Raw genomic sequence first — 72089 nt, 5'->3', positions numbered from 1 at the left:
GAGGGGTATAATCAAGCCGGATGCCACAGATAATATCTTCTTTAAAAATAAAACAAAGAAGTACATGCCTATTAAAAAGCCTCTTTAGACCAATGAATAGAGCATTTGTACATATGCAGTTCTGCCTGTTTACCTTTAAGCGGTTAAATGAGGAAATATCCGCTTTTTACTCAAACTTCTCTAAATAAAATTGTTGGAATTTAAAATGCCTAAATTCTTTTAAAAAGGGAATCAGTTTTGCAAGAATAGCTGCTTTACTTTCAATATTTATCCTCTTTTTAGGGGAAACGGTTTAGTTATCTAGTTAGCTGAAACATAAAAAAACAAACACATTGTATGGTCTGTGCCACTTTCAGGGCAGACGTTTTTTGAGTTATTTAGAAAATAAAGGAAAGAAAACAGGGAAGAAAAGGAAATAAAGTTTTCTAAAAAACTGTAATAAGAAGATTGAAAAGTCTGTGTTTACTGCAGCTGCTTGACAGTCCACAGTTGTTGCCAAATGATAGCAAATGACTACGTGGGAGATTATGTGGATAACTATGGACACTAGAAGGAAAATAGATAAATTTGGGGCAGAAGTCTGGCAGGCATGATGTGGCAGTTGGTGACAGCGTACATAGAAGAGAAGGCAGGATGACACGTGTTATCTGTTCCCCTTCTTTTTTACTCAGTTGGCTGGCTTTTGCTCACTGTGGAGGGTGACCGCAGACTCATGCAGGCATCAATTTACATTTGGTTCATATTTTTGAGGTTGTCTTTGCAGCCACAAGAGGCAAAAACTATTTTCTTTTTGTTTTAATTAATGAAAGCTGAGAATCTGGAGTAAGGGGAAAAATCTGTAGCACATTGTGCTACTACAGAAACTCGGAACACACAGGGGCCACGAACACAGGGCTGCAGCAGAGGCAGGCACAGCTATTCAACCTGCATAAATAAGTTACCAGCAAAAGGGAAGGAATGAGGACTAGAATAAACTCCCCTCCTTTCTAGCAGTGGCAAGATGACAGTCGATGAGGAAAGGCTGGACTCTTTCTTCCATGTCATGACTATTTTTGGCAGGAGAGATGCTTGCAGAGCTCTCGCCTGTGTTCAACACCCAAAAAAGAACATCGTCGGGACCGAGCAACTGCAGCAGCCCTGCTCCCAGTCATTTATACCACATGCTGACATACAGCCTTAGCTCTCATTTCAGCACTTTTGTGGAGGAAGATTTCACACTTCAAAATTATAAGTGAAACCTGATATAAACTGACTTATCAAATTAATACTGGCTAGTATATATTCCATACCTTACTATAACATTTTTTAGCAGAAAAACCAACAGATGGGACTCATTTTCCTAAAATAATGCTAAAAGGATTCCAATCTATCTTACTAAGTTAGAGTGAAACTGATTTTTTGTGCCAAATGGAAGAAACATCTGAAAAAAATGACCAGTGACTACATTATCGTTATACTTGCAACCATTTACTGAGAAACTGGAAGCACAAGAAATTCAGTGTAATGGTGTCCCACAGTACAGTGCACATTACTGTGCACACCCTTTCTTCTGTCACAAGTACAAAAAATGCTCACTGTAAATCTTAAATTCTGCCTGCCTGTCAATTAACTAACTTCAAAAAAAAGAAAGCTCAGCTAAAAGTAAACATTCAAATACCACAAAAGAAGAGAAGAGTTTGCCCCAGAAGAAGTGTTAACAACAACCTATCCTTTGCAGGCTAAAACCAGAAAATCAACATTATCTCAAATTTTGCAACACAAAGTTGCAATATATATGTGTATATATATGAAGTTAACAGAAGCTTCAAGTATGCTCCTCATGTCCTTGCTACATCTTTCACAAACTTGAGTATTGGCTGTAAACAAGAAAATCACCCAGAAGTGTACTGCTAGATGTGATGTCACAGTTTGCTCTCATTTTGGAAAAAAAACACCACCATTTCTTACAAATAGACCCTAAAATTTAATCTCAATTTGTGTCCAATTACTCTGGGACTCATTCTTTCTTTTCTGCACCTTTTTGCACAGTGAAGATAGCATTATAATACCGCGAGCCAACTCCCTTTACACTATTCATCAAATCATTCGCTGTGGAAATGAGAAATTAACTCATTCAAGTTAAATTTATTTTAAAGGCATACCCATTAGTTCTGCTGATTTTTTCTGTCAAGAATTCCATCTGGAAACATACTTAGAAGACAACAGCAATTTTTTAGGACTAGCCTGAAACATTATATGATTCAATGGAAAAGAAATAAAGCTGCTCTGAAGAAAGTTTTGTCTGTTTTTTGGCGGTGACAACGTATCTAATCAGCCAAGCTCTGACGAAACTACTCCCATATGAACTTCCAAAGGAGCCCATGAAGCTACCCCAAAGTTTCCCTTAGTTCTCACATACTCCCAAATACCAGTGTTCGTGTCTGCTGCTGATTAATACAGGACTCCATTCCAGAATGCAATTATCACATTGACCTTTTGCCACGGTAGAAAGGAGCAAGCCTATGGGTCTGTGTTCTATAATCACATTTTTGTCCTAATTGTTGCCTTAACACACACAGGCTTTATACATAGGCCTGGAATCCAGTCTAGATAGTGCCCTTTATTGAATTTCAGAGAACGTCCAGTAACAATGTCATTATAGTGAAGAAATGTTTTCATGACACAGTAAAGCCTGGATGAAGAAGTTGTAAAGAATTCTTTACCAGGCAGCCTTTGCCAAAAGTATACTCTAAGAATCCACATCGACAGTGTTACCCTCTCAAGTTCCACCTTCAAAGGTTATTCACTGCTTTCTGAAAATAAGGGGAAAGTTTTTAATGGGAGATGAAAAAATCTTTTGAGGTTGTGAGAAATGGGCGTATACAGCCGAAATACTTATGTACTGACACATCACCTACACTGTTTCAAAGCTTTTTAGAACTAGCAAAGCAAGAAGAAAACTCAAAGCCACCAACAGTTGTATTGTGGACATAATTTACCTCTGAACTACTCTGATGATTTAAGCTTTCTGTAGGTCTCAGTAAACTGGAATGTGAGGTTTTCAGAATTACCATTTTTGCCACTGCTGCTTTTTAGAATTAAGCACGCATTAGTGTTTTCAACCGACACCAAGGGTCTTGAGGATACTAGATCCTTGTTCCAATGCTTGCTGGGGTCTGCACTCACCTGTAAACATTTTTGTAACAGCTTTGCTCTGCTTGCGGGCAGAACATAGAAGGAGCAACCAAGGAGGGAAGAACTCGAAGTGGCCAGCCAACAGCTCCGCTATCGTCCCAGATAAGCTTGTAGAAGTCTGTTCACCCTCGGAAACGTTGCAGCCCTCGTCAACTGAGTCTACAAGCAGGAAGAGGCTCTGCTGCGGGGGCTTCATTCCCAAAAGAGGAAGCAGAATGCACCTGGAAGGAACGTGAAACAAAAACAGTCTTAGATTTAATAATGTATTTATTAACTGTCACATAATCATTAAATTAAAACTATGATCAACCTAAAAGGCAAAGCTATTTTTAAATAATCTAGGCAATTTTCTACATGGTTACCACAGAAAATATTGAGTTAGACTGAAGTAACTAAAGATAGCTTGAATAGTCTGTGATGTAATTCTTGCTTAGGCAATATTACATTTTAATTAACTTACAATTTATAACAATACTTTAAAACAATGTAATATGGTTCAGAGCCCATTAGAATACTTCGAAAAATTTTGTTTTAGTAAGACAGAAACTACTTGGCCTAAAATTTAAGAAGTTCATTACTGTTGTCTGTGCCAAACCTGCTATTATTGCTTATCGGAAGCTAACAGTGAATGATAGCTGGTCATGAAATAAAACCCTAAATAAAAGACATCTGAAACATCAAAACTCAAAGAGTTCGTGTCTGAATGAGCAAGTTCTACAAAGAACTGAATTTCTACACTTGTACCATTCCTTAACAAACAAAATGTAAATTAATTTAGTAGCAAACTGAGGCTGGCGAGGTATTACTTTTTATTTCTATTGAAGTTGCCATGTTCCCATTACCGAAAAAGGATTATCTGCATTCTCAGGACACCAGCATCTGTACTAATGCATCTCCACAGCTAATAACCAGAGTTCTGGTCTCATATTTACATGTATTGTTGCCATCTTTAATGGTACTCCTTAAAATATATATAACTGCACTTACACACAACTGTCACGTGCCTATCTAGTATTTCCATGCTGCACTACTATTTTGGGGGATGCTCCATTTAGGCTCTTAATTCCCACTGACTAAATTATCTTTAAACACATTTAACAAATAAAGTTTGATTTGATAGTAAAAAGACTCAGAAAATGAAATGAGGAATGAAAAAAAATATATATGTGACTGTTTCCACTCTTTTGCAGACTTATTATCTGCATGTGTCCAGATGGCATCCACAGCATAAGTACTTTTTGTTTTACTCAAGGCCATAATAATCTTCTTTCATTTGTTTTACTGAACAAATTTATCTTCAGAATACTTTGGCCAACACATTAATTATTACCTACCAAGCATGCAAATTAGAACACAGGCAAATCTTGCCTGTTAATGGAAAAACACATCCAGAATCAGAAACGATTTGTAAGCACTGCTAATAGAATATTATTTTCTGGTTTTCTGACCGAGAAAAAGACAAAAGGCAAACGCAGTGATGCATCCCTGATAGTAACAGCGGGATCGAGCAGAGCCAGCTATGTGGTCTATTCCAGCTGGGTGAAATGCTCCCAAAGTTATAAAGAGGAAGTAAAAATACTGAAAGCATTCTGAAAGTTTTCAGTATTGAATGGATTTAAATCCCTAACATTGGCCTCCCATTTTTCCAGATTCATAAACCTACTTCAGGTACTTCAGGTTCTTTGGTACCCCCAAAGCCAGCCACTCTTCCAGAAGATGCCTGCAGTATAACTAAAATCACTGCTCACCAAGACGGGAACTTAAGCAGCTACCAACTTACAGGGCAGGAAATTAAAGTAGCCGTAAGGTTAAAATTGGCTTTCTAAAGCGACGCCAATCCCACAATGAAAGGAGGTAGTTGAAATGACCACATTTTCCAGCACTTCCCCCAGCAGAATGCCGCCTTGCCCCCTCAGCTATTAATGTCAAGGCATTTTCTCTGCTACATTTCTCTTTCTATCAAAACCAATATTCCTCTCACATCGGTCTCTGCATGAAATTAGTTTTCAAGAATAAATGTTACTTTGAGATGTGATAAAATGGTAATGGTATCTTGAAATAAAATCTCACCTAAAATTTGAGTGACCCTCCCCAAATGCCTACAAAATACCTTGGAAGCATCTGATGATGTTCTTGTGTTAGCACTTACCTGGTGGGAATACCAAGAAAAAATAATTTATTCTGCTGGATTCCTACAGTATGCAGCAGTTGGCTGCAGCAGGTCAAATCAAAAAGTTAATCCTGCCTCCAAATAAGAGCAAATGTCTAAGGAGTAACGTAATAAAAATAGTGCAAGCACTACACCACATCCTCTCAGATCTCTCCCAGACTGCAGCAAACAGTGGCTGCAGGTTCTGAAACTTCACTTCCACTACGAAAAATGTATGTATATATGCATACATAAAATGAGGCATGATGACTTCAACTGGCTTACAGCTGTATTATTAGAAGCATGGCATTGACAAGACATTGATAAGGCGTTCTGTGAAAGTGCCCTTAGGAGCCATTTGATAACCTTCTGTTCTGTCTAGACTTCTCGTATCTCTGGGTTCAGGGTAGATGCCAAATAACATAACAGGGAAATTCTTCAGAAATGGTAAGTCTCTGAAGCCAGAAGTCCTGTCATGTTTACCATAATGTGACTTAGTAATCCCCACTTCCCTGCAGTATCTTGCTTGCATATGAAAATTACATCAATCAACACAGAATTAATTAAAGGACTTCCGTGAATGGTGATTCATCTACAGATTGCTTGATTTGCAGTGCCACTCAAAAGATGAGAAGTTGATTTCCTTTACCTTCTGAAAGGATAACAACAGCCTTATCTTTAGAACTTTTACATCCAATACAGGTATTAAAATGGTTCTCATTACACGGCAACTCCTTGCTACAGAGTATTTCTGAAATAGAAACCTGGATTTAAAACACTAAAATGCATCACTCTGTAAAAATACAAAAGTTTTAGAGAAAACAGCATAATTAGGTATCTTAAATGACGGGATTCATCTTAATGGCAACGTAAGATAATGACTTATTTATGCAGAGCTGAGACATTTTCTGTGCTCTCGAGCAAACCAAGTTCTCAGAACAATGAACCATCCCACAGAATTCTTCAAGACTGCTACCGAATTGACCGAACCCACGCAAATATGATTTTCCACATATGGAAGGAATATATAACAGCAAGGCTGAAGTGCTGCATATGATTATCCTTCAGATTTTCAGCCTGGATCCACAAAAATGCTGAGCCACAGCAGAACAAAGTAGCAGGATAGCGGCGGTGTCCACAAAGACTGAAAAGAGAGTCCCAGTGGAATGCACATACTTGTTAAAAAACAAAAAAGGAAATACGCCATGTAACAATGGCATGTTAATGTAACAATGATGAATGAGCAGTCCTAGAAGCAGAAGGAATGATAAAGCTTCATTTCTTATGAATGTGCCCTGCATCTGAATGACTCTGGTGTATCAGAAAGTCAGAGTTATCAAAGAATGTAAGTGGGGACGCATCTGTTACAGCACGAACAGAGCTTATCCCTCAAGACCCCAGAAGGGTCCCTTTTTCTCTAGCCAGCTGCCAGTATTCACTACTGGCAGACACACAGAGCAATTGTACAAAACTCATCTCCTGGGCAAACCAGAAGGAGCAAGCTAGGAAGAACAAAGATCAAGTATTTGTTTGAGTTTTTGCTACTTTTGTCTGAGTGTTTGCTACTTTTACCAAAAGACAAAATATTTCAAATTTCATAACGATACAAACGAATTTGGACATTCTGTTTAACTACTACTACTGTTCTTACATTTATTTTTCTACATCAATACGACATTTCTTTAAAAATTGCCTTGTGAGACACTTCCTTGCCCACACTTTATAGCTGAGCACTTGTATTTTAGTTACGGCCACTGACACCATGACAAACCATCAGAGAAGTACATGTGATATACATAATGTATAATGGGTATAATATGTAACATCTACAAGCTTTTTTCTTTTTGAAGAAGGCTTTTAAAAAACAGGCAACATACTTATCTTGCACATATTCAAAGAAAAAAAAAAGCTATAGTTAGGGAGCCAGCTTCATGCAGACTAATGACTGGGGATGCACATTGCCCTCTAGCAAGGTGGTTTGCACCATTTTGCACCGTGAAACTGATATTGCGTAGGCAGACCAAAACCCTACCATCTTCACCTGTGTTACAGAGTGAAGCCTACTGCCCTGTTCCAAGCTTTGCTGTTACTTTTGTTAAGCCTGCGGTGAGCCTCTGAAGCGGTGCAAATGGCAACAGTGCAGAATGGTGCTGGCAAAAAAACAAAACAAAACAAACAAACAAAAATACAGCTACAGGACACGAGCACAAGACAAGGAAAGCAGTTCTTCCCATAGTGATATTTCCAAATGCTGCTAAACGCTCTGCAGTGATGCCTACTGATGCCTGTCTGGCAAGGCTGCTATTATATTCTCCTTCAGCAAATCTGTCTCCTCCATTCTGTTACGAGTTTTAATATTTCATTAAATTGACATTCTTCTACTTGAGAGCACCAGCACCCTTGCTGCAGAGATCTCTACATACTCTCTTTGGAAGACTGCTGGTATTTCAAAAAGGAAAGCAGCAGACATCGCCAGTGAGACAGTCTCCTTGTGGTATTTACAGTTAAGCTGATACTAATGCCACATCACTTGCATCTACTGTGAGTCACAAGAAACCATACTCCCAGTAGGTGATCCCACAGAGTACTGGGAAATATCTGCCAACTTCAGAAAAACACTTCCTTGAGGATTGCAAATATCCACTGAAAAAAAAAAAAGAAACGCCATAATACATTGAAAAAATAGGTTTGGCAAAGATGGAGCTGATTAACTGGTATCAGCAAAGTTGTACTGAATTTTGTCTGAATTTATTGTTCAGTGGGCAAAATCTTGCCAACAGAACCTCATAAAACATTCACCTTACTTGAAAGGCAGCACACAGTGCTGTCCTTGCCATGATAAGAGTGCCTTGCAGAATTTGTTAAACCTTACTGACTTTGACGTTTGATCTAAAGAATTACCAAAGATTAAAACAATTGCAAAAGATGCCTATATATATACCGGATGGATATATTTATATAAATGTATATACATATGAAGTTTAATAATACCCAAGTGTATAATAAAGCAGACATTTTTTCTCACTAGTCTCAATCTTTAGAAAAAGCAAATGATCGTTCTCCTTATGGGTGACTTACACCAACATGATATATCACAGCAGTATGCTATGCAATTTTTAAGATGCTCATTTCCATTTATGTTGTATCAGAAAATAGAGAAAATGAAGTACATCATCAGTGAAACTGTAAGTAAGCCAATTAAGTTTTCTTTGCAGTAATTTTTGTCAGCAACATAAGAAATTGTTTTGATAAAAATCATATGCAGCAGCCCAGCTGGAATCCCAAGCACAGTAAGCAGGAACCCGATTCTGTCTCTGCCGGCTCTGAATTAGGTGTAGCAGAAGCTCCATCTTCCCCAGAGCACACCTGAAAGGAATTGCATTATACAGACACTGCAGGGGGAGCCCAAACCACCGCAAGGTACCTAAGGATATCTAAGGGCAAAAAGCTGCAGGCAATGGGGCTTTTATGAGTTCCACTGCTTATGGAATGAACAGAAATGCTTTAAAATTTAAAATTCACTTTAAGAATAGAAGACATATTGCAGAATTCCAGATTTTATCATCTGTACTTACAAAATTTCCACGAGTGACTGCAATACCCCAGCTCGCTCCCAACTGTCTCACGAGCCCATTTGTATATTATAATCCAGTGGTCGGCTAGCAGACTGTAAACTGTTAAAACCGTGTCCCATAGTTGGTAATTTGCTTTTAAAAGAATGAAGCCAGTGAGGATAAAGCTGTTAAACATTGTTAGAGACTTCAGCAAACGCATACGTAAGCCAGGAGCTGAATTTTTCTCTCTTTTGTTTTCCAAACTGCATAGGAGGACACAGGTCACAATAAAAGAGGCAAAGGTAAATTTCACTTCTAATAAAATTGACAATTCCAGCTGCTCAGCTGATGAAATATTAACCTCTTCCTGAGACTTTCAGCAGCAGAATTCACACAGGGGAAAAAATAGACACGAAAACCGGTATCTTCCCCAATTACTTGCAGTACTGTTTGTAGATTAGTGAGCTCTACTTTGTCCTGTGACAAGGCTTTTGTGTGTTACGGACCACTGACAGCAGCAGCCCACTTACTTGGATCATGAGGCATCCTGACAAATGATTACACCGGTTCTGAATTACAGGTTGCAGCAAAATTCTGATGGTAAAGTCCAACAGCTGCTCCCTGTCAGAGCCAAGTTACCTGCCTTGATTTTGTGTGCACACCTGCGTACATACTTAATCATTTGGTCAGATGACTGAGGTAGCTGTTCTGTCACTTTTCAGCCTGATAAAAGCATGCCTGCAAGTGATTACGACTTTCTGACTAAGTGCAATATAGGAATTATACACACTCGTGGACTACAGCGTAATCCAGATTATTGTTTTCAGTGAATTATTCATTCACAGGCTGCACAGAAAGGCAAACCAGCTCTAGCAGTTCTAACCAACTGAAGGTAGTCTTACGAAAAAAAGAAAAGCTTTATGAGGCAAGGAAGCAGAAAAAAGGCAGAAAGTAGAAAAGAAAAAGACACTGAGAATCACTCATTAGGAAAGCTCCAGTGCATGCATGTAGATTTGGGGCCTGGGCTTTTCAGAGTGGAGAATTAGAAACAGCAGGCAAGGCTTGCTGTGCAATTCAGTACCTGATTCTGCAGTGTCTTCTGGTAACCTGAATTTTATCTGTAATTGTAAAGCAGATTTGTAGTCCCACAAGGAGAGCACAAAAGCTAGCTCCAGGGTATCCGGCCTGACAAAAGCAGAGTTTATCATACAACCAGCACCATCAGTCACACACAAACAGGGCGTGCTGGACCCCTATGTATTGATTAGAGACCTCCTACTGTCTCATACAATAACATAGGTGAGTTTTTTTTTTTCTATAAAGCACTGGCAGCCAGTGGATCTACTGGCAGATTTGCTAGATAATTCAGAAAACATAAACCATAAGAGCAAATATTTTAGTTGTATTAGTTGGACTGCCTAGAACAGTTTGCACACAATTCAGATATTATATAAGAAAGACAACTGTGGCTGAAAATCAGTCACATCTGCTACCACAAGCAGGTTGACTCTTTACATATTTTTAAACAATGTATTCGCCTCATCTGCTTACATACACAGTATGTTCTGATTACTCAGAATCTGACATTCAAACATCAGTGTCCCTACCTAAGGCACAGAGAAGGAGCGTACAGGAAACCCTGCAAAGAATTTCCTGAACACGCAGTATGGAAAAGGAATTTATTTTGTACAAGCTCCCAGACCTATTTTTCAGTGATTGAGGCCACCTAGGCCACTTCCCCGCACACGGCTGGAGCAGTGACAGCCCTCGTGCCGACGTGCAGCAATCAATGCTCTGTCTCCCCTAGCAATCTGTTCTGGTGCTTCAATAGCCCAGCAGAAGGGAAGTCTTCCCCTTCCCCACTTGTCTAACCTTTAAGCTCTTGTGCTACCGCCGGTGCCCTGTGGATCCAAAAGCCTGTCGTGGCCAAAATTTGGAACATTTCCCTCCACTCAGTCAGCCAGACCACTGAGGAGCCAGTACACTGAAGAGACAGACGGATGCAGGACAGACCTCAATGAAGCCCAGCACGATGTGCCATGTCCGATGGAAAGTGGACTACTTACTGACAGCTGCTCCTTAGGTACTCAAATCTTCCTGCACGTAGCCCAGTACAGATCTATCTGCAACACAGCCTGGTTGCACGAGCATCATAAAGATATCAAAGCCTTTCTGAAGTCGAAATGATATTTACGGTTAGCCCTTCCCCACAAGTACTATCGTTGTCTTCTATAGGAAGAAATTAGATCAGGTTTGTCAAAAACAAACCATGTCGTTCCACGTGAGCTGGTGCTTCAACTCTTATCTTCCAGCTGCTTGCAAATAGTTTTGATTATTTGTTCTGGCATTTTGTAGGCAACTGACAATCCCTACACTTTCCCAATGCCTTTCTGTCCCTCTACAAAAAAAGGCATCTTTTTCTTTCAAGTCCAAATTTTCCACCATCCCAAAAAAGATGACTTGTCCTTTGAAGACAACCAGTAACAACTCATAGACTGAACGGTTTGAAAACATCTCACCTACTGTCTTTTTTTGTTTGTTTTCTTCTGTCCATGCTATGCTTATCTGTAATCTTACTTCTTTGTTGCTAGTTTTAATTGTTGGCTGTCTGACTGCAAAATGACTGCTAAAAAAAGGGGTGGGAGGAGCAATATACACAACCACTGAACATTTCAGCTTTCTCTGCGCTATCACTATTTCCTCCCCTAGGAACCGTGGACCAACGCTTGGTGGATACTGCCATTTTTCAGCTAACACATGGAATCATTTCCTACCACCAAACAAAATTAACCTTCCAAGAAACATGAACAAAGCCTTGAAGTCTCAGTTTTGCCCTCATTTTCATGTTACTCTTTTACATTCATATTCAGCAGTTGATACGCTTTCTGTATATTTTGTTCCTGGGTTTAACACATGAATGATGAGGAGCTCAGTTTCACTGAACTGGACATTTAATGTACTGCTTTGAGACTGCTGTTCTTTCCAGCTAATTCCTGTCATTCTTTATACTTGTCTTCACAAGATCTTACCCACAAATTATCTGAGGCATAAGTCCACCGCTTTTAGTTTGTTCTTCCTCTTTCTCTTCTAAACATCACGCATTTAAGATCATTTCATAGTCACCATCACCAAAAGCTGCCTTTCTATTTTCTCAGCTAGTTCTTTCCAATCTGCTTGAAGCATATTTTTGTCTCTCCACTAGTCTTCTCCTCTTTCACCTTAGAAATACGGTCACTAACAGATTCCTGTTTCCCAGCTGATGCTCATCTCCAATTTGTTATGGCAATTCAAAATTTTCAACTACATCGACATTCTCATCCAAATCCTTGCTTTGGATAATTCCATTTATTCTTTTAAAGAAGCTTTGTTTACTTGATCTTGCTGGTTTGATAGAGTAAAACATTCACATTTTAGGGAAGACATGGTTCAGAGGTGAGGGAATCTCTCCATTGCTGACAACAACTATACTTCGCCAATGCAGATAAATTTTAAGACATACAAGATGGTCTGCTATGGGAGTTTTATTTATAGTCAGTAAAAATAACTTTTTTCTACAAACCTTTAAGTAGATATCATATATGCAAAACCATCCCCAAATGTACCATATTTCTTTATTCACAGTCTATATAGTAGCTTTAGTTTATTCTAGAACTCCAAGCAAGTGTATGATACAGAAAGTAACTCCAAAACAAGTTACATTTTTTAACATACCAGTCACACAAGTTATCCTGAGAGATCTTTAATAGTATTTAAATCAACCTTGACTGTGTACTAAGATTTCCAGTTCTGCCTGTTTATACCCCATACCTTTTTTCCATCAATATAAAGACACCTAAGACATTTGATTAACTGCCTCTCTCATCCTCCTCTTTGCCCGTCCTATGACCCTATATCAATACCCCTATTTCCTCTCCTCCTCCATCCCCAGTTTTTGAGCCATTATCTAAGATGCTGTTAGTTATATTTACCCCTGGGATTTGTCATCCACCATGTGTTGTTTAAAAGATCTCATTTTTTAGGGTCAAAACCACTGTTTTTGCATTAAGCATCGATTACATTCTCATTGTTTCTTTCCACAACTCAATCTCTTTCAATTAATTTAAAAGAAGGACATCAAAGAAACCACATTTTATATCAAATGTATGAGATGAAAGCATCAAATCAGACTTCCTATAATCTGTTATTAGTTGAAATGAGAGAATACCCATTCTGCACTTTATTTTTTATACCTGTAAAGTTAGGATAATAGCTTTGTAAATATTCAGAAGTCTATGACTGAAATGAAACAGGTAGGAATAGGGTACCATAACCAGAAAAACTAACATTTATGTATGCAACAGAATACATTAAAATTGCAAAGTTAGTTTTAAATCATTTATGAAATGAAAGGTGCAGCAAAGTGAAATATAGTCTTTTCAGTTTTCCTCATTAACTATTTGGTCCCTTAGTCATAAAAATTAACGTCTATTTGTTAATCAAATATAGCTTCTACTACAAGTAGTGTTATCTGAACACATTAATATACAACTGAATATAAATTCTTGTAGCTTAACAGGCATTTTAAGTTGCTGGTATTATTCTGTTTTGGAGACAGACAAAATCCATTTCTTTCTTGCATCTCAATGTATGCAGAACATAAACAACTGAAGAGACAGACCTGCTTTCCATGTATAGGATTGTATTTGTTGACATGAGAGAAATGCAAGCCACAAAAATTGAAACAAGAAATCCCAACAGATGGGACAGGTAGAAAACTGCACTGGGTACTTCAAGTGTGTGGCTTTTGTCAGGCTATATCCTAGGTTACTGTCCAGCCAGTCATATTTTCTATTATTCCATGACTTTGTAACAAAAGACAACAGCATGATGCAGATGATACAAAACCAATCACAGTTATTACTCCAGTTAAGTTTGACAATCCTAGAGTTAATTAGATTTTTCCTATACATCTGATTTGAGAAGGTAAGAATGCATTACTGATTGGGATGTGCAGAGAAGAGGAGCTGCAGGAGCAAGCTGTTTCTTCAGAAGAGAGGGGCCCTGAATTGCCTGCCTGCTGGAACCAGGATAAACGACAAAAAATGTTTTGAAATCTCGGTCCTTCCCTAGTCAGGTTGCTCTGGACCTGCCTTTCTCATTTCTTGTGCGGCATCGTAAAACACCCCATGCTTCAACTGCTGCACTGATCACAGGATTATAGTGTCCAACCTCATTTCCAGAAAATCCTCTGCACAAATATCAGATGAAAAGCTGTTAAGATCCTACCTTACCAGCCATGCACTTAGGACAGCTTTCCTTCTATATTTGCATTACACCATGGATCTTCTTCCATCTTATTTTCTCAAGTCAAAAGGATTGTCCTAACCTTTAGATGCACTGTCTTAGTTGAAGAGGCAGCAGAGAGAGAGCAGCTTTCATGTGTCCCATTCAAAATTATTCTCCCCATATTCCCCAAAGCAGAATCTAAAGCGTATGTTCCTCTTGCATCATTCAGGGTCCATATATGAATTACCTGGTGTTTTTTTCCCCCTCTCCCAACTCCAGACTTGACTCTCTTAAACTCCCTCGACTGTAAATCTCCTATTGATCCTTTCTGTATCTTCTTTGTAATTTACTTTCAAAAACCACTGCCAGGTTAGCACCATGTGAACCTGATTCTATTATCTCGCAGCAGTGATGCATTTAGCCTTGGAAGCAATTCTAGAGCTTTGTATTTAGTAAGATCTATTTTTAACCTTAACTAAAATAGACAATGTGAAATAAATTAAATTACCCTTTTTTTTTCCCCATACCAATTTATACACCAACAAAAAAGTTCACTGTGGATAGCAACTTTATCATGAATTAAAAGAGAAAGTGGTAACTTATCCCAACAGTTTGTAACATCCTTACCTGAATTCTTTGCCTGGCTATTTAAGTTTCTATCTGGTAGAGAAGGCAGAGCTAACATTCCTTTCCTAACTTGGGGCAATTTATAATCATGTTAAGACAATTTCTCTTTCCACCTATCAGCTCTGCTTGACCTACAAATACAGCTTTTTTCCACTGTTCTGTTGAAGTCTGCTTCATGGAAGTAGAGAGAAAGTATAGACACTAGTGATTTGTGCCACTGCAGGCGAGCTAGTGCAGTTAAACCAAGATTTTTTAATTAGGTGCTATGAGACTGAGGTGATGTTGTAATCCGTTTCTCAACAGTTTTTGCTCATGAGGTTCATTCATTCCCACTTGTTACTGTCATCTCTATACTGCTCATATTTCCCTTACCTAATGAGATCTTCTGAAAAGTTTTCTGTTTCTTCCCGGACAAGTCCATGATTCTTCAAATAACCTTAAGTAAGATGCTGCTGTAACAACCCCCTAACCTCTTCCACCTGCCAAGATAGCACCGACCTTTAGCACACAGGCTCGCTTCTGTGTGGGATGGGTGCCCTTTTCTCCTCCTCTTCACATGCCCCACTATTGCCAACTACCATTAGTACATGGGAAAAGCAAAATAAAACTGAAAGGGAAAAGACCCACGATGGAGTCACAATGACCCCTGGACTGAACGTCCCTGGACTGAACATGATACAAATCATGTATGATCCTTTATTCCCACTCCTGCCCATTTAAAAACAGTATCCAAAACTGATCCAAAACGTGTCATCACCTTCTATCATGACAAAGACATTTTGGTCCTTCGTATGAAGGCAGAAGCAAATACACACCATGGAGACAACTTTGATTGCAATTGCTTTCCACTCTTCACTCCATCAGCTATGTAAATTTCCCTATTTTGCTTTCTTCTCTTGATCTCATTTGCAGTTCTTCTTTCATGCTATCCTACCGCATTTTGATGTCATTCGAGCATATCAGGAACCCACACACCTACATTCTTTGCAACACTTCCTCTGCAACACCTTTGAAATAAAGATTGGGTTATATATAGGTGTTTGATACATATTTTTTTCTAAATCACACTCACCCTAATTATTTTTTGAGCAGTAATTCTTCAATCACTGACTGTTTCTCCATCAACTAAAACACAGCTGCTCTTAAAGCATGGGGAAGGTTTATGAGCATTCCCAGTGCATTGCACACATCATCACACGGCAGAAACTGAAACCTCTTCAATGCATGGCTTCACTAACACTTTCAGAAGGAGATACTTCAATACTACCTTTTCCCAGTATATTAGACACACTAAGTCCTTTCTACTTCACAATCCTCCAAATCCTTTTCATTTTTTCATTAAAAAGGAAAAAAGAAAAGAAACTTAAACCCTTGCACAAGCTATGACCATGTGCATAGAAAACAGGAGGGAAGGGAAATAATTAACAAGTGAGAATTGCTATGAAGGTCCATCTAACTAAACAGCTTATAGGAAAACCTGCAAGGTTTAAGACTGAGCCACATAGATTAAAGGCAAAATGTTAATGCCTATAGAAGTAGAAGACAAAAAGGCCTATGTGAGTTGTCATTATTAAAATGCCTTAGGGAAACTTTCTTATGGTAATTCAAACTGAAAAGGTTAAAACCTTAAGTGGTATTATGTTCAGTCTGTATGCAGAGCTTCCATACAATGAAAGAAGAACATACAACTTGCTCTTGCAGAAACGCAAACTGCTGCTATGTGACCTGCTAACTCCACAGATTTAAGGGAAAAGCCTAAAGAGAAACATGCCACGAAGTGCTTAAGCTTCAGGCAATGATCAACTTTCTAATAGTGTAGAGCATGAGAACACAGCATTTTTTATGAAAACCTGTGTCAGTAAGTGTCTAAAGCACGTTACCCATTATGTGGACGTGCTAGGAAGTGGAAGCTCCACCAGAGTCAAGATGCTCTCCAAACACTGAGTTTCTGAAATACCAATCCACCTCCTAGAACTTCAGTTTCACCAAGCAGGAAGTAGAAGCTGAACTGGCAGGTTCTTTTTAACACCTTCTGCATGTTCTTAGAAAAATCTCATTTCTCCCTTCACTCATGAATCACTATGATTTTCCACCAGTGTCCTGCCTCTAGTCTAATTTCTGAGTATAAAATAAATCATGTTAGTGAATAATTGAAAAGTAGGCAAACGGTCTATTTACTGGAAGTCTCTGTAATGTACATGACACAAATATGTAAATACTTGAAAATTAACAGACCACACGAAAGTGAAAGTCAGCACAGAAACTGTATTCATAATTACTTGAACTGTTGCAACTAGTAAGCTACATTGAAGACGAGCAGCATTTTACCACACATTTAACATTCATCCCCTGTAGTTGTTTACATCTTCAAAGTGCACCATCACACAGGAGACAATATTAAAGTTCAGCGTAATAGATTTTTTTGTACTGTTCCTTACTTCTTTCACACAAACTGTCTTATTCACCATTTTTCTTCATTAGATCTCAAAAGACCTTTTGATCTTGCAGATATCAGCTTACATGTAGCTGCTTCCTATGAAGGATAGTAAGAGGCTTTGTGCTGTGAAGGCTGTCTGCCGTTTTAATATTTTATGTTTCTCCTACATGATCACTAAGTTTAAGCCTCCACGGCATGAACATCAATCTACTAGGGAGCTAATGAGTAAAACCATTCAATCTTTCTGATTAAACCCATAGAAGTTGGGCTGAAAAGAAGTTTATTAAACATTTTTTAAATAAACAGTCCCTCAGCCACTCGATGTTGAAGGTAAGAATTTTTGACACCAAGTTTCTTCACCAGAAATCAAATGTTAAGAGCAAATTATAATTGTTCCATTACAGTTGAGTATGCAGTGTCAGTGACAAAGAGGCACATGTTCCTTAAGTTTTGCCATGACTATGATCGACAGTCTTAAAATTTTGAAGAAGTGGAAAGACTTGAATCTTTTTATGAACCTAGCCTGTAATCACACAGAATTAAGAACCTGTCATTCCAACACTCAGCTTCGGTCCAACACCCTGCTTCAAAATAAGACTTGCACAGACAGAAAACTACATGGGATGGACCACCAAGATTAAACCTAAAAACGAAAAAGGAGAGGGATAGGATCAGAAGGCTACTCCAGCTATCTTCCTGGCTACTCCAGCTATCTTCCTACATATACTCTGCAAATCAGAAATTTGTTACCTAGAACCCTTTTCTACCATTTAAGACCTAATCGCTTTAGTTTGAAGTACGTGGAAGAGGAAGAGGTGGCAGCAGCAGTGAAGCCTTCCAGAGAAAAACTGTAAGCAATGCTTCCACACAGCAAGAGAAGGCAACCAACTTTATTCAGAGAGAATAAATACTGCTGTGATCCATTTGTTCCATGAACTTAAGAGAAGGATGATGAGAAAGGTATCACAAAGTACTTAAATTTTGAGGCAATATTAAGCTTTCTAAAATGCTGGAGAGGACTGCAAGGGAATACAGTACCTTCTACAAAAGCTCACTGATTATCTGAAATCAGTAACAGTCAATACAATAACAGCAGAAAGGTCTCAGATGTTTGGTTTTTTTTTATACCACGTGTACAAATTTTATCATCTTGAATTGAAAAAATCTCTATACTACTTGCAACAGCAATCAAATCTAATTCTCCTCCTAATTCCCTGAAAAGTAGAAAGAAATGGTACGTTCTTCCGTCTCTTCTAGTTTAATCATACAAAATGGTACAATTTCAAAAGAAAGAATGGAAGTTTGTCCCACTCCACAACTCTTTCACTACTCCTAGAAAGCAAAAATGAGATGAAGCCCTCCGTTGCTAGAGCCGTGCTTGCACTTCTCCTTTGGCAGGTTGTAGGTGCTGAGATCTTGAACAATTCATTGATGCATCAATCACAGGAAATCTACAGAAAGATACCTAACACAAAATCACTTGCTCTCTCAGCTTGCTTTTAACTGAAAACGTTTATGGCCACTGTTATAAGCAGAATTCAATCTTGTACCAGACCAAGCTACTCTGGGCTAGGATCCAACTCGCTTCACAGTTCTAGTCAAGCGTATGTGAATGACGTTGGAACAGACAAAATTCTGGGAAAGTATGGAAGTAGAATGTTACATATTTACACATCTAAGATATTGCTAATGAAATTTCCCTCTGCATACAGAGAACTTTATTTAGCTAAGGGTTTTTTTAATATCACATTCCTAGGTGTGACCTCTGAGGAAAGACTAATAAGTTAGCATTATGTACCTTAAAGATTAGATGAAAGGAAGTAAGACCTTCAAATAAGTAAAAGACTGTCTCAAAAAGAAAAGAAAGAATCTATGCCCAATGTCTTGGAGAATACCATAAGTTATAACAAACTTACAGCAATAGATTACAGCAAGAAAAACTCAGGTTAGACATACGGGAATTTTTTCTGAGCAATGAAGCATAAAAGCAGATGAAGCAAGCATCTCTCAGACTTGGCGGCCTCTATCCGGGACAAAGAGAGGGACTTGACTTTCTGAGGTCCCCTCCAAGCCTCCCTCTCTAGGTGGAAGTCAGTTACTTGCACATTTGAACTTTACATGTGGTAAATGAATAAACACGCTGTGAAGTTTAAAACCTTTCTTCTTTAAAGGGTCTTGTAAATGATTTCATTATGTATTTAGATCTTCCTATGAAATGGGCTATAGTTAGTCCTCGGCTTTGTTTCTACCATTTATAGCTCCATGAAATTAGAGTCAGACAAGATCCGTGTTCATGCTACCTTGTAATTGTGGCAAGGCTACAGCTACCAAAATGGTACTGGCACTGCAGAGGCAGCAGGAAGCCTGTGCAGCAGTGCCTTGCAGACAGCAGGAGGTCAGAGAAAAAGATGCAGACCACTTCCAGAGAGACTGAGACCTGGAAGAGAAAAGTCACGGCATCTCTTTTATACAAAAACATTTGTTCTGCATGATGTTAGCAATTCAGTATTAACTGGTACAAAGTCCAGCAGCTTTCAAGTTTCCAGTAGCCTGAGATCAAATACCTCTGACTCCAATGTGCTGCCTCTCAGTTTATCTTTTATTTCAAATCCCTCTAAGTTCATGGTAGAAACAGACTTAACTAAACACATTTAAAAAAGAAAAAAGCAGCCTGAATACCACACACTACAACCTCACCACCTCCAAAAGCAAAACAAATATTGCTTATTTTCACAGAAATTGCAGAAACGTGGGTGTCAATGAAACTGTCAAAAGTTATATGCCCTTTCCATGCTTCTGCCAGCTGCAAACAGCAGCACGTACTGCAGTTAATTCACTAGAAAGGACAACACTAAGTTTGTAGGGAAGTATTGAAAACTATCCCTTCTTGCTATCATGGAGTCAGGGTACTCTAATCTCTTGCCTCAGTCGTTAAGGAGGACTTGAAACCTTCTACTAGCTAAAGATAACATGAAATAAATGGTTAAAAGAAAAAAGAGAGAAAGAAAATGAAAGAAGAGGAGTTGGCCCTCAACCTTTCAGATATACTCCAAAAAATGTTTAAGCTTTTGCAATTAAGAGTAGGCTACTCCAAAACAGTGAAAAGCTGACTAATTAATTGCTCAATAAAGTCTACACGATCCATGATAATTATATTACTGGCTTCAAGGATAGTACAAGGAGTTCCAAAAAGAACAGCTTCTTCATGTTTCATCTATCACAGACAACTCATTTTCTGAATCTTCTCCTTCATCTATGCTAAATAAAAGGCAAGAAAAATGGCATTCCAGTACTGCAGATTTAAAGACGCTGGACAACTGTCACAGAACATTTGCTGAATAAACCTGTGTTTTCTATAATTTCAGAAAAACAACCTAGAACATGAAATAAAACTTGTTTCCCCTTATCATTTAGATAAAGGTTAAAGATCTTCTGAACACCTAAATTTTGTAGCTTTCTGATCATATACCACTCTTGGGGGCAGAACAGAAGAAAAAAAAATTAGTAGCATGGAAATCCAACACACTAAGGAGGCTGAAGTGGGATGGAAATGCTTGTTAGCATTGATTGACAATCTTATATCATTTTTTTAGACCAAGTTCTGCTATAAGATTTCCATCACGTTGCCAACTATAAAACACCAGAGGTTCAATCCTTCGGAGTTCTCCCACAAACTGGCCAAAGTCACTTCACATAGATAACAGCTATTGGCAGAAGATTTGTTGTACTTTAATGCTGTCCAGACCAATGACTCATGCAAGAAGGCTTTCAATTTTCATCAGTATAAACCACAGTTTCAAACCGACTGTCAGCATAAAACCTTATGTGACCTTTTACACATTTTACAATCAGGTCTGTGGATATTTGCATATGCCACAGAACTATAGAACTGCTTCATTCTGTAAATCATCTAATATTATTGGTCATATTCCACTACAGTGCAAATTTATTGTGTACTCGGACACATAGGAAATACACCACAGGCATACACACAGGCAACAGAAACTGCAACAACCAACAGTTACTTTTTAAGTTTTGGTGTGGATGACTCTTTTCACCTATCTGTCTTAGTTAACTCTCTGGGAGTTTTCTTTTCAAATAAGTAGCACAGATCAGGAGTCAGAAATAGAAGAAAATCAGTGCTTGCCTGACAAACAAGAACCATGACACTGAATTCAGCATCACTGTTCATGGAAGAAGTAAGTCTGTGGTGTCCTTTCTGCCATACTCACTTTTGGTAAAAAAGATAAAATATCAGCTTGAGAAAATTTCTATTAAGTTCTTATACAGTAACAGATGTTCAGCAGCTTTTATTTTATCCTTCTTTTCTTGGGTCCCTATAGACCTGCGACAGGTAATTGCATGGGAATGCAAACTCCGCAATGTAAATAAGCAGAAATCTGAATTCATAGCTTTGTTTTTCCACAGCATACACCTCTTAGATCAGATCATCTTACACTAAAATTATTGTATAGATATAATTTAATACTAAAGTTTAGGATTGCTGCACAATAACCTAACTGACCCAGTTGAGCAGGTGAAAAACACCCATGTGCAAAACCTCACAAGATTTGAAGTTCCTTGAGATGGCACGCAGAGGAGAGCAAGTGACTTCATCTGTGAGAGTGACAGCAAAGCATCTCCACCTGCACCAACCTGCTGGGAGATGTGGCAGTTCAGTTTTTAGGGATTTATTAATATCATCAGGTCGCCCAAGGACTACAAAGAATTGAAACTTTCGCCGCACACCACAAGTGAGCTTAGCACCAGCTTGACCACGCGGTGTTATTTAACAGACAGCTGTTCTCGCTCTGAATTTCCTGAAACCGACTTGTGAGCTCTGGTCCTGGATGGCTTTCAAACTCAGAGCACTGGCTGGAAAAGAAATCACTCCGTGGTGTAAACTGGTTCAACGCTTCCAGTTCGCTCCACTTTCTGGGCTGTGAATTGACCAAGCTCTGCTTTCCACCAGTAACCCTAGCTGCAGCCCCATGAGGCAGATGTGCCTTCCCCCTGCTGCCTGAAACAGTTTAACGCCATTCTCTTTTTCCAAAAAATATAAACCAAGACCTTAAATGCTTTATTTAAAAAAAAAAAAAAAAAGACTAGTTTAAATAGTTTCAGTACTAACCATGGTTTGTATCTGACTTCCTCTATTTCCTCGTGGCCCTGGATAACTGACAGCTGTCTGTATTCCTTCCAGTCGCTGGCAGTATGATCTTGTTCCAACAGAACTGAAAACAACCCCCATTCACAACCTAGTCTGGCAAAATTCAGGTTATTCTGGTTATGATTTTTCTATTTAAATGGGAAAGAATAGCCTAATAGACCTTTTTGTATTAAATGCATTCAGTTTAACAAATTGTTTCATCTGCCTTTTGGAGTATGTAATATACTCGGCCATTTCCTTTATACTTTTCTGCTTAGTTTTCACCTAAAATTTGAATGTGAGGCTTCATCGCTCTCCCTTATGTTTAAGTCTGCTTTCTGCTCCAGAACTGCATGGCTGGAGAAGAGAAGTGGCTCAGAAGTAGTGCCGTAACAGCACTTCTTTCTCTCAGCTGTCAGCAATCAGAAATGCTAAATACACTTGTATGTAGCACACCTTCCAGGTCTACAATTCTGTAAGATCTGACCCTGAAAGAATTTTTAGGGCAATTCAAGATTATAAATACGTGAGAAAATTTTAAGAGAAGACATTCAAACAGGAGGAGAAAAGTCCTAACTCTCTGGGTAATCACTTGCACATGTACCGCTATGACTGCAAGGGTTGCTGAAAACTTGTTTAAAATATTCTTCCCCAAAAGATTCACTCTTTTGACTAATGCATGTTATGTTATTTATAAAGTGACACTTTACAAGGCACCGGAAAGTTCTTCTTTCTCACTATTTCTAGGACAATTAGCACAAAGACCAGAATAGTGTAATCTTGTTTAGCTCTTCTAACGCCAAGACTTTCCATTTTAGGCCATGAACATGTAGCAGGGCCTGGGGCAGCCGTGCAAAGCAGAGGAAAAAAACTGACAGTGCCTTTCAAGAAAGGTCTGTCCCATCTTCTGCTGAATAAACAACATTAAAATAAGGTAAAAATCAATGGAGCATTGAGGTGGGGGTTTTATACTGTTTCAGGGCCTTTGCACAGTGTGAAAGGCAATCAGCTGACTTAATTCTTCCTAAAACTCATTTCCCATTGCAACAACTTAAATTTAACAGGAAGCCTATAAAACCATGCCAGACTAGAATGCTCCCTGACAGGTCTTAGGAATCATGAAAAATACTTATTTATAGCTTTAGTAAGCATTTCTTCCCTGCTTTATATATTAACAAAAGCGCCATTAAAAAGCAATCAAGGCATTTGGGGGTGAGGGGGTGTCACCAAGTTCCCCGTGTCTGTGGACAGTGGCTGTACCATACGGGCAGCTGAACAAGCTGGCGGTGTTGCTGTCAACAGCCACCTCCTGATCCCTTGCCGCAGCGCTGAAAACTTCAAGTGCCAGGAAAGCATCTCATCCCTAACACCTCATGTCCCTTAAATCTGAAATAGGAAGATAAACACCAGCTACCACAGCTGCTTTGGAGAGCAGGGGATCAGGGCAGGTGGGCAACACAGGAGTACAGGAAGGGCCATAAATAAATAAAGAGAAATCCTTGATCTAAGCTGATGTACTACATTGCAAGTACTTTTAGCCTAAACGGTAAGAGTTCACAATCACTGCTGCAAAATTTGAGAAAGGAGATAATAGTACCAAACGTTGTCATCTCATTTCTCCAGTACAAACCCAAGAATCCCATATAAACACCTAAATACTCAAATAGCCTATCATTAAACCCTGCATTCATAAAGCAGTCTTACCTAAAAAGCTAGGTCTGACTTGCAATTATCTTTTATATTTCTATATTGCATTTTTGTCTTAACATTTCTTAACTCCTTTCCTTCAGAGCAAAGCAGTCATGCTTAGAGCAGAGGCAAGATTCAGGCTCTTACACAGAATTTGCTCTAAATTAGTAAGATTTCTTTGTAATAGACTTTTAAATGTAAACAGGCTCTTATTCACCAGATTAATCCACTTCCATGATTTTAAAAGACTGCCTAAAGCTAGACAGAGAGTCTGCTATACTGTTTATAGACACCTAATTTCACCCCATTTTTAGTCATTAGAGATTGAGAGGGCTTAACGCTTCTGAAATGAGGGCCTTAATAGCTGCTAGGAGTTGCATCTCCACTTAGCAACAAACAAAAAAATCCAGAAATAGTCTCACTTCGGTCTATTTGTTTTGCTTTTAAGACACTACACTGAAAACAATGTAGACCTGCATCCTGTTTATTTACCAGACAAGGATATCACAGCCACCTGAACTCGAAGGTTCTTTTCCAAACCATGACAGTATGATCAAGTGTTACAGTTCAACCTCAGTATTTGTTTACCCAGCCTTAGTAGACAGGAAAAAAATAAAAGGAGACGGGACTTCTTTTTTATACGATGAACATCATCCAGTGAACCTTAAGCACCACAGAAAGTTAAGTCACTTTGCAACGGTAAAGAAGGTCAGTTTAACTAACAGCCCAGGAAAGCTTCACACCACCAGCAAAATCAGTAGAAGCTCCATTGCTAGAGACAAGCCTTATCCTTTCTGAATTTTCCTTCATAGTGAGCCAAAGGAATAAGCTACTGATAAGACACATGCTTGTGAATACCATGCTCAAGATGCTAGACTCTTTTAAGGAATCTACAGATCTATACGGTTATATACACCCTCCCTAGTACCCTCAGAGAAATCCAATTCTCAGTGACATACTGAAAAGACTCTGGTTTGTTAGGGAACACTTCGTAATAAGTATTTTCCTTCATTTTAGCTGACAAACCTTCTAAGGGGCAGGACGGACCCTCTTGATGAGTTTCTGATCGACCCAATACTTTTATTTTTGTGTAAGTAGTGATAAAGTCTTGGCAAATCCATCCACATTGTGAGAAGTAACACCAGGAGTTAATGGACACTTTCCTACCACATATTTTTAGACAATGATAAAACTGGTGTGCTGGATCAGACCCAGAGATCCATTAGTCCATTTTCCTCTTTGTCAGAGGACAGAATTGGAAGCTTTTCAGAGGGTCCCGAAAGGTCTGTTTCAGGTCTATGAAGGAAAACTGCCCTACCTTTATGGCACATGAAGGCCACTGACTTCATCCTACCTGTATCCTAGCTGTCATCCGCTCTTAAGTCAATTACTTCAAAGTCCTTCCAAAATCCCAGTTACAACTGAGGATATCATCATACAAATGTAAATAAATTCACTATTAATAGTAAATTTTGTTTAAAAAGCAAACATTTATTTATGTCAGCTATAAGGACAAACTTCATTTTTTCCACAGTGGGTGTGAAAGCTCTGAGAGTAGTTCATAGAGATAACAAGCCAAGAGACAACCATGTTTTAAACCATCTATATCGTAGACTCTTTGGAAGCAAAACCTAAATAGAAAACAGTATTGCTTTTTATTTGGGTTTTACTTTGGGTAGGGTTTTCTTGTTTGTTTTTACCTTTTAAATGCTTCAGCAGGGTTCCTCTCACATTCCCCCGGTTGTAAGAGACTTTGAATGGCAGGATCTCTTAGTTTGTCCTCATATCCCTGGATCAGTCCACTGCGGCAGATTTGTGCAACTAAACCTCTAATGAACCCTCCAACACAGAGCGTGTCAGAGTCTTGGGCCCTGCAGAAATGGAAGGCTAGAGCTTGACGATGTAAGCCTCTTTGCAGGTTTGCAGGTGAGCTTGGCCACAGTAACTCAGTACAGAGGGCTGTCTTCCCGCTACCAGGCCCTCCTACCAACAATACACCCCAGGCAGCTCCTTTCCCAGAGACAAAACCGGTATTATTCCCAGAATTTGCTACAAGAGATGGTTTGTTGGCAGCACTACTGCTGCAGTTAGCTTTCTCCTGGAGGCAGTGCTGAAGCTTGTGGAAAACCCACTCCCTACAGTAAAACTGCTTTCCCTGCAGCAAGCTGGTTTGAGCCATTTTATAAAGCTTCTTCTCTTGGATTTGTCATAAGCAGCAGTACACTTTCAACATCTTAGCACAAGGAGAAACGCGTTCATTTTGCACAGAAAGATCTTCTGCACAGAACTTGACAGAGGTTAAGGTTATCAGTTAACCTTCCTCGTGAAACTAAACAGCCTCTTCTCGGAAAGGGTGTCACTCCATTTGGGTGCTTTATTATGATTAGCATAACAATCACAGTTCAGCTGACATCATGAAGCAGTGTCTGATACCAGCACTCAACAATACTTCTCCTATGGCTCAAAAGTCCATACAGCTCCATGACTACATCTGTAGTTTATGCAGTTGTGTATGTTCCCAGTATACAGGGGAGACAATACATCTGGAAAAACTGAGGGAAAGCCAGCTTTTCAGTATATACTAAATGCCTTTCAACTCTAGGCATTAATCTCTCTGGATGTAAATCCAGAAAAAGCTGTCCATAATAAAGCGTTCCTTCTGGGAATTTTATACAGAAAGCGATTTTTCTTCAGACTACTATATACACATCCCAAACACGCGGATATGTACTATTTACTGAGAAATGGTCAGTTTGGACAGAGAACTTTGCAGACAGACTTCGCACATCTGGGCAAGTGTCTGAGAAGTGCTTCGGATTATGGTTTCTTATGCGGTACAGATGACAGGAAAAGAAGAGCGTTTACAACTTCTTATTTCAGTACGTTCGTAAGAGTCTTCTTCGGAAACCGGGATTCTTACTGAACCTGTTCTCAGGTATCTCAATCGCAAGATGTCAGAAGAGACAACATCTTCCCCTAGAGCCCTGAAATAAAGGAGACAGCACTTTTAACCCTACGTGCAAGTCATAATTCAGTCAATTGCAAAGCAGACAACAAAGAGTAAAGTCAATAGCTATTATTCCTTCTATTAAATTAATCCAAAAAGCTCTTTTAAAGAATACTGTTTAAAGGTACGATTAGCCACGTACGAAAACAACCTAAGAAACAATAGACATGACAGCTGCCGCCCCGATCCCAGGAGCAGGGAGCCCCGCGGTCCCTCCCGGGGTGCGCCGAGCATACCCCTTTCTCTCGGGAAGGGTCCCCCCGGTCAGGTTTCGCCACCCAGCCCTCCCCGCGCCCAGTTCTCCTCCAGCTGGCTCCGGCTCTGGGTGTGCGTGGGGGGTGTTACTTCACACGCGAGCGCTGCCCACGGCTCCTCGCACCCTTCTTTGTTCAGTGCTCGCCGGCAGCAGGACACGGGGCACACCCGGCGGCCGGGGCTCTCCCCCACCGCCACCCCGGGGCTCTGCCCGCACCCTCCGCAAAGCCCCGGCCCCCCCGGCCAGCCCCTCCGGCCCCGGGGCACCACCCCGGGCACGCCCCAAGCCGAGCGAGCAGCCGGGAGCCCCCCGCGACCGTGCCCCGCGCCCAGCGCCCCCAAACCCCCCGAAGCCCGCACAAAGCTCCCCCCTCGCCGCTGTCACCCCCCGCCCTACAACCGCCGGGCTACCGTGGGGGCTCCCCGCCGCCTCCCGCTCACCTCCGCCGGCGCCCCCAGCGCGCCCCTCCTCTTCCTCCGGGCCGCCGGGCTCCCGCCCCCGGGCGCCGCCGTGCCAGGGCCGCGGCCAGCCCCGCTCCGCGGCCGTCTCAGCCCGCCCGTGCGCGCTCCGCGGCGCCTCCTTCACCCCCGCCGCCAGGCACCGCCCCGCGGCCCGCCCCGCGGCCCGCCCCCTGCACGGCGGCCGGCGGAGAAGTAGTGCTGGGCGGAGGGACACGGCGGCGGGGACGCTGCACCGCCCGCCCCCCCCCCCCGGGAGGGACGTGTCCGCCCCCCCCCCCCCCCCCCCCACTCCCCGGCGGCGAGACCCTGCCCGCGCGGCCCTGCAGGGGGCGGCAGCGCGGCTCCCGCCGCCGGGGCCTGGCGCCCTGAGGGGGGCGGCGGGGGAGGCGGAAAATAAATAAAGGCGATGAAACGTTTTAAGTGTAAAAACAGCGAGGTGCGAGAACAATGAGGGTCGGATCAAGCGCGGGACACTTCGCTTGGCGTCCCCTCAGCCTGGCGTGCACCGTCTCTTTGATGCAAGACTGGCTTTTCTCATTTTTTCTTAACCAAGTGTAGACCTAATAGCTTTTATTTCTATTGTTTTACTTCTGCCACTCCGCTGCCTTTTCTCATTTCACCCTGAGTTGGCCCATTTCAAGCAGGGTTTCAGCACACAGCCTGCCAAAACGCATGCAATGGCAAGCAGTTTCTTCCCCCTCACCCAAGTGAAGTCTCCCATTTTCTCCAAGCCAGGCTCAGTGGCACCCCACGCTTCAGCCTGAGGCCCCGGGTTGCCAGCCCATTCCCATCTCATACACTCTTCAGTGTAAGAAATGCCCCCTCAGTTCACAGACCCCCAAGGCCCACATCTCCAGGGGTTTTAGCAGGGATGAAACCACCACAGAAGGTCCTTCCAGTGACCTTCTCCAGGCCCACACCCCGGCAGAAAGTTGGAGCTCCCCTCCATCTTGGCTGCCTGAGGGCGAGGGAGGAAAAGATGTTCATTAAAACATGACCTCTTGGAGCTGACTGCATTATTTACGATACGGCACTTTCCCCTTAACTTTTTGATCAAGGTCTTCGTGGTTACTGAAGAGAGCCTTAGTGTTAGCACAGCTCCGTATGGTTTCATACGCCGGGTAATTAAAGCATTGTGGAACACGCACTGAATGTGTCCATGCGATGCCGTGCACTCATGAACTGCCCTTCAAGGAGCGTCCCGGGATTCTTTGTAGGAACAAAATGAAAAATTAAATTCATTTGGTATACTGAAGAGCTTAGAAAAACAAGTCTGCCTACTCCTGAAAACCAGTAGAACAAGTTTGAAGAACCTTTGGAAGCAGTGAATTACAAATTTGCAAAGCAATTGGGAGTGGGGGAGAAACAGAAATAGGATCAGAAGTCAAAAAGTCTTCCCCCCCCATCTCTCTCTCTCTCTCTCTATTTTTTTTTTTTAAAAACAAAACACTTTAGGCAAATAGCCTTCTCTAAGATTTTTTTTTTCCTAGCAGCGCCTAATTTCCAGTGTGAACCAGTGTAGAGGCTAAGACTTAGAAAATTGATGCTAATACAAGTTCCAAGAGACTTTGAACTGTAAAATCCCCCCCCCCCCCCCTTTGTTTTTCTTTTAACAATAAAAGAATAGCAATAGATAACATTCGGAGTGATTAAATTGTAGTTCTGGTCAGCTAAGTTGGCTAGAGACAAAAGAGGTTGACAGTAACAAAAAAAAAAAGCAAAACTGAAAACAAACAAAAGCAAGAAATAATTGCAGATTCAGCATCCTAAGAGCCAGATTTTAGACAACACAAATATTAGACTGCTAGGTGTTCCAGAAAAAAAAAAAAAAAAAAAAGAGAGAGAGAGAGAAATTGAACAATGGTGAAAACCAGGGGAAAATGGAGCTCCCACTTTTCTGACAAGCAGAACACAAAGGAAGACCCAATTTACATGAAAAGTTGTCATCAGATTCCACAACATCTGACATGAACATAGCACAACAGGAAGAATAACAGCATGGTTTGCTAAAATGAGATATTTAAATGTAATCAAGATTGCATTATAGATAATGACTGTAAAATACTAATCTTTCCATGGTAATGTATAAAATCTACAACTGAACAGATGACAGTAATTTGATTTTAGCATGGGACAGAACTCATCATAATAAGTGTCCACACAAAAATAACATATAGTGCATTTGAGCAAAACTTCCCTTCAGAATACCAGTTATACAACTAGTATGAATATAAATTAGCTGCGGGAGTGGCAAAGGGAAAGAGGCAGAAAGGAGGGAATAAAAGTAGGAAAGAAATGCAGCAGGCCTAGAATGTAATTGCACCCTTATCAGTGGGAGGATTTTTAGTTTTTCTTTCAGAAGAGGACAAAATATTGCAAGATACAATGACCTGCACACTTCTTTCCAAAAGGATGCATGGCTGAACTAAAGGTGAAGGTTCATTTTGGCCTTGCGTTGACCCCTGATTTACTGTTAGGAAGCAAAAGCATGTAGACACTTGGGGTGATAACAAGAAAAAAGTACTAAAAAATGTTGGAAGGGTTAAAAAATGAGATTGTCATGAAGTAAGAGGTACAGCTCCTTAGGCTGGGAGCTTTCATCTGTACACAAAAAGAGTAAGACCGTAAAGTCAACCTTCAAAAGCAAGGAAGGCATTTTGTTATCAAATCTATTTGCATAGTACCTCCTATTTATAACGTGACAGCCTACATGACATCATCCTGGTGAATTATTATAGCTAAGAGTCAGATATTACTGATACAATTGTGCAATGCTGTAGTTAATGAGACAGTCTCAGGATAAGAACCAAACCTTATTTTGTGGTTTTGTATAACTCAGCTTGACATAGATAGCAAACCAACCATGATATAATTGGGTGCAACCCTGCAGACTCCAAGACTGACAGATAAGACCTAAAACAGACATAAAGAAGATGAAACATATCAAAATTTCCCATCTGAAAAAATACTTTCTCTTCTTGTAGCTTCAGTGGTCTGAGGCTGTAATAACCTTGCTGCTTAAACTGAGCTGCATTTCAGAACCTAGTCTTAAAATACAACATGAGGTTTCTGTCTTGTAGTTTTAGGCGTGATTTTATACTTATCAAATACTAGTTAACACTAAAAACATGAAAAGAAACTGTTAGTAAAAAGATAAAGTTCTATCTTTATGGAGTCTATGCCAACATTGGAATATCTAACGGGTGGGTTAAACAAAGCTGTGACACTTTCTAAATGACTTGCAGCATCTTTCCTCAGAATGTTAGAGATGACTGATGATGTGCTTTTCAGTTATTTTATCAGTTAACAGTACGATGCCATTTAGATATGAAAGTTTGTTTTAAGATAACATAGTCAACCCTGATAGGCAAAGGAACATGATCAGTTGTGATGACAAAGGTAAGACAAGGCTGATACTTGAAGTCATCAGAATCTGAGTAACTGTATGCACGTTAAAACTTTTGTTTTGTACGTGGTTTGGAGCAGCACTGTTGGTTTGTCTGCTTTCTGTTTCATGAATGACTCACACCCATTACTGGTCCCGCGGTCTGGGTGCGCGCACATCCAGTTCAGCCTGGTGCCAGCTCTGCAGGGCTGCAAATCCTGGGGATCTTGTAAAGTGTCTGGTAAAGCTTTCAGTAGACAGCCATTCGCATCCAAAAATAAATGTTTTTTTTTTTTTATGGGTGGGCCTGAGGCGCCATTGGTGGCTTAAACATGCAGCAGTCATTTAAACTACTTTTCTGACTTTAACTTACTGATTTTCATGCATAATTATGTATTAATTCAGATACTTTATTTCTCTGACAGGTAAAATTAGTGAAGTTGATGGTAAATATATTGCAGACTTAATGTAATGTGAGAAAATTAACATAAAAAACATGTTATAATTTCCCAAGCAAATAGTGGAAGGCTTATCGCGTGAAATGCTTAGGCAAAGACATCAGTGTCTAATTTCTATAATGCTGACATTTAGGTCCCAGTTCAAAACCTACCTGCAGTGAGAGGTTCTTTCATCTTAGGCCTCACAGTATCATAAAATTCCTCCACAAAACAGCCTGGAAGCCCTGTATGTGGGAGGCTTGTGTTCAACTTGACACCCACTGTCATGTCTGTGGGTCCCCTTTGGCAGGGCTGCTGCTCCACTGGCGGCTTCTCAGCCTGCGGAGGTGCCTGGGGTTATTCTGTCTCTCCCACGCAGAGATCTGCATGTCTCCTTATTGAACTCTGACGTTGTTGCTGGTCTGGTTTTGAACTTCAGCAAGGTTCCTGTGGATTGAAGCTCTGCTATTTGCCATGCCAGCTACTCCTCCCGCATAGTACAGGGATATCCACAGGCTCGCTGGTGGTGCACTCTGCATCATTATCACCCAGACTAGTGATGCATATGCTGAAAATCATCAGCTCTCACTATCAAGCTTGGAGCCCCTTGCTAGTCACTGGCTGCCAAATGGATGATGCCAGTCATCAACCAAGTGGTATAGTCTTGTTTTCAATCCTCATAACAGCCCGTTCCTCCAGTCTATGCTTCCTCAGCTCCTTCATGAGAATGCTGCAGGGGATGTCAAAAGCCTTTGACATTGCATTCACCATTCCCTGATCACCCACAGAGTCAGTCATATCAGTTGTGCTGGTAAAGCACAAATAGCCTACTGACTACTTGGAAATGAAGTCCAAGTGCTTCATGATGTCCCCAAACTGAGGCGAGGTTGACCGCATAGTTCCCTGGATCCCCCTTCTTGCCTTTTTAAAGAAGAACATAACTAGAAAAAATAACATTATGGATAGCATTATCAGGGACTTTCCCTGATCGCTGCAGTTTCCAATAATTAAAGGTAATAGTGTTTTTTTACGTAAGAATATAGCTAGGAAGTATATTAGTTCCTTTCAGATCCTTCCTCAAGCCTTCCTCATTACCCAGTAATTTGAGTAGGAGTACTATCTATCCCATCTTTTGAAACAGGATCTCTATGAACAAAGGATGCAAGAATGATCGAGCTGAAGTAAAATTAAACAAAAGATCCTGGATATGATAATGCAGAGGTTCAAACACTTGAATGGGAGAGGAAAGAGCTGTATTCTTATTCCTCCTGAAAAGGAAATTGTTCCCACTTCCAGGCTGGCAGCATTAGTTTCTAGGTTGTTATAGGGCTCCAACCAACCACTATGTATTCCGGTTGCACATTGGAGGAAAAATGCCTACTGTACTTTGGAAGACAAATTAGATTTGATGCAGACAGGTCAGGATCCATGCCCCCTTTAAAATACAGGATCTATTCTGTAGCCGTCAAAAAGGAGAGAAGGAAGCTTGCGTACGTGTAACCCTTACCATTGTGAATGTACACGCATGCACGGAATACCTCAGCGATGGTGGGGGTCACTTCATAGCTCAAGAACAGAACCAAGACAAGCTCAAACTGCTGTGCTGCCAATGCTGCCAAGACCATACAGCAAGGCACAGCAGCAGCATTGCAGATATAATTATATGGATACCTAGTACTCTGGGTATCTTTAATATCTCAGTTATAACTACGCGTGATACAATCACCCTACTAGGGCAATCGCTCATCACTGCTACACTGTGGGAAAAAAAGCTCCTCCAGATGGCTGTTCACAATGAGAATCCAGTTTAAATGCTTTGAAGTGCTTCTGGAGTAGCCTTTCTCTTCCTTTCTTGACATGAGCGCACCATCTTCCCAAATTACGCACAGGGATTGCACACTAAACTTAGCTGATGTGCTGGGAGACACTTTCATGCCTCTTTGGCAAAACCCCAACAGCTTTCTACATTGCTGCAGCATCTTTTTAATATCCAAATATGCACCTACACAGCCATAGGAAGAGATGAATCTTCTGTTTAATTATTGATGTTCAACCTCTGATCCTTATTGGGCATGGGTTTGGCTGGTTGTCCAGACAATGCATTACAGTTTTTAGGCAGTTAACAAAAATACTTCAGAACTGTGACTTTGAGTCTAAGAAATGCATGTTAATATAGGGCTTTGTGTCTGCCCTGCCTGTGCCATTCTGACCTCAAGCATTGTGTGCACAGGGGTAGGAACATACTCCAGCTTCCTCCTACCATAGAGTAGCATGTAACCCAATATTTGTGCAATGTGAATTCTGGTGTAACATTACCATCCCATTTAATAACAGTTGACAACACAAGGTCAGTCAAAATTAATAATTAAGTATAATATTCTGGAAAACAGGTGCTGCAGTAGATAACTAGTTCTGCTGGATGAAAATGCATGAGGAGCTGCAATGGATTTAAATATCTTACATGATGGTATGAAAATGTCTATGGAACAGAAAGAAAAATCCAAGAGCAGTAAGCCATAAAACTAAATCAAGAAAGTGACCTGATGTGAGTTGGACCAGAAATATATTCATCAAAAAAATTCTTAGACTGTGCATGAAAATAGATAACTAGATGTCTAAGAATAAGAAATAATAAATGAAGAATCAGAATTATTATAGTAACAGAAGAATTTATGCTGAAGCAAGATTTTGTATGAACTTAATAAAATTTAAGTGTTTATGTGGGAAATAAGCTTTAAGCATTGGGAATGTGTGTGTAGTTTATGCTCTTACTGTATGTTCCTCATGTAACCTCACTGCTTTCAGTGTCTGAACGCTTGCCCTGACCCGTTCTGTGATCTTGAGCAACTCACGTAACCTTATCTGCTTCTGATTCCCCATCGGTGCAATAGGATAGTAAATCTTTCCTATCTCCCTTCTCACGCCTGCTGTGCCTGGCCAAATTGCAACCTAAAGAGAGATTTACCAAAATATTTCGTACTGCAAGGTAGTGTTACTCTAACTGGCTAAGTTTGACTTATGTGACATTGAATCAGTGTGAGCTATGCAGACTAAACCATAAGCAGTAAGTCACCAAAATACTTCTTGCTGTATCGGCTCTTGCAAACCTCTGCCCTAGCAGCTCCTATGCTCACTGTGTGAGAAGTCATGCTGATACACTCTATAGTCAATCTAACTCATTTCTCTCTATGTAGTTTACCCTGTTGTGAGACCATTTCTTGGTATTTGTGAATTTATGCATTTTATACGCTGTTCTGCAATCCTTGTGGAGGCAAACTGGCCGTTTGACAAAATCTCCCAGGTCACTAAGCACTCGCTGTACTAAGCCCTAAGCACTTCTGCTATTCCTCCAAATTTGTGGGTGCTCCACAGATCCTTTTTTTTTTTTTTTTCCTGAGTGAGAAAATTGCAGGATTTTGCCTGTCCTTTTAAACTTTGCCTGAACAGGGGATCATCCAGCTCCATCTGAAGTGGGATGGGTAATTCTGCCAGTCATTTCAATGGCTACAACTAGCTCTATCAAGTACAAGTTCATCTATAAGCTCAGCTTCTGGAGTTATCAGCATTTTGGAAAATATGGAATGTTAAGGAATAAAGTTAGGCATAATTGCATAAGGCATACTCAAAAACCTTTCTTATGAGCAGACTCGAGTACCAAAGCACATATAACAGCTCAGTGTTCCCAGGATCAGGAGGGAAGGTGATAAAACACTACTGCAGCATCTTCCATAGCTGCACTGAAGTCTTTTTTGAAAAGTTATACCCGCTGCTTGTAGAATTATGTTTATGCATACAACATTAATACTGATTAATAATTGTAAAAATTGTATTTTTTTCATCCAGGCCACTATAACGTTATAGACACTCAGTGAATGAAGTTGTTCATGACAAGTTGTAATCAACAGGGATAAAGACACGAGATTTTGGAGCTGCTTTGCTGCATCTATGAAATCACTTGATTAGTCCTTTTCTAAGAGACTTCTGAGCACAGTAAATGTATAGTAAGATGATGAATTTTTAAAGCATGTTTTGGATAAGTTTGCTTAGATTAATTACAGATTTTTGGATCCAGAAGGGGAAGCTAAAATATATTCCTAGAAGTGTGCTGTTAGACTTTGAAAATAAAATGAGAAAGATAAATTAATGTTGATTGAAAGAAGCATTTACATTTAGTGTGGAAATGAATTTTAGTCTGATCATGAATCTCCTTTGATAAGCAGAATTTTATTCACTTTCCCTAAATAAGAAACTATTTTCCATCTTCCATTTTAATGTACTTTAAAAATCCCAAATAATTCATTTATAGAAGGAATAAAAAGGAAAAAATCAAGTTGTTTTCTTATGCAACCTTTCAGAACTTTATATGCATTTTGGAAGAGAAGGGTTTATGTCAAAGCAACCAACTTTTCCACTTTCTTTTTCCCCACCATGACAAAAAACAGTATTTTATGGGCTAAATTTTACCTGCCAAACAGAAGTTGCATGCTTTACTTATAACTTTACAAAGCTGAAGGTAACTCAGGAGAAATTCATCAAGTACCTAAAGCTGAACAGAAAATAGAAGTTAAAAATTGATTCTATGAACTATGGGTATTAAATATTTTTGCAAAAAATCACAAATAATTGTTCTACAAAGGAAAATGCCTGCAGACATGTAGATACTATCAGTCAAGATGCATATATAGCTACAGAAAACACTACATCATGAAGCAGAAAAGGCAGAAGCAGCGCTCAGAAGAATATTCTTCTCTGTACCTCTGAAGCGTGCAGTAAGCTACTGCAAATTCAGAGAAGCTAACAACCCCAACAGCTTCCACAAATACCCTCTTACAATAAGTGGCAAAACATTCTCGTAAATGGAGAGAGATGGACTTGTCCAGAGTGGTTAGAGTAGTAGTTAGGCCTGCAGCCTTTGCTTTGCCCAGTGTAGTACACTGGGAGCATGGCAAACAGACATGAACATGGCCCTGCAGTAGCTCTTTGCCAGTACTGAGTGCGAGGATACATTACTGAATATTTTACTGTTCACTATGATCTCCTACTATTCAACACCTTACCAAATAGCCGGCTTTTTCTTCATTGCATTAGCACACCGTAGAAATGCAAACTGAAGTCAAAATCCAGGCCACATCTTTAGAGCACAAAGGGTTCGGTTCAGGTTGTTTCCATGAGTGCATCTTCATAAAACCCTGTTAACACTCTTAGGGAGCAGGCAAGGAAATTGAAACCTGAGGAGAGATGAAGATCTGGTTTATGACCATGAAATACTCTGTTCAAAAAGATTTAAGGGTATTTGGATGTGGAGCAAGGCTTGTCTTTTATTTCAGGTTTCTCTCAAAAGCAGGTCTAGTCAGAAAAAGAGGCTAAAAAACAAAAGTAACAGAAACAAATAGTTGAGTTTAAAAGAAAAAAACGTTAATTTGAAGATGCAGTTCTGAAAAATAACACGGGCCTATGCTGAAGATGTCGTATTAAAATAAGCAGACTACCAGTCCAGCCTATTCACCTCTTGTAGCTGGGTTCCTGTGACCCCAAACCTGCAGGTAAACTGAAAAAAGGAAAAATAGCATAAAGCCTATTTTATTATAGTTGTAAATAACAATGGGCAAAAGACAAGTAGTCTTTATTCTGCAGCTCTACCGAGTCTTAGCAAAAAGAGTCCAGTACCTTTGTGCTGGTTATGACACATTAAGAGATGGCACATAGGACCTTGAAGCTGAGGATTTAGCAGAAGAAAAATAATGGAAGGATTTAAATGGATTAAGTATGTGATGGGACTCAGGCAGAAGGAGGTGGAGATAACTTTAGCTATCTAGTAAACGAGAAGAGGGAGAGATGATAAATGGAGTCCTGAAGCCTCCACAGATTAAATTATCTTGGTAAGAGGCAGGTGTGAATTACTGGGGAAGTGTGAGGACTAAGGGAATTTTTTTTTTACTTGCTGGCATAAGATAAGTTCCCATTTATGTGACATGGTCACAGTAGGGCAACTGCTTGGAGTTGTGTATACCCATATACACGTGTTATCTAAAGACCGGGGAATAATTCTTAGCACAAGAAAAGGGACTTCCAGTGTCTCAGTAGAGATTCAATGAAGTGAAACAGGAGAGCAGCAGGAAGATTAACTTTGACATACATAGAAAAAAGGTATTAGTCACCATGGTAAAGACAATCTTACTGTAACGGCAAGTAATGAAACTAGTCTGAAGAAAAGTATACAGCAAATAGACAATGCTACAGTTGTTGCTAGAAATCAATGACACGACCTATTTCTGTATTCGTAACATCAATGGTTTTGCCATCACATTGCTACAAGTCTTTCACAACTATTTTCAAATCTATTTGTATTTCTCAAGCAGTAAGAAACTGTTTGGATGTGAGCCCATTATAGTGTCTACCCTGTTTTGCTACATTTTTCAGAATATATTTTCTTCCCATTTAACTTCTAATGGAGTAATCACTATTACCCTTATAGTAACAGGTTAAAATCAGGTTTATCGGAAGTTGAGTCAGATTTTGTCAAAAAGGAAAACAAATTCAAGTCTTTCTAATTTAAAACTGCAATTTATGTCCCTCTATTGAGCCCATAGTGTAATTGCTCTAATAGAAAACAAAATTGTTTTCCTACTTTGACAAGCGTTCCCAATTTCAGAAATTGCTGATTGAAAGTCAGTGAAATTTTAGTAAAACAGGAACTTGCAGACACTATACTTTGCAACCATTTAAGAAAAGCAAACAAAGTAGCTGTTTTCTAGGAGTTTTAGTCTTATCCAGGTTCTCTTGCACTGCATTCAGAGCATTATACTCAGTGGAAGAGGATTAAATGTTTTGTTACTAATTCAGAGTCTTATTACTGGAGGTAATAGCATTTGTATGTATCAACTGCTAGACTGCACAGTTTATAATCCTATTGACATAAACCAAAGTCAGATATGAGCAGTACACAAGAGCAGCCCTGACCATGACAGCTGTCCCAGCTTTATCACCCAGCAAAACTGTATGCTTTCATTTAGTAGAAATATTTATTTCTAATTTCATGCTTTTTTTTTCTCTCTCTAGGTTTAAGCTGCTCACCCTAGCCATCTGCATGGGCTGGTTATGTTCTTTAGCACTTTGACTGCATTCTCAGAGGGTTACAGCCATTAGCTCCACTACTGGCAAGCTTGATTTTCTGAACACTCCTTGAGATCCACCCACACTATGAGGAGTACAGCTCTCCAAATGAAATCAATTTATTATTGTGAAACTTAATAATGCTATGGCAATAGGTACTTTTTGAATGCCATAGATTAGACAGATTAATCAGATGCTTAGAAGGTAGGTGGTTGATACTGGAAAGGCTAAGTATGTTTGCAGTGTACGTACAGACAACTCCAAAACTGCTAGCCAAATCAAAAGGGGTTTGCACTGGTACTTTTAAAGAGAAATAGATTAGTGAACAATGTGCAGTTAAAACAAAAATAAAACAAAGTTTTAAGCCAAGCTGATGAGTGCAAAATAATGTAAGTTTTCAGTAAACACTGCATTGCCTGATGCTGAGTTCTACAATATTGATGCTTGACAGCTCCAATATTATCTCTGTAAATGTAGGATTAGTTGTGTAATTCAGCTTTGAGGAACATTATTAACTGTATTAACATTGTAATGAATTCAATATATCTGATTCCTAACTACCTCGAAGCCAATGCCTGTTTTTATACATAACATTTGGGTAGGAGATGGGATAACGGGTATGAGTGGAGTTACAATGCAAAGCAAGTATTTTAAGACTGTGGAGCCTGATTTTCCTTAACTTCGCTGAGGCCTGAGATGGAACTGTTTCTAGCTCTGGAAGAGAGCAAGACCCTGATGTAAAGGCAGTCCTTTCATGGGTTCCCCAGAGCAGGGAGCTGCAACTGGGAGAGCACAGCAGCAGCAGCCCTTGCGGGTATGGAGTCAGAGCAGTGCGTGTATATAATTATATTCGTGTTCTGATTATAGAGCCAGATGACTCAAACACATGTTCTGCTGTTCCTGAGAGCATAGAAAATTTAGACCACACCAGTCGCCACAAAAAAGATACATGATGACTGTCATTGTGCTGGTTTGTAAGCAAGGCACATTGTTACCTTTATGAAAATCTGCTTCATTAAGAACAACATCAAAGTGACATTTTCATTTCATACTAATAACTGCATGATTATTAACTAGAGTAGCTACAGAAGTAAAATCCCAAGGAAGTCTGTCATTCTTCACCATTGCCAGGTAGTTTTGGATTACTTTATTCAGTGGGAAAAATAATCCGCCATGATTTTGGGGAAACATTGCATGTAGAAATTTTGCTGCTGTCAGTGAATATCCTCCTATGCCAGTCTTTAAAAAAAAAGAGCATTTATTAAAGTGTTGTTATCACAGGTCAGTTAATTCTAATCATACCTTGCATTATCAATGTTTTGAACATACAGAACAATCAGAAGATTGGTCAACATTGGGCTGAATCCCACTTAGTAACCATGATTCCCAGTGACAGTTGTATATTCTATTATTAATATATTCTATTACTAATAGTATCTCTGCTAATTTAAATTAGCTCTCCTACTTAAGCTTTTTTTGCTATTTTAGATATTTCATTTAAATTGGACAGTGAAATAAAACTAATGTTTTGTTTTCAATCAGTTTCAGATTATTTGAGCTGTGCTCATTACAATTAAAAAAAACCTATTAGCAAGTCAAGGTAGAAAGACTGAAATTGCAAGCACAATATAATTTTTTACAGTCATTTTTTCAAAATGATAGGATACTTTGAAAGTAAGAACATCTGATGCTTTTCAAATTTGTCTGTTTACATATACTATTGCTATTTCTTTGCTTTTTTTTTTTTTTTAGCATTAACAATTATATTCTTAGAGTAGAAGCTGAAGCAGAGGGGATGGTCTAACTCAATGTTTTCTTTCCATACTGAAGAGCCAAAGTAAAGACAAAGATAAAAGTGGATGAAAAATGGATTAAGCTACACTAATTGTTTTCACTGTGGTGGTCTGAAAATAAAATACCACCATAATGCCATTTTTAATGAATACTTTGGCATTAAAATTGGCATTTTAAAACTGCTTTGTGAAGTTTTAATTTTGAAGAATGGCAGCTGCAGCCCAAAGTAACCTTCTGATAACTTTCATGCTTCCTCGTATGTATTTTAGATAAAGCATACAGACTACTAAAATATGGTTCTAATTCCCACTCACAGGTGTAATGACAAGTATCTATGAGTTCCACCTGTCCTATTGGCCTATCAGTGCTTTAAAAACTGAACATACACATAGCAGATCTGGATTTGTATCCTAAATAACAATTTGCATATTTGCATGTGCAGTAACATCTAGCATATGTATGCACGTTTGCACCAGAGGAAATGTGCAGACAGAAGTTTAATGCATGTTTACCCACCACACAAAAGTATTTGTCCAGCTATGAGAACCCAGGTTATTCTGTGAAGAGATACCTGTACTGAAGATACTCAGGATCAGTTATAGACACCTATTAATAGGATCTCTAAAGTTGATTTTTTTCCATATTAAATGTAAGCATGTATTCATCAGTTTGTATATATTAAATATTTTCATACATAAAATTCTATGAATCTATATTGAAATTGAAAGCCCTCTAAAACTTAATTTGATATTAAATTTGTTCCGCCATGGTCTATTGGTCAATAGAAATAGGAAAACTTTATTAAGTGCTTGGTAAAGAAAGAGCATTCACCAGCAAATCTTTGCTTAATGATTGCCCCTTAACACACATCAGCTTTGTAAAATTGAGAAATGTTTATGAATCAGCACTCAGAGAACATCATCACTCCCTAGATATGGTAAATAGATGCTGGTTAGCAAAATTATATACCTGGAAAATGGTAAGGGTATGCACTCCAGTCAGGTGTCATACAGCAGTGCAGTTTCAAGAACAAGGACATATTTAAAAAAAGAAAAGGAGGTACTTAAAAGGCTGACTTAAGGACATAAGTATGCATTTTGGTGGGCTATAGAGAAGCCAAACACAGGAAAATCTGGAAAGATGTTTATGATCATAAAAAATACCCATAGGACTGCTACAGGGTGTCTGGGAAAGAGCTGTGTATTGATACACTGAAGGTCCTCATAATCGGAAAAATGAGACAGTAGAAAAATCAGTAAGCTTTATCAGGGAAACATGAAGTCCAACTAAAGGATATGGATTTGGAAAACTGTTGTAAAGGTGAAAAACCATGGTTAATAGTAAGAAAAGATCTTGGAAATGGGGAATTTAATTACAAGACCAGTTATGCACTCTGTAAAGAGTTCTGGGACATGAAAAACAGTATGGTGAAAAGGAAGACAGTGTAGGCTTTAATTAAACACAGAACATGGACCTGGCCCTCTAAATCAATCATTATTTCTAGGAGGCAAGGAGGAGAGCTGAGCTGTGTGAACGTGTGAACAGAATTTTGGGTAACAGCCCTGCAGACTTCTGAGGAAATACTTTGACAGATGCCGAGTGGGACTACTACTCCTTATGTTCATCCCAAAGGCAACAAAAAAATTAAAATTACTCCATGGTATCCAAGAAAAATCTAAAAAGTATCTTAATGTAAGTCTTGGAGTTTATTTTTTTTTCCCCAGGATTGGAGTGAGGTATCGGAAAGAAAACACTAATGTTCTGGTTCAGATGGAACTCACACCCTACTTCTGGCAATTCAAGATAGCTTTCTTCTAATGCAAAAACTAGTTCTCTTGCCCTTATTACACACTTAACTGCAATTAAAGCATAGATCCAACTCTTAAAGCAGTTTAAACTTGTCTACCTCCATAAACATGAGCAGAAACATGCTTCTTTAACATCAGCTAAGGATTAACCCACCACCTACATAATAAGTGGTCTAAAACAGCAGTCTCCCAAAAGATTGGAAAGTATGGTTATCATCTTTATGCAAAAATCATATCAAAATAGTTTGGAGTGATAAACCATCGCTCAGTCTTTCCAGGTAAGTCAGCAAAAACTTCACATTCACACCAAGAAGGGGCTCTTGCTGATGACATTTGAGTATCTAACATCAGGTAATGGTATGACATTTGCCTGCAACTTGTTTTACTTGTGTCTGGTTGACTGCTAGGTATTGATGATCCCAATTCCTGTTATACGCCCACTTTATCTTTTGTTATTTTTGTTTACTTGCTGGAAAGGAGTTATTTGACTGGACATAAGTTTAGGATTAGAAGACTCCAGGTTTTACAAGAAAAAAGAAAACCAATAAAATACTTCTAGGGCATGTTAAAATCTTCCTTTAAGCATTGTCAGGTAACACTAGTTACTATGGAAAAAAGCTTTGAATCAAACATCTGGAAGCAAATCAGTCACAACATTCCTGCAACCTTTGAAGCAAAACAGTCAGAGTAGATGGCAGAAGAGAAAAATGAAATCTCAGAAAAAGTTGCCATCTTTCAGTCATGGAAAACTCGTACATTTAACTCATATCAGCTAGGTAGGTCTGCACAAACTGAGAACGAACAGCACTGAGGAATGACCCACAACTGACCACTACAGCCAGCCGTGAATAGTACATCACACATCTCAGTTACAGTGATCGATCTTTCAGGTCTTTATTTCTATTAGTCTAATGGCACAGATGCTCTTCTACCTGCTTCCACAAACATTTTCCATTCTCTTTGGAAGAAGTACTTCCTTTAAAACCTCTTTTCAACACAAGGGCCAGAGCTGGAATGTAAACCTATCTCCCCAGGTCAGACCAATGGCACTGGATCATGCTGACGTGGTAGAGAAGTACATGCTTTACCAAATGCAGAGATTAATACTTTAATCAAGTAGCTAATTGCAAGTATATTAAAGCAGCAAAATGATAAAATGTGTTTTACTTCAGCTTTGCTTTCTAATAAATGTAATAATCAAAGGTTTCCATATCAGCTAGATATTCATGTTTCTCCTGTGTGAACTATCTTGGGTCCAGTTCACACTATAACCCTTCCTTCACTCTGGACACTTCTTTTTTAATATTCTGCCATCTATTTCCATAGAACCTGTGAGAATTTTGCATTACTAGGGCTGTTACTCTTCAATGAGATCCAATTTAAAGTGGTTAATGAATTCACAAGTACTGACTGAGCTGGGGACAGGCAAACATACATTCATGAAGAACGCCCGATTGCATGAGACATGCTTGTCTTAGGAAGACTCATTAGAAAAACTTTTAAAGAGTTTCTCTGTTCAAGTCAAGCAGTGAAGCATGCTCCCAGTTCCAAAATAAAGTATTTGAAGATAAGGCTAAAGAAATGCATGGTTAAATATCAAGGGATCATCCAGAGATACCTAGGTCCTCAGCAGTAGATAGACATAGAAGTTTTTAAAAGAACAGCTTAAGAATGGCTAGATTTTTTTTTCCATATTACAATTAAAATGTAAGATAATTCATTTGCTCCAAAACCAATTATTAATGTGACTTCCTGGCTTGTCAAGAAGTCCTAAGAAATATTCTTATATCTTTACACTTCTGGGATTTGAAGATCATACTTAAATCTTTACATTACTTTTTCCCCTGAAGAACTGAATCCACCTGTTATTGTGCAGCATATGCATTAAGCCTCTATTATAACTTAGGTTTCTAACACCATCATTGGAAATTGCAGCTTTTTTTAAAGATAGAAACCAAGCAATTTCTAACAAGTACATCACATAACAATTGTGAAAAGTAATAGTGAAATGATCTTACTGGATCATTTTAAGCATTAGCTCTCATAAGTCAGGCTTTACAAGTATAGTTGTATTGAGTGGTTTTTAAGGAGCAAAGGATGGGTAAAGACTATGTTCTGCCAATGAAAAACCCTTTCCTCATAGGGAAAAGCCCTGTACAACTAAATGAGTAATAATATACTGAAGTGATTATGCTTTTCTGCTCAGACCCTTTGCATAATAAGGGACAGAGTATTTCAGCCAGAGTATTTTACATCTTTTATTTTTAATTGATTCGTTTAAAAAGAAACCCTTCCTTTCCATTTGTTTTAATGTCTACAATCAACATTGCTAATTGCCTGGATTTTATGAGCTTACTTGCAGGGACAGGTGATTTAATGATATTATATTGAGTAAATACCTTTTCCAGGATGAAAAGAATCCCTGGGGAATAAAGTAAAACTCCCTTCCTTCTTTCCCTTTGTTTTGTCTTGTTCCTGCAACAATAGTTTCACTTTTCAAAAGTACATCTGAGAATACCTTCAATCACATACAGCATTAAGATTGCATGCTCATATATGCTTTAGGAATTGTGTTTCTAGTATTTTGGATCTTAGATATCTTCCTGGTGCATACAGAAAAGACATGAAAAAATAATCTAGAAAAGAAAGTGTTTTGTGTATCTAGAAATACCAAGAACTGGTTGTTTTCACTACCTACGGAAGCAACTCTAGAACATGACTAAGCCACTGAAGCTTGATTTTAATAATCTTTCTGACAATGATTTGTTCTATTCTACACATGCTTCCTACTGGAGTGAAGTATTATATACTCAGTCCTACGAGGCTTTTGGGCCTTATCCCTACCTTGATTTAGAGTAACTTAAGGAGGATATTAAAATATAAGTACACTTATGCAGAGAAAAGGATGAGTTGCAACAGAATGAAAGTTAATCAGTTTGGCTTTTTCACTAATGACAGAAGTTAGTATAACAGATTGTCAGATGCTATACCCTTCTGAACAGTTTCCAACTTTAGAGATTATACTGTATGGCTCATGTAAAAGGACCAAATTAAACATCTATTACAACATTCTTCTCGTCTCTGGTAAGTCAATATGTCAAACAAAATATTGTTCAGGTTCCTAAAACTGGAATTTTTAAAAGTACTTACATTACAAATTGGAATTTTGCCATGGGTAAAAAAATAAAGAGCTATTAACTGTTTCAAGCAGTATTGGAGTAATTTTGCAGGTGCACTTTGAAAGCAGTGAAGATGCTTGAATGTTTCTTTTTTAAATAACAGTAAGAAGGGATATTGCAAATTATTTCTAGAAAGATCTAAATGGCTTTGCAATTCTGCATCTTATTGAGAAACTGCATGAAAAATTGCATTCTCAATCCACTATCAAATAATCACTACAGCGGTTAACTCCTTTGCATATATCTTGTACACAATATAAAAAATGCATGTCTATTGCTGACTAATTTCAAAGGAACAATTTACTTTTTCCTGTTGCCTAAAGTTTCCTAAAAATTATGTAGAATTCAAAAGATAAAAGTGAATCCAAAGTGGGACTGATAGAATACTTTTGCCTGTTACCTACTTGCTCTGGTGTTTCTGTGAATCTCATCAGAAACGTTTGAAATTTTAGGTTCCCAAGTGCTCTTGTAGATGTGGTCTTTCATTTTCAGAAATGTCTGGCAGAAATATCAATTAGGCTGTTTTTAAGTGAACATTTTCCCTTTAACAAAATTACTGTACTCAGAAGACAGGAGGTACTCCTGGCAGTGAAATTACTACATTTTGACTCCAAACATTGCTGATGTATCACAAAAAAAAAAAAAAAGCACATGGATTACTTTTTCAAGTGTCCTCTTTTACAGGTTGAATAGGCTAAATTATATGTCATACAGTATTGCTTCCAATTCTTTGGCTGCCTGAACCTATCCAGTGGAATAACAAGAATTACTTTAATTACACCTCCAAGGACAGCAGGAGGCATGATGTGCTCCTTCTTGGACCCTGCAAGCAGGAGGCCCTTCTTGTGTGCTCTATCAGATCTCAGGAGGGATGATCCCTTGGGGTGGTGTAGCTGTATATGCATAAAGGGGAGTCAACCCTTCCCTTGCAAACACCCAAAACATCAGGTCATCTCTTTCCTAATAGAAACGTTCTAGGCAGGGAGAGATGCAATTAGCCGAAAGACTGGTTTGGTAGGTCCTCCAGGTTCAGATAGCCATGATAAGCATCTCAGGCCCCACTCACTCCCCACTCTCCTGCTGTAACCTCTCCCCAGCCTGTGGTTTCCCCCTGTGCTGGCTATCTTGCAGCATTTTTTCAGTAGCAATGTGGCTGGTGCCTTTCCAGCCCTGCTGCAGAGGGGTGGCACTCAACAGAGGCTGATGGAAATCACAGCCAGCTCCAGCTCCATATCTGCACTTACATCACCAGCCACAGCTGTCAGCTTCCAGCTTTCTTCCTTTGATTTGCCTACTTCAAATTCAAGTAAGCAGCAGCTTTCCATAGGCTGACATACTGCAAAGGGAGCAAGATCTTCCAGGGGAAAGACTGGTGGCGAAGACAAAGTGCAATTGTGCTATTCAAAACATGCAAGGAATGAAGTAATATGGGCTATTCCTCCCACTCCTCACAGGCGTTCATCAGAACTGCAGCCAGCTGAAGGCATTGATCTCAGCCTGTAGCCTTCTTGGAAGGCAGTCTAAAGAACAGAAAATTTATTTCCAGAAGAATTAAAGCCTATTTCAAACCTCAGCACCCTCCACCATTGAAGCACCTTTTTCATTTTTTTGGCTCCCTTCGCTTCATAGAGCCACACAACTGAAACAAGCTCATTCAAATGTTTTCCCTTGAGGAATGCAGAGAGACATTCATTACAGATGTTATCATGTAGGTTTACCTTATACTGAAATACAGTAACAACCACAGGTATTGGTGCACATGAAAGTGAATAAAACTGACATCCACTCGTTAGCCTACCTAATGAAGGAGGAAAGGGCCAAGTCATGACTGAAGTGCTATGGCAGGAATGCACTATTTGCCCTTCCACTTACTAGAAAATTCTGTTCAGTTACAGCTGATCATTTAGCACACCGCTTTACAATTTACAGTGGTGAATGTAGTAGCCTTCAAACTCCAGTTGTAAGCACTAAGCTTTCCCTACGTACATTTTAGTCCATCTAACACGATGGCTAACCTCTCATTTTTCTATTTCCTACAGGACAAACATTGCAGAGATAGACAAATGTTTCTATTCATGTGACTTATTTTAAGTATAACATATCAAAAATGCAAAATTCATAGCAAGACTGCTGAAGCAGTAAATATGCAGCATACCTACCAAGGCTCCAAAGCTCTTTTGACCACACACACACCCTTCCTCCTGCTCATGTAAAACAATGAGTCAGCTCAACTGCATGAAGGAATTTGTACACTATTCACAGGAACAACATCCCAAAATGTTATGAGTTCAGGGTTTAATAGTCATGATTTTGAAAACCACAAAGTATTTCATTTAAATTCTAAATCTCCATGGCTCCTTTTGAGAAACTGTGCCTGATGATATCCCATTGATAAGATTTTTCATTAGGAACATCTTGGAAAAAAAAATATCTGAAATACGTTTTCTGCATGTCTTTGTACTAATCAACCATCTAGGTATTTTATCTCTCAAGTTTTTATTGTGTCATATGGCTTATTCAGATGAGCAAGTGATGACATTTGCCTCAGAAACTTAGTTCCTTTCTTAGATAGCTAAGAAAGAATTATACCACATAAGGTTTTAAATAGTACTTTGCGTGATTCATCAGTTCATGACATCCATACATCATTACTTCTTAAAGCAGTTTATGGCAGTAAGGATTTTATTCTACATTAGCAAATGCAAGTAAAAGGAAAACAAAACAAAACACAAAATGAAAAAAGATCTTAAAGCTACATATCCTGCAAGTTTTCCAGACAGAATATTGGAAGATCTCCAGTGGAATCTTGATTTAATTCAAATGGTGGAGACTGCACAACTTCAATTGCTATTTCTCTTTCATACAAAGTAAAGCCTTCATCCTGAACTTGAAAAAAAAACATCTAAAGAGGCTTTTTTCTTCCTTAAGAATACAAATAAATTTTATAAGTTGTGATTACTTTGCTCATTAAGCAGTCTTATGTTTAAAAATAATCAAAGCCATAACTTTTCCTCTGATGCTTTTGAGGGGGAAAAAAAGATAACAATAATTTGATCTTGTACTTGTCAACATTTTTCTTTATGTGGTTTGAATCTGCCTTCAGCACACTCTGAGAAGAAAGCCAAAAGAGTCACTATTCAGAGCTGCAGAATTCAAACAATGTATGAACTCCAGAAAACTCTTCCTTGTGCCAGTAAATACATAACTCTTAAAAAAATGTAAATGGCACATTGCTATACTCTTGGAATATTTGTAAGGCTTTAAGTGGAAAAAATGGACAGTAGGACTTATCAGCCTGAGCATCAAGAAGGCTGTGCTGTGATGGGAACTAGATCATAAGGTCTTTCTTAAATAGCCATCCTAATCTAGGAAGTCAGTTCCTTAAAAAAAGTTTCACAACATAAATTTCAGTAACACTCTTCAGGATGATATCCTTTTACAATATAAAACAAATCCATAACATTAACTTATATACTTTCAGCAGTTATAATCTCTTCTCTATCAAAGTGGCATTTAGTTTTACTCTACCTTCAATACCCTTCAACCTTGGGATTTACCCAAGCAGCCCAGGGCAGAGGACTCCAGCACCCCAAAACAGCTCTCCTCAGCCTTTAGCAGCCAGCACACTGCTCCAGGAGGACTAAGCAATAATTTGGGAAGAGCCCCAGGAGCAGGCACCCTCACAGCACCACTCAAACCAGGATTAGAGCCAGGGCTGGGCTGAAATAGCCCCTGAGGCAAGGGATGGGGTGGGGGCATCAGGTGCTTCTACTTGGGCAATTAGGAACCATTGGTTCCCTCGGGGCACTTGGTACCAAAGCTTCATAGAATGGGGAAGGTGGTCTTTTAGTTATGTGAACAGTCTAAACTCAACCAGGTGTTCAACAATAACTTCATGTCCCATCCCTTGTTCTTCAAGACAAGCAGTGGCTCCTGGGGGCTTTGAGGCAACTTGATATGGTCATTGAGAGAAGGGTTTGCCCCTTAGAAATTTTTTGGACTTTTTTGGACTGTTATCCCCAAGTGGTTTGATCCATCGATAGCAAGGCCACAACGATGTCTTGAGTGGTCTAAGGCAGTTCAAAATTGAAGATACTATTTTATTTCTTGTTGTCTACTTATTTATTGCTGGTTCTCAGGAAAACCTTTTTGTGCTCCCATGGAATAAATAGAAACACTTTTTTATTTTGGTATAATACATAAGGAAATTCCCTTCCAAACTTTCCACAGGTTTAAGTATCTGCCTTAAAAATGTCAATAATCAAATTTTATTGCACAACAGAAATGTTCTCAATATTTATTTATTGCATGTTGTGAAATTAAAAAAAAAAAGTGAATATGCACACTGTAAATTTAAATGGAATAAATGATGGACATAAAGGCACATAAACTTTAAACTTCTAAATTTCCTTAAACAAGATGCTCACTGTCTCTTATAATCTTGGAGGGAGGAAGGGAGGGAGAGGGGGCTGTTTCTTGTTTTGGTAGAGACTGTTTCTGTGGTAATGTTAACCAAGGCTGGATCATTGTTCTGATTTTAATTACTCTTGACATATTTTGTTTAAAATTCCACACTGCTGTTGTAAGACACTTTTACTGTAGACACTGCTTACTGATATCTTTCCCTGATGAAAACATCACAGTTAGAGGTCTATTAAGGTCAAATATTTCCTGCTGCAGTTCTGGAAGTTCAGGAACTTCCCATCACATTTATTTGTGTTTTGTTTTCAGAAAGACTTCCCCTAGAAAAAAAAATACAAACCTTAAAATTAACTCACGGTATGTAGTCAAACAAATCTTAAGGGATAATTTAATGAAGAAAATTGGCAGTTTCATTTTACTTTTCTTACTTATTAGCAGAATGCATACAATTGTAATCTTTTTAGGTTAATTTATTTCTATACTTCAGTCTCCTCTTCAGATTCAGAGGATCATAGAACAAAACTAGCATGGAGCTGGAAAAGATGATGTGAGTTATTGAATCAAGTATCACATTACAAATAATCACATTATTTATCTACAATCCAATTTAACGTGGTGAGGTGTATTTATGTGCAGATGCAAGAGTGCACAGAGGGACAGCTATGTGGAGGATCTGTGATATTAAGTCTTCAAAGTTGCTCAGTATTTTCAACAATCTTAGGGGCACCTGGGAACATTCATTTCTTCTCAAGGTCTTATGGGGATACTCTACTGTATTTATAACATGGAAAGAAGAACTTTCACTTTTTTTAAAGGAGCTCGATGCTTGTGCTTTCCTAGGCAAATGCATTTTCATTTCATTGGACATTTTGCATTATATGTATATCTCACAACAACCATGAAAGACCATCGCATCTTGGCAGCGTCTTTAGCCATTTGGTTCAATTTAGTTTTCACATTCAAAATTTGAAAAGTAGGGTCAAAGGAAATACAATAGCTTTGAACTGCTGCATGTTTACAGTATTCTTCTTACAGAAGCATTCAAATGCATTTCTGTACTACCCATTGATGGTAAGGATCTCAAATGAACAATAGAGAAGACTGAATGACTGAATGACTTTTTTTTTTTTTCATAAAAAATCTTTTTTGTGTATTACATAATTTGTGCAAAAGTATTTGATGTGATCATCTTGAATGTACTGCATTCATGTCCAATTTTACATAGTATTCTCTTTGTACTCACAATTTGGTAAAGTGACTCAGTATCATACTACTCCAATCCTATATGCATGAATAATTTTTTCCATGAACTTTACTTTCCTTTGGACAAAATGTTAGTTGTAATAATAATAATAATAACAAAAAGTTATAATTACCAGAAAATATTTTTATTATTAATAAATAGTAAATAAAAATGGCACTAAATTATGTATATTTGACCAAGCAATCTTGAAATGTTTTTGTGTGTTTTTTAAGCTTTTCTAAAGAAATTTTCATGGTTTTCATATGCAAGATATTTAACAAGCCTTAGTTTTGGCTGGATAAACACATCTATTCTTAATCTGGTCTAAAAGTAAGTTCATTATGCTTTTCCGTCTGTTTAGTTTTGGGAAACAGAACTAATGCCTTAGCAGAAAGAACTGAAAACTTTGGTTTTTACATTATCTGTCTTCTCCAAAGACAACCCACAAGTATGTTAGCTAGAGTCGCAATTCACTGAAAATACATGTACTAGTGAGCTCACTTCAGTGTTGGTTCCTGAGGAATATACTGACTAAATGGAAGAATGCTAGTTTTAATCCTTTTCTGTCTTCCTTCATTAGATGCTTTGTAAAATAGTTTAGAGATGTAAATAGATTTTCTACTATCATGACCTAAAACCTAGTTAAGTCAGTAGGAGTCTTTCCAGGGATTTCAATGGTTTTTGGATCGAGCTGTGGTAGAGAAACCTCTAATTGATAGAGGATTATTTCTTCCGTGTTTATTTTGTATACCATATGGAATAAACCTCTGGGCTACACTACAAGATAAAGTAGGAAGAATAATATATGTTTACACCTACCATCTAAACTAGCTGTGTAACTTACAGTCTGTTTACTGTGAAACTGTAGAATGGAAGCAGGTTTCTTTGTGCGGACTGTAATGACAGTGTCTATTTTATCTTACTGCTGCATCATGAATTTCATTTGCATAAGTTGATTTACTGAAACAGATGATGTTCAGAATCAAATGTATTTTACACTCTGTATTAATATTAGGCTCAGGACTGCTCACATAAAGCCAAGCACAGGATTAAAACATCTGCATTTCAAGTTCACTTATTTTGGAAATGAAAAAAAATCTGACTTTCTTATCCTCATTCCTTAACAAATACTGCAGTATCTGAACTGAGGATTCAAGAATGTAAAGTCCCAGCTCTTCACTGTAAGTGTCAAGGATCACTAGAAAGTGTAAATGTTAATTATTTAAACACTAATCCATTCTACCATACTATGTTTTAGGATTAAACAACTGTTTACCTTTAAAAAATCATGTATGTACATTTGTCAAAGAATAAAGAAAAACAACTGAACACATTACTTTTAGAGTTTATTTTGTCTTTTACTTTGATTTTTCCTTTCATGTGCATGTAATTGAGTCTGGAATATTATATTACTTTGGCAGGTAGTTTTACAAGAAGCTAACTGGCTATGCTTTTCAATATTGTTTCATATTTATATACTGTCTGCTATCCCAGAGGATCCTGGACCTGTTTTGCAAACTAACTGCACACAGCAAAAGTGAGCTGCAGCTGCCCTGGTATGAAATTGGCAGACAAAAACCAGAAAGTGTAGTGCACAGCTGAGAAGGGAAACAGCAATTAATGCCATTTAGAAAAAAGCTGAATCTTATAAAATGTTCTGCTGGACTGGTAAGGTTCTCACAGTGACCAAAAGACAGCAAAACCAGTCACCAACTCCAGTCTCGGGTTATTCAATCTAATACTTATCTAATCTTAAAAGCAGATCTGAAGATGCGCTGGGGGACTTGTGTATGGCGGTGGGGAGCACTGCTGTGTGCGGGTGTTGGGTTACCAGCCCTTGGATTCAGAACACTGGGTGAGGTGCCAAATTCTTCCTATAACAACATATGGTGAGAGTTAAACTTCTGAGAAGGATGCAAAACAGCCTCTGTGCTAAGCAGGGAGAAACGTCAGTCGGTTTGATATAAAATGCTGGTGAGGACCTCCCCTCTCTCCTTGTCTTGGGTTTTTATCCAATGTTTTTCCTTATGTGCCTTTAGGATCTCTCTAAAGCTGTTTGGACTCCCTCCGTAAGGACAGAAATGTCTCAGAGAGATGCATTTCACTTAGCTGAGACAATTACCTTTAGGTGGAAATAATTCTTTGGAGGTTCTTCTTTCCCTACCCTTCTATTAATTCTAAGAAAGAGCCTGCAAAATGAGAACCCTGTCAGGACTCCTCTGCCAGCTGATGGATCCCCTCTCTGGAAACTGGTGGTATCTCAGCTATTTCTCTCCACTTCCTTTTTACAAGTGTTTTGTTTTTATTTTTTTTCTGCTTTTCAAAACATATTTGAAAGCAATCTTCTAGCAGCATGACAGCTGTGTGGAATGTATGGTGATCTTCTCTACATTCAGGAAAGGCTGACACATCTCAGCTAGATCTGCAGCTAGGCTTAAATAATGATATTCTGTACAAAAATCTGTTTTCTTGTGGCTCATTTGTCTGTTCACATTTAGGTAAGCAAGATTCATTTTCAGCTGAGGTTATGCAAAAATATTGTGATGACAAATGCAATTTAGAAACGAAGCCTTCACACTGGAGGCATTATCCATTAAAAGTCCACTTTGAATCTCATTTTCCTAAATATACTCAGCTGATTTGAATAATTAAAAAGCTTAGCATGACTTAAACTTCTACATACGAAAAGTCCTGAGAAACATCAATCAGTCCAGTTGGTGAACAGAAGCAACTTTTAATAAGTGACTTTGCCTATCATACAGTGAAATTTTGAATATACTAACCCAGTATTTAGAAATTTAAAGCATACTTTGGATATTCATTGATCAATATTAGAATTGTACCTTTTTATGCAGAAGATTAAAAGATTAAAAAAGAATAACTTTGTCAGACACTTACAATGGGTAATGTGAGCCATTAATGTGACCTTTGTAAAGCAACTTCTTAACGCTGTAGTAGATAAGCTGCAATGTGTAAACTGCTGACTGACTGCAAAATTTGTCTGTACCTCTAAACAGAGCGCTATGTAGCCGATATGTTTCTGGTGTATTGGAATTTTTTTCTGAAACAAGATAATTGTTGAAACTTAACTAAAGGAAAAAGTCAATTCTTTGACCAAAAAGTCCATTATATCTTGAAGTGTTAAAAATGAAGAAGAGCCCTCAGTTACAAAAGAGAGTTTCATATAATAATAATACAGACTGCAATAGTGAGAGATTTCTATTTAATTACGTGATTACAATACTTACATTTACTTACAGTACCTCTGATTAAGAATACAAAATTCTCAGAGACGAGGTCAGAGGACAATTTGCTGATGATTTGGATAGGTCCTAGAAAAAAACCCTCACTGTATGCATGGTTAACTATAGAAAACTGTGAAGGGCTAACTCTATACCTTGAAACTGAATTCACAATAGTATCCTCAATTACAGCACTTTATGACTTCCAAATGCTAATAACAATTCAGAAAACAGAAAATTTTTAGTTGACTCACTACGACAAGAAATAATGGGTTGAAACTGGAATGAGTCACAGCAGGCAGTAAGAAAAGTTTACCGTGAGTGAAGTTTTGGAAGCACTGAAATAGGTCACCTGGGCAGGTCTACAGTCCTCATCCCTGAATGTCTTGAGACAGAACTTGCATAATTATCTAACATAAAGGACGTGAATCTAATTGGCCTTCCTTGTACAGACAAAGTGACCTCTGAAATGCCTTTCACCTCCAGGATGGTATTGTACAAAAATAACACATAGCCACTTGCTACTCATGATGTCTAGATCCTGGTCTGAATCCAGACTTCTACAGGGATTTAAAGATGTCCAGATACCATGTTAGGCAGGGGATCATCCCAGACTGAGACAGAAGTCTCAGATTCTCCATATTACAGACTGAATTTAAGTAGTCCTGATTCAGTCTGCTCCTTGGAAGACTCGGTTTCAGTATTAAAAAAGTGTGTTAAGTTGGTCAAAATTGACTTGAATTAGTTTGCATTTACAATTCTCTGTTCTTCTTACTATAAAGAACTGATCAAAGGTACATACTGCTTTGAATTGTACTTGTGAAATATGAGTCCCCATCTGGAAAGCTTAGCTAAAATTAGCTAAAATATGTGTGGTTGCATGCACCTCTGACTTCAGTTCAAAGCAAAAAGGCAAAGAAAGGCCAAATGATTTCTAACATGAATCGGTAAACTCACGCTACCAAATGTACTGTAAGGGAAGCAGTGTCTCAAATCAAGCATTCAACCCTACCTGTAATCCTACTGAATTAAGCAAGAGTACTTGTATAGATAGTGCTTACAGAGAGTAAGAGTGGAAGAATCAAGCTCCCTAACTTGTCTTTGTTTATTCATTTCTTGGATAGAAAACCCCCACACAGTACAAGCATATGATTAATGAGTTAGAACTATTTAATAAGTGCCTGGATTTGCATTCAGGCATGGTTTCGATGTATCTCTTCCAAAAAGACCAATAATCCAACCAGCTAACCTTGATCTTGCAAAAACTCCCTCCTTGTTAGAAAGTAAGGCTTAGAGTTTTTTGTTTTGTTTTGTTTTAATTAGTAAACTTTATTTTTTTATTTAATTAGTAACTAACAGTTGTTTAATTATCTTTGCTGCTGCCTATGCCCTTTCAAAGGAGAGTGGTAAGTAATTTGAAGTAAAAATAAGCAGAATGTTTGAATGCTTTGGAAACAGTGAACATCCATCAGTTGCATAGATTTCCCATAATAACAACGATTGGAGTGTATCAGCCCAATTGTTAACTGCAGGCAGTTAGCCAGCCAGCCACAGTTACTAAAGCAGCTCCATGACCTATTGGCACCTTGCCTAATTATATTTTTGATAACAAGCTGTAGATATAATTAGAAGTGTAAGTGCAATATAAAGAGATAGCAGGCTTGTTTCACACCCTCTTATAAACTGGAACATAATTAGATGCAGGATACTGTCACATACCATGCTGTGTAGCTGATTTCAAAAGCACTGCATTATAGGTAAGTGAGACGGTCTGACTGACTCTGGAAAATTGTGTTCAATCCCCAGGCTCTCAGAAACATAATTTCCTTTTTTATATAGGAAATTTTAGCAATAACTGAGGGGAATTTTTACCCATTTGGGAAATTATGCCATTTTTACTTGGCAGAGAAATATGATTGCATTGCATCTTAGAGGGAAAAATAGCGAGCTATGAAGAACATAAATGTCTTTAACCATTCAGATGTTACAAAAAGGAAAGTCTAATCAATGAATATTTATTGATTGTTCAAACTTTTCCCTCAGTGTCACAGCAAATATCAGCTTGAAACTATCTTGGGTACGAGTCTTGGGTACTCATTCTTGTTTTGCCATTGGATGTGACCAGTTGTTCAAAATGGTGCCAAGCTTAATTACTAAGCCAGACAGCTTTGTGCTTCAAACAAATGTGCAGCTTGGTGACTTGTTACTTAAATGTGTAAAGTGGGTATAAAACGCCGTTTCTTCCAAGGAAAGGAGTGTGGCAAGAAACTAACAGGTGCAGTGCTGCTCGTGATAACTTCTGAGATCATTTTTGTCTCTTTGATCAGAACTGGGCTGACTGTGAAAATACCTGGGAAATTACTCCTTGTGATTTGGAGGTAATGGTTGTTTGCAGAGTAGGGTCTGGGAGGGGTCCTTTATTGGGGAAAAAAAAATAAGGAAAATTAAGTGCTCTGATTTGAAGAGAGAGGAAGGAAGGATTTATTAAAACAAACATCCATAGTTATTAACACCCTGCAGTAAAGTCAGAGTGACTTGTCCAGTGACTGTGACAATTCACAGAGTTAGAGTATCCAGTCCCTGATCTGCTGAATTATACTGACACAAACTGCCTAGACAGTGATATGTAATAATCCTTTTCAGCATGGAGATTTAACTAGAAATGACAGCTTTCAAATGCTTATAGCTTCATTATCTGAGCCCAGAAATAATCTACAGGAAAAAAAATATATATATCGAATCCCCACCAAAGGCAATTGGAAGCAAAGGATTTGGAAAGCAATTTCACATAGCTAAATTTTACAGAAGAATGCTTTACCATGTATTCTGCAACTATATATGACCTGTGCCCATTGCATATGCAGTAGATACATCAGTCACAAGCAAATCCCCTTGCTATCGTGTTTCCTGCTGCACCAGTAAAAGAGATGTGAAGGACAGACAGGCTACTATAAACAACCATGCTCTCAGGGAGTGTAAGAATGAGTTATTTGATATAAAATTACCATAGGATCTATCATCTAATACAAATTACAACCCAAATATATTTGTTTGTCTTATTTGAGCGATATAGGCCCACTCCATTCCATCCCATGAGTGTCTCTAGCAGAATGTGGTTGTACAGAATGATGAAATTAAGCACAGCAAATATTCCGTGCCTCATAACATCTTATGTATGATATTAAGGATTTCATCTTCCTTGGAAATTATTCATTTCTGAACATTAATTCTTTCTCCCTTTGTCATGATGTTCAAACAGATTCAAGAATCAGGCAGAGATGTCAGGATCCCTCTTGCTCTTGGCACTGAGCTCTAACACAGACACAGCCCAGCCACCAGCAAGCCCTCACACGGCATGAGTCCTCTTTGCTCCCTGCAGTACTAAGCAAGCCATAGCACACGTTGACAGCTCTTTGTGTCATTTTTGTCTGATAAGTTAGTTTAGCAGGCCCCTTCATAGCTGTCTCCGTGCACCTTCAGAAACTGCGAGGGAGAATTCAAATCTTACTGATGGAGTCTGATACGGCTCTGTGTGCTCACGAAGAGATTTCTGATGTAGCCTGAAAGTGCCTAAGTGATGCAGAGGGGAGACTGCCAGAGAGAGAAGGAAAAAGAGTTCCTTGGGGAAAAGGTACAAATGGTAAAACTATTGACCCAAGAACTTTGTAGCTTCTTCTTGAACAGTCTCACTACAGTAGGAGTTAACTACACCATCCCATCAGCATGCCCAGACATTTCTGTAATTGGCCTCTTTGATATTCTGCAAGACTTCGTCTGGACCCTGCAAGAGGGCTTTGCATTCTGGTGTAGCACTGTAGGCACAGCCATACCAGCATGAGCACACGCATATTTTTGCACATGCGAAATAGCTCATACAGCCATTTGAGCTCCTTCTGTGACCATACAGGGACAGATCCTGCAGTGGTGACACTTTGATGTCGATAGGACAATGGCAACTTGCAGCAGCAGAGAATCTGCAAAAATAATCAATAGTCATGCATTAGCTCTTCTAGTTATATTTTCACATTGCATGGTCTTGCTATTTCTTATTTCCCTGGGACATACTCATTATTACTCTGTCTCCAGAGAAAGGGTTAGCTAGCGAACTTACAAAACATTTTAGACCGTACGCTCAGCAATTCTTTAAGATCATTTTTATGGTGAAATATGACCACAGGTTCCCTTTTATTTTTCTGTTACTGGCTTCAGTGGGAATGCGTAGCATTTTATTAAGGAGATTAATGCCTCGGGACACTGTGTATGAGAACTCAAGCTGGCAGATATTTAAATAAGTTAACAGAAAAATAGGTTTAAAAATATTGCCAGGCAGAGACATTGTGCTATAATACCCCTGCATTACATATATTATTTTTATTATGTTGGACTTTTCTGGCCTGAATTCTAGAAGGACCCTGTTCCTCAAGTTACTTTAACCCTGCAAAGTTACAAGCTGCAGACCTCCATTTGTATCTTTCCATCTATAGGTCTTTTTTGATGGTGATCTACATAGCAATCAAAAAACCAGAGATTTGATGAGACCCTCATTCTAAAAATCCTAACAGAGATAAATACAGGAACAGCTTTCATACAAGAAACCAAACTAGCAATGTTTCCTGCTCTCCCTATCAATTATGCTATGCATTTCTGGATGCCTCCCACAACTATGTTATGTTGGCTCCTAATTTCCAGCCTTACCTGCCAGACCCCCCAAAATAAATGTCCATAACTAAATATTATACATAGTTATAAATGGGTCTTTATCAAGATTAAAGAGCTGGCTGAGCATATTAAAAGGTACTTTGCCATACCCCTGAGTAGAGCTGATGTAATTTTATTCTAATAGTCAAATTTCTAACTGAAATTTGACTATTAGTATTTTGGAAGAGAAGACTTGTTTGTTTGTTTTCATTCACCTACGGCCATAGGTAATTTAGAAACAGAGAGATTGCTATGAAGAATCCACAAAGCCAGATACAACAACACCAAGCCAGATGCATGAGAACACAAACCACAGCCAGATACATGAGAACATGGAGAAAACATTCTCAGAGGGATTATGTGTGTCTGGGAGGCTCACATGTTGGTCATTCTGCTCTTTGGAGATTGACATAAACTTTGAAGTACTTTTATTTTTTCAATTTTTTTAAATCAAATTTCCTGATATTTCTTTAACCTACATTACTATCAATCCACCTTGCCAGGTTTGACTTTCCAATATTCTCTTTCTTTCAATTTGAATTTAGTGCTTTCCATTTTCATAAATTGTCATCATTTTGAATAATCACAGAAGAAGCAGAAGCTTCTCATACTTCTTTACCTGCTCCCCTTATTTGAAATATTTCTATTATTGTGTCCAGTGTTGTTAAACTCCTTTAATTGAAACAGTCTTAAGGGTTTTCAAGTCATTCTGAACAAGAGCTTTTTCCATGCCATTGACCATTCTTATTGCCCTTCTCTGAATGTCTTTCATGCTGAATCTGCAATATCTTTTTCTAAAATCACCTAATGAATATTCGACTCATCTTTTTTTTTTATCTGAAGCTTTACTCTGAATTCTGATATAATTATTTTTCCCTGTGTATCCACTTGCTCTATTATTTCACTTTTGGATGGGTATGCCCACGTATAGGAAGAAAAGGATACTTGCATGTCACTAACTACAGCTGCACAGTGAATATCAGGTTCCTTTCCTAAAGTGAAGTTTTTGGACTTAGGCAAGTAAATATTTTCCTTCTGCACTGACCTTTGTTGTTTCTCATTTCATTACTTTCCATCACCATCGAGTAGTCTTACTTCTCTACCCACCTTCCGTTCAGATGATTAGTAAATACATTACACATTGAATCTAATACTGACCCTTGTAATATTTTTAAGAAGTGAACCTAAAACACTGCTTCTTTAAATTTGTGCCAGGTTTGTGATTCATGAAAATGCTTTGCCTTTAATGTGATATATACTTCAGGATAAGGATTTCTTGGTAAACCCCAGCAGATTGTGTCAACCAGTTTTCTTTATGAATCGCTTGATTTTTCCAGTTTAAAGCTTCTGATGAAAAGTGAGATGCTTTTTTACTTGAAAAAAAAACATTGGTTAAACTGTCTGTTATGACACCAGACAATTTGCTATTCTGTTTATAAGTAACACTTCAACCACATATTCCAGGTATTGATGTAACCCTTACTACTCTAATGGTTTTAATTGTGTCTGAATTCTTTTTTTAAACATTACCTATCCACCAGTCTTCTGAAACAGTAGCTGTTTTTAATGAGAGATTGCATATCTTTGCAAGAAGCTCATCATTTTTATTTCTGAACTTCTTCAGAACTCATAAATGTATCACATCTGGGTAGCCAGAGTGATAGCAGAAGACAGCTTGAAAAAATAAAAATGAGCCATGTCTGTAAATCAGCCTGGCAAAATGCCACCATCTCAGTAGTTCTGGAAAACCAGGCTTTTAGAAACTTTGCGGTTCAAACTTTTCTTAACCCAGCGTGTGCCACATATTCATAGCTGCTAAACTAGTCCTTATTCTACCTGGTAATCCAATAATAGCTGTATTGTTATGTAGCTTTTATATGTATTCATTATTGGTTAGGTCAATGTATAGACATGTATGAGAAGAAAAAAGAAAATAGAGGGAGAAACATTCTATCTCAATTTCTGTAATAGCAGTCATCTTCTGAAGGGAAATGGAAGTATTTTTATCCCTGAAATGGAAACCTTGGCATGTTTCTGGGAGGAAGATTTTATTCTTCAATGTAAAAATAAACAAGAATCCCCTGTCAAATAACACATGTATTTCCTGCTTTCAGTAATGCTACATGCTCAGCTTGAGAAAGCCTCTCTGCATTGGGACATAGATCTTTTTAAATGAAAGATCAATACAAAGTCAAGATACAAACACCATTGTGCCTCATGCATTGATGTGCATACTGGGGAAAATGTAAGACTTTTCTCAGTAATTAAAAATACATGGTTTATTTTCTTTCACTAAGCTGCCTTATATTCACAGATACATTTGGACTCAATGATCTTTGTAGGTCCCTTCAAACTGAACTATTCTATTCTAGTTCAAGTTCTTTATCCCTATTCCTATCTACCATTTCTTCTTCTGTTTCATGTCAAGAGCCAAGGTGGTGGTGGACCTTCCACCAGGAGAGGGGCAGCAGTTCCCACCTCGCAGGAGAAGGTGCCTGAGAGCAGCATCGCTGCACTCACCAGCAAGGAGTAACAGTGCCATTTTTGCAGTGAGCTCCTGGTGATGTTTTTATCCTTCATTTCAAGTATCATAATTTCACTGCTCAGGGTTTCCTTGGTGTGTTTTGGAAGCTCCTAGGTGACTCTGAATGATACTAGGAGCCCAGAAGAAACGAGAGGATATTCAGAGGGAAAGCTTAAGAAGGTCCTACCTCCTGGCAGCACTTATTTAAAAATAATTAAAAAAAGCAAATATGTCACAGGCATGGCAAAAATTCAAGAATGCAAAAGTATACCTCAAGATAAACTCCACAGAAAGCAGTTCAAAAATAAAACCAACACCTAAATTTGTGAACCATAATTTTCTGTCAGAATAGAAATCCAATAGAAATCTCCATTATTTCCATTAAGCTACCATTTTCTTCTCAAAAATACTGCCAGGGAAAGTCTAGATACTCACTTTGAGGGGGGTCACTGAAGAGTACAGGAGAGATCATTGTTTCAGCTTCCTCCTCATTTGAAACGAACAAAATGTTGAAATAATAAAATTTCCTGAGGCTCGCAAGTTCTAATTTCACTCTTTTTTTTACAGGAAGAACGTACATGTGGTCAAGCAGATGTCTGCAGGCATGCATGGTATGATCACGTGGTGATTAGAAGGTCAAATTTTTCTCATGTTTCCAAGACAGAACTTCCAAGCCTTCCATATGTCTCTATAGCTCCAAGAGCTCCCAGTTTAACCTGTGGATTATTTTGGGGCTGCTATTCAGTATAGAAGAAGAGATAATTCATTGCGCTACTTACTTGAGAATGAACGTTTGGCAGGGCATCAGGACTTGAACAGGAAACAGTCCTTTTCTGCAAATATGTGGGAGATGCATTCAGGGGATGCATCTGAAAAGATACAATACAGCACGCAACTAGCAGCAGACTGCAGCCTGAGGCTTTGGTGCCAAAAAAATTACAGTTTGTACAACAAGGTCAGTTCAAGGCTGAATTTAAGTGCTCTCTAAACTCACATAATTTAAACAAAGCTGCTGTAAAGCCCTCCATTTCAAACCAGAAATTAAAAGTTAGTAGATGAAGACCATTAGGTTTTTAACACTTTGCAATAAAGCTTGTGGACTGTTTAGATAGAGTATTTTACCAAGGATTAACAGACAGGATTGTGCATAACAACTGGAGTTGGAATGGACTGGGAGATCTGCTGTCTTTGCCGCCTCTGAATCACAACTAATATTAATGATTGCGATAAATTACCCCTAAATAAATAGTTTTATTTCTGCTGGAGTTTGAACTGTGTAAGTAGTACGAGCCTCCCCCTGCCCTGAAATGCTAGGCTCTTCCCCCATGTGACCCCAGTGCTTGTTTATGGCTTTGCAGCAGGAATGGCAGGTCAAAGAGTAAAGCCATGTGTGAGCTATTTCTGATCTAGCCCTGAAGCCAGTGACGGAGACGTTGGAAATCTTCAGAGAAATACCATTTGTTCTAGCTGGCGGTTCACAAGGCCAAGACCCAGCTAGATGCTGTTAACCGTAGCTGCCAGCAGCTACCCACACACCTAGCAATAGCATACCGGTGCTGCCAGTACTGTTGGAGGCCAGCTGTCAGAGACTGGAGCTGATTCCTGTCCTGGGCAGACCCCTCTGGCGCTTTCTGTGCTTTGACTGGTGCTGTCATGTCCACACCTGCCAGGCTGTGGGGCTGGGGCAACAGGATGGACATGGATTGCGTGGGTCCAAAGCAACAGGGCCTGTGGTGAGCACTGAGAGCAGCTCTGGGCTCCACAATACTGACAGCGTGTTAAGATACTTGAAAGCCTCCAGAGGAGGGCAATGTATCTGGTGAAAGGGCTGGAAGGCCTGTCCTGTGAGGGGAGGCTGAGGACACGTGGGGTGCCCAGCCTGGAGAAGAGGAGGCTGAGAGGCGACCTCCCTGCCCTCTGCACCTCCTGAGGAGGGGAAGCACAGAGGGAGGTGCTGGCCTCTGCTCCCTGCTCACTGGTGGCAGGACGTGTGGGAACGGCACAGAGCTGTGCCAGGGGAGGTTCGCTTTGGCTGTTAGGGAGAACTTCTTTACCATGAGAAAGGCCATACACTGGCCCAGGCTTCCTAGAGTGGTGTTTGATGCCCCACACCTGTCAGCGCTCAAGAGGCCTTTGGACAATGCCCTCAATAATGTACTTTAACTTTTGGTTAGCCCTGAAGTGGTCAGGCACTTGGACTCAATGATCTTTGTAGGTCCCTTTCAACTGTTCTATTCTATTCTGTTCTATATTTTCTTCTGCATATGGCTCCCTAACTAGGGTTTCCTGTGGGGTGTGCATGAATGAGCTACATGGACTGCGCTTCACTGGCATCAGGGTTAGTGCCCCACAGTGCTGCTTTTCCCTTTTGCAAACACAAGCTAGTAAAGAACAGTTTGAGTCTTCTGTAGTCCTTTTGGTTCTGTTAAAGTGCGGCATATTTCAGCTGATTGGATTTCAGTTTTAATGAAGTGTGCTGAAGCAGATTAGTGCTTTTCAGAGCGCTTCTTGTGGTGTCCTTCTGATCACTCAGGAGAGTGTGGCAGAAATGTGAGGACTAAAGTAATCTGCTTATCTTCCCTGGGGGATGTTTGTTCCCTGGCAGCCCATTTGCTCTTGTGGGATGGAGTCAATGGTCTCCATGTGTCCGCTCAAACGCCGGCTGCTGCCTCTGTGTGCAGGGAAGAGAATCTGACAGAAGCCACAGCGTCATGGCAAGAAAAGGCTTCTAAGGCACTCCAGCAGCTTTCTTTATGCCAACTATCCCACACCCAAATTGGATGCAGGTGTACAGGATTTTTCTATATAAAGCACTGAAAAAGATGCATATAAAAATGTATGCATAAAAGCGTATAAAAATGTATGAGTTTGATACTGAGACGCTTGCACTTTAGTAACATTAAAAATCATCAGACAGGATCTGAGAACCCAATTCTAGGCACTACACACTGGCACATTATATGGGATTTGCAGCTAAGCAGGCAAAAATAAAAACAAACAAAAGATAAAGGATGGAGAAAATGATATGAATTTTCTCCTAATATAGATAGGCAATTGAGCCCCAGTGATGTTGGGCTAGATTTTCAGAAAGCATGTAGGAATGTTAGGAGGAAATCTGCACTACCCAGCTGAAGACAAAGGGACCTTATTTTGAGGAATGCTGATGCTCAGTTTTTCTTGGAAAATCCAGGAAATTGTTCATTAAATCCATTATTATTATCCACTAAATTGTCTTCAGTTGGGCAACCTCATCTGGAGGAAACTGAAATCATTCATTACTTTTGACAGCCCTGCCCTAAGAAATTTGCACATGGAAACACAAAAACCCTTGCAATATTCAGGAACCAAACTTTCATCCCCAAGTGTAAAGCCAGTTTCTTAACCATGAACCATCCTTCATCCCTGTCATAAAGCAGTCCACTGTGGGAAAGCAAACAAAGTTCAGTTAACTTTTACCCTTTAATTAAAGGGTGCCTAAAGTGTTGCTGTACAGCTGTATAAAACAAAAATGTGATCCTCAGCTGCCATTTTCCTGTAACCGCAGGGCCATGAGATTGAAGACTTGCTCCTGAATGCAGCCACAACACAGCTAGCTCCCAAAGGAAACTAAAGAGTGAGCAAATATAACAATGCTTTAAATAGATTGTGCATGTATTTTTAGGTGTTGTGCTTCATAACTTTTCTGGTAAGAACTAATACAATCTTGGAGCACCACTGCTTTCTGTTTGTCTTGTCTATGACTCCTTCAAGCTACGTACAAAGTTTCAGTTTTAAAATTAAATGGTGCTTAAGGTGAATTGAAAAGAGATGAGTCATAGAAGATGGGTGCTTTCGTAAGAAAAGGGTATTTAATCATTTCTGCCATGTAGCTCCCCAGCATCAAACAGGCTGTGCAATTCTACCATGGGGAGCTGACAAAGATCTGTTTACTCCTTTTGTAACAAAGCTGTTGTACTAAAATTGTAAAAACAAGACACAGGAGAGGAGATCAGCATGAGGTCATTATGTTACTGCACATTTCAGATCTCCTCTGAGTTACTCCATTGCATCTGCTCAGAGAAGGTCCTGGCTGTAGGACCCTTGAGCTTACTCTAGAAAATGACAACAGGGATTTTAACTGCTTTTTATTTATTTATTTATTTATTATTATTATTTTTCCCCACTATCTATCTATCTACTTATTTGACTTTTTTTTTTTCTTTTTTTTTTTTTTTTCCTGAGCTGTAGACACAAGCCTGGACCATGGTGGGATGTTATTGTTGTAAGGGCTGTGTGCTTTTTGTTTCTAGGTTGCAGTCTGTAGCAGCTAACAAGTCAATTAGGGGTGCCTTCGAGAAAGCATTCACCAGGCTTTTCTAGGAGTTATGAATGCACTCAGTGTCTGAGTATGCTCTTTGGCTTCTACATAATAAACCTGAAGAAAAACAAAAGCTCCATGTTACTGTAGGAATCTATATTCATGTGTCCTGGGTAGACAGCTTCCTTTATGAATGACAGATGCAGGACACCGGTAGCTTGACCTTCCTGCATATTATGTATATGCCATATCGTACATTTCTGTCAACTGTACTTCACATATTAAAAAAAATAAGTGTTTTTGTGCAAAATGGCTGGTTTCTGTTTTTTTTTTTTTTTTTTTGGCTTTTTTTTCCTCTTTGTTAGTTCACATAACTTAAGGCACTGTTTATAAAAAAATAAAACCAAATACAGTTTAGACTTACCCATGGCAACTAAAAACGATATAAATATATGTCTATTTTTAAGCCATAATGCTAAGCAGCTCTGTGACATAGGCTCATCTGGTTATACTCAGTGATAACCATCCATGCGTTGTGTCTGTCCGTAGCCAAATAATGTATGAGGTGTTATAAAGTTTGCCCGTGTGGTTGCATAAATGAGAGGGACCCCAGAAGCAGGAGCTGGACCAGCTCCAAGGATGCTCGGTCCTCCAACATTTGCCAGAGAAGAAACCAGCGGCCTTTTGTGCTACCAAAGCTGGGCAGGAACGTCTGGGGCTGAGCAGCAGCTGCTCGGCTGCCCACTTTGGCTGCCCTTTGGCCCATGGGTCTGAGCGCTGGGTTGCTGTGTCTTGGCTTGGGAGGCTGCAGAGGAGCTGCCCCCTGCTGCTTTCATCACCAGGCTCACTCCACATCGTGCTGCAGCTGGCACGGCTGCGGCTCTTAACACTGGCTGGCTGTGTCTGTCTGTCCCAAGTGTTCATTCAATGAAACAGGTAGACTTAAGTACAGCTAATATTGAAATGTGAAGTAAAAATGCTGAAAGTGGGGGTTTAAGAAGAGATGAACCACAAGAGAGGGAAGGGATGCTTTGAGTACAAGACCTTCAGTATATTAACTGCTTTGAGTAATTTCTCAAAGCCAGGTCTTAACTCTTTTGCTGTTTTTAGGCTGATGTGCTCTATCCGATGCCTAGGACACTACAAAGCTCCTAGAAAAATAACTGTTTAAAACCGCACAGGTATCTGGGGTTGTTTTTTTGAATGGTGAAAAGGGGCAAAAGAAAGAGAAGAGCTCAGTTAAACTAATTCCTAAACCAGAGGGTTTATTTTCCTTCAATTTGTTTGTTCACTGTTCATCAGAAACAAAGAGAGAGTTGTGTTTAACGCTAAAAATTGCCTCAACGCTAACCACCAGTTACTATCATAAGTAACAACAGTCAGCATATTGTGCAAAATACATTTAATCACAAGTGCACCCTGCTGTGGAAGGAATCGAGGAGGAGGTGGAGGAAGGTCTCTAGGAACATTGAAACGCGTGTGGGAGTAAGCCCCCTAATTTATCTAGCATAATTTGTGCTGCAAATTATGTCAAAATAATCAAGTGGAATTAGCGGAGATTACAATGTTCAGCAACAGTACATTTGACTTGTTGCTCTCATTTTCCAGTTCACCTCCTGCTCACAGCATTGCTGTTTACTGTCACAACATCCCCCTTCCACGTGTCTGACGGGCTATTAATAAGGATGCTGAACAGCAAGCAAATACCTTTACTGATATCAAGCAGACAGCATTGGTGCTTGGCTTTTTCAAATTAAGCTCATGGCTAAACTGTGCTTTGTCTGTGACCTTTTTTAAAGTTAAAACTTGAGAAGAAAAAAATGAAAAGGAGTACAGAGAGAAAACCACAACAGAAGGAAAAGGTAAATAAATAAGAGACCTGCTTAATTTAAGGCTCTTACTTTGTAATATCATGACATAGCATACCCCAGTATCCCACATCAGAGAACTTGCTTACAGATCTTTTTGGGGTAGCTGTTCCAATGTATATAACATGGAGCCTAGGGAAAGTTTTAACTAGGAATTACATTTTTTTTTGTTGTTTTATTTTAACATAGTTTTCCTTTTTTTTTTTTTGGTTATTTTCCCAGCAACTTGTATCAGACACCTTCTTGTCACAATAAAGACATTGCCCGTATTTGCTTTTTTAAACATAAAAAAGAAAAAAAATGTAGAACCAAGTTATAATCAAACAACATCCTCTTTACCTACCATGTTAAAATAATATCTGTATTATGTCCTAAGTAATTAAAATTCCTGCCATTTACAATGTCAAATTCAATTAAACTCACAGGAACACATAAAGTACAAGTTTGTTATGCTATAGTACAGAGATTTGCATTAAAATTTTTACTTTAGAGTTAGACATACATGATGAAAATTATTACTGTTCTTTATGTATGCTATGAAAAACATTAATCCTCTTTCTCAAACACTTTTGAATTGTTTCTCCCCTTAAAGGAACACAATGAAGTCTTAGTGCTCTATATTTAAAAAAGCCCAGGCAAAATAAGACCTTATTCTTATAAACATACAAATGCTTAACTTCCTGCACGTGAGTATACCCATAGGCTCTTAAGAAACTATTCATGAATGTAAAACTAACCATGGATAGATGGGTTTATAGAAAAGGTCCTTGCCATTAAGATAAACGAAGTAATAAAAAAGATTGACCAAAGAAGTTCTTGTTAAAATCTCCTCAATCTGAACCAGAAAAGCAATAATGAAATTAAAAATGGATTACATTTTCAAAGAATAAAGAATCGACTGTTACACTTATGAAAATGTATGTGAGTGTACATATAACAGATTGTAATCTAAGTAAATGGCTCAATACTAAAAAGCGTAATCCTGGTAAAAGTTCAGAAATGGTATTGACTGCATATCTGCTACCAAAACTATTAAGCTAAGTAGAATTTATTCTCTCTGCACAGTTAATAGTTAAGGAGGAAAAATATAGTTTGTCTTCCTAGGTGCTGAAGCAGCAGTCTGTTTTATACACCAATACAAAGAAACTTGATAGGAGGAGGGGAAGTGCTTTGCTTTTATATCACAATAATTTTCAATAATTGCTGTAATTTTCTGGCTGTCTTGCAAATGCCAACTGAAATCTGTACAGCACATGAAACATAATGGAAAATTGTTTAAAATGCAATGCGTATCATAATCATTGTTCAAGTATGTAGTTAAAAAAATTACATGGACAAGTATATATTTCATTGCAGCATGTAATCTATCAAACGGAAGACAAGCTGTATAGTATAGGTGACAGCATTTCTTAGCAGGAGATTGTTAAATACTTGAATGTTTTCATACAACAGCAATACCCAGTGTCAGGAGGACTATATACTTTACAGAAAATTTGCCAAGTGTTTTAAACTCTAGACAGCACCAGATAGCCCTGAATGTCACTGATGAGCAGGTTAAAATGTCTTATGCCCAGTCGTTGTATGGACATAAGCCCTTACATGAGCAAACAGCCCCTGATGTGAACTGTGGACAAGACATCGTTGTCCAACTCCCAGAACAGTCTGACTATTTTATCTGAACCAGGCAGTATACTATACTTACTTGTCACTTTAATGAGGCAACTGGCGTTTCACCTTTGCCTAAATACCTTGTTGGCCTGAATACATGAAACTGTGCCATGCTTACTATTTCTCGTTAGAATGCATGTGTCAGACAATCCCTTATTGCTAAGTAACTGTGAAATGTGGTATGGAAGAGACAACGACCTGCTTGTGAGGTGGATCTTTGAGCTGGGGAAGCCAGCGTATAGTTGTCCAACAGGAGACGGCTATTTTTGGCAGTGACTGTTATTTTGGATACTCAGATCAAAATTAAGCTGACAAATAAGATAGAATTCCCATAATCACATGTAAAAATATTCAGCAATGTCACACAAACACTTCAAGCTATTCCCAAACACCGAGCATGTCAAAAGTTCTTGTCAGGTAATTTAAAATACTGTGCAGTAGGAGTTCCTGAAAAGTGAGGGTTTTTAATAGTCAAAAGAGCAGAATTTGCCAAGTCATTTTCTCTAAAAGGGGTATTTTTTACCAACTATCATTTTTGGCAGTCTTTTTTTTTTTTTTGCTACAGACATAGTAATTGTCTGAAATGGAGAGCAAGGAGGAAACTGACAGGAGAGTCTCAATACAGAAATAATTAGTTTAGAATGAGACAAGTCTTATAAAGGAGTTCCTGCACCAATAAAAATTGCTGATTGTGTTTGAATTACTGAAAACTAAATGAAGCTTACTTTTTGTTACTGAATTAATTGCACTATCAGCTGTTCAGTAATTACTGCAGTTTCTTTCCACACAAAACAGTTTTAAAGCAATTTTCTTGTAGCACACTCCCTGGTACCACTGCACTTAAATTTTCAATTGGATATGAGGGGCACGCATTTGGTTGTGTATCTGGTGAAGTTTGAAGCCTGAAGAAATACATAAGTTCCTTGAACTAATGACAGGCATATCCCTGGCACTCCAAAGGGCAGAATAAATTAGAAAAGAAAACAATATTATTGTGAGTTTTTTTTTCATGTTTCTGAAGTCAAATCCCACTGATGCATGCTTAGAGCCAAATAGGTGTCCATAGTGCATAAGCCTATGGAGCAGAGGTCTACAGTCACAAAAACTTTGTGACTAGTCAGTAGCTGTATGAAACTTCATTTCTGATGCTTGATATCAGAATTCCAAAACTACAAGGCAATTCCTCATATTTCCTACATGCATTATGTGACATCTGTTGCTCAGGGTCAAGAGATAATCTGTTAGATGGTATGTTTGAATCTGATCTTTCAGCAGCAACAAAAATTAACTTCAGAAAATACTTTCAAGAAGAGTAAATTCCAGTCAAATCCGTGTTACCACAACAGAATAGAGAAGGTGAGTAATTTGCTAAAGAATTGTGCCTCTCCATTTCCACACAGACATTTGTCGAATGCAGGGAATTGTGTAAAACGTTGTCTCACAATAAAACAACTAATTCTGCTGTATTAATTCTCTCCCTGTCTGACTGCAGGCTGTAAACCACTGTCTAAACATAAAAAATAAAATGTTCTATATTCCCAAAGTGTTTACACTTTAAAAATAACGAAATTCATCTCTCACACAGTGCGAGAACTAGAGATAGTAATGGGCACTGCACTCATAAAACATTTTAAAGCAATATTTTTTTCCTCTTCCCAACTGTACCCATGTGAGAGTAATTATGGGTCTAAACGTCTGCACCAGACCAGCTTTACTGAAACCACAGGAACCAGGTGGACATACAGGTAGTCTAACTGTAAGGGAGAGTGAGTCCATTATATACTCTTTTGTTCTTCAATTGTTAATATCTAATATCACTCCAATGCTATTTTTAGGCACAGTTGTAAGAGAATGGCTAAATAATACAAGAGATGAAATCACAGATAGTTGAATGTGGATGTTCTTTATGGCTATACTATAAGAGATTGCAAGGTACCGTGTCTTACTAGTATTGAAAAGCTAGTAGTGAAATCAGTTACTGGTTTTGGTTGCTGATGTTCACTGCCAGTTTAATTTTGTGGTGGGCTTCAACCTCTTCTTGTCCCAATTCCTGAAAAAATAAAGCTTCATCTCTGCCTCTTCTTTCCTCTTGCCTTCAAATCTGTTAGCTCTTTTTCTGTAGAGTCTGAGCCTTTTCCACCTACATGGGATGCCCTACTCACTCACCCAGCTGCCTCTTCCCCTCATCCTTCATTTTTATGAATAGTTTCATAGGCTACAAGTGACCAGACATTACAGCCAGCAGGTAAAAAAAGGTAGAAAAAAGAGGGAGTAAGTCACAGTGACTGTCAGTGTAGGCTGTAAATGTGGGAGAAATTGGTGGAAGTGTAAACAGTTGGTTTAGGGGAAGAAATTGGTGATATGAGTCTGAATGAAAAAGGTGAGAAAAGAGCTGATTTTGTCAAATGCAGTCCAAGTGTACGCCCGGGGTTCTTTTCACAGTTCATTGCATGATTTCTGGATTACTTTAGGTCACTTACAATGCAATTCCTAGGTTTAAATGCAGATCCTATGTATCCAAGACATATGCATGAGGCTGGCAAGAGGCTACAATGTCAGAATATAACCTTGGGAAACCCAGGAGTCCTGGAGGATCACTATGAAGCTTCCAAGTTAGTACCAGCTGCCTACATTTAGACAATC

General features: G+C 38.9%; 2 protein-coding genes and 2 long non-coding RNA genes across 5 annotated transcripts in view; all 4 read right to left on the bottom strand.

Annotated features, from left to right (window-relative positions):
* The window catches only part of ANKRD50 (ankyrin repeat domain containing 50), a 17649-nt gene extending 14254 nt beyond the window's left edge, over positions 1-3395 (bottom strand). Inside the window, exon 1 of the mRNA XM_035549103.2 lies at positions 3166-3395. Coding sequence (XP_035404996.1) covers positions 3166-3370 — 205 coding nt within the window. The 5' untranslated portion in view covers positions 3371-3395. The remainder of the gene's footprint in view (positions 1-3165) is intronic.
* Positions 3396-25514: 22119 nt separating this feature from the next.
* On the bottom strand, positions 25515-26243 carry LOC118249300 (ankyrin repeat domain-containing protein 50-like). Its single transcript, XM_035549091.2, has one exon. It carries the CDS (start codon positions 26221-26223, stop codon positions 25741-25743), a length of 483 nt encoding a protein of 160 aa, XP_035404984.1. The 5' UTR covers positions 26224-26243; the 3' UTR covers positions 25515-25740.
* A 155-nt stretch (positions 26244-26398) lies between these two features.
* On the bottom strand, positions 26399-27918 carry LOC126913290 (uncharacterized). Its single transcript, XR_007708196.1, has 2 exons — positions 27748-27918; positions 26399-27028 (listed from the first exon to the last, which is right to left on the bottom strand). It is a non-coding gene; the product is annotated as an uncharacterized LOC126913290 (long non-coding RNA).
* A 793-nt stretch (positions 27919-28711) lies between these two features.
* Positions 28712-62132, bottom strand: LOC118249315 (uncharacterized). Of its 2 annotated transcripts, none has more exons than XR_004779015.2 (4): positions 62049-62132; positions 36648-36818; positions 36055-36136; positions 28712-28977 (listed from the first exon to the last, which is right to left on the bottom strand). It is a non-coding gene; the product is annotated as an uncharacterized LOC118249315 (long non-coding RNA). The 2 variants fall into 2 exon arrangements; XR_004779014.2 differs by lacking the exon at positions 28712-28977 and adding an exon at positions 31567-32037.
* Between the last annotated feature and the right edge of the window lie 9957 nt (positions 62133-72089).

The sequence above is a fragment of the Cygnus atratus genome, chromosome 4, assembly GCF_013377495.2.
Source record: "Cygnus atratus isolate AKBS03 ecotype Queensland, Australia chromosome 4, CAtr_DNAZoo_HiC_assembly, whole genome shotgun sequence".
Classification (NCBI taxonomy): Eukaryota; Metazoa; Chordata; class Aves; order Anseriformes; family Anatidae; genus Cygnus; species Cygnus atratus.
The sequence above is the reverse complement of the archived record's forward strand: the minus strand, read 5'-3'. Positions and strand labels throughout refer to the sequence as shown.

Bases quoted from the DNA above. Each gene is read 5' to 3' on its own strand.
- LOC118249300 (XM_035549091.2), bottom strand. From the start codon at position 26,223: ATGGCTCAAACCAGCTTGCTGCAGGGAAAGCAGTTTTACTGTAGGGAG.